Raw genomic sequence first — 72089 nt, forward strand, 5'->3', positions numbered from 1 at the left:
ATAATGGGGCTCATTCTGAGCTTGCTGGTCCGGAAACGACGGTGCCGGTAATCTTACTGGCACCATTGTTTCCGGACCAGTATATTACAGGTCTGCAGGCGGGTGCCATCCCGCCCAGCAGGTCAGACCTACCGGATGGAACGGCACCCGTCCGCAGAGTTTTCACAGAAGCACCGGCACCGGACTCTATGCAAATGGGGACTTACAATTTACTGGCACCTGACTTTCCAGTCCACCAGGGTTATTATTCGCTGGTGTTATCGGGACGTCAGGTGCTGGTAAAACATTACGGGTCCACTAGCAACCCACCGTTATCACCGGCATGGTTACCGCCGGACCCGTTAGGAGGCCCAATATGATTAAATGAATTGCCCAGGATCACGCACTTTGGTTAAATGGTGAAACTGGGATGTGGACAATTTAAGCAACTGTGCACATCTTCTCAGGTTTAGTTGATATAGATATTTATTAAGGATTTGCTTTACATTTCATCTGCTTAACTAATTATTTATAGCAGTGCCTTGGAAGCAAACCACATTACATAATAAGCTAGCCTTTCATAGTAAACTGTACACTATATACATTGTCATGGAAATATGTTGGGGAATGAGAGTATGGCTTTAGTTTTATTCTCCCCATCCTGCATGCAAAGTCACAATAGTATCATGCAGATTAACGTGAGCCTGACAAATCCCCCTTGGATTTTAAAGCCATAGTCATTATTTCATAAAGCATGCAACAATATTCACCCTTCTCACTTCTAATCACTCCTCCCATACACATTTCTAAAGGGACAAAAATCTCTGCTAATAGTCTCCCCCTCTCTCCCATCAGTGCCTAATGGCTCACAATGTAATGCTCTCTTGACACAGAGAAAGGTGAGTACCCTCTGCTTCCCAGAGCTCCTTGGAACATTGTCCTGGCAGCAGGTCACCTCTACCGTTTGGAAAGTTTAAGGTGTCCTGCTGCCAGGACAATAAGCATGATGAGCAGGTATTGGTCGGCACACATTGTCCTGCCAGTGGGACACCTTTCCTGTTGGGCAGCCTCTTTGAGGTGCCAAACGGGAGTGGCGTCCCACTGACAAATGTTCCGGTATGGCCTCCTGCTCGGTACGCTAGTGCTTGGGGTCATTTGAACACAGGAAAGCATACCTTAATTTACATTAGTCAGAAGGTTGCAAGTAATTAATTAACTCAGAATAAGCAACTTAATGTGCTGTTTTAAGATATTGCAGGCATCCACTTTGTATTATATCTATATTCTTGTTTTAGTCAGTGGCCTGGTGGCAATAATAAAACACCAGCTCCCTTCAACCTGCTTGCAGGTCCTCTCTAGGTAGAGGAGGTGCAGGCTTTTTTTACTCTTGTCAATGTACTGAATTTTCAGAAGTCTGGCGGGTCTTTACAATTGAATTTTAAAGATACAGCACTAGTCTAATGAAATTTATAACAGAGCGTCGGCAATGGACTCTTGTGGTGTAGTGGTTTAGTGTTATCCCTCAGGGCAACCATCCGCCCTTCCTCCACCCTGCCCCTTTCTTTCAGTTGTCATGTTCCACCCAACATTTTCTGCAACGTTACTCCACTGGCTAAAGCCCTGGCTCTTTTGGTTGTAGCCCCAGATAGAAGCTCAGGGGCTACAACCAAAGGGCTAGCTACCCCGAGTCCTGACAGTCCGGACATTAGCGTAGCCCTGGATATTTACCAGACCTAGCCACACCCTTGCCTGTCCCTGTTGCACTTTTTCGCTTAGCAATTCCTCACCTGCAATTTATTTCGATTTGAATGTATATGCCTTTTGCTGATTACTTTCAGACGTGTACAATAGTCATTTGGCCTCATTACAAGGTTGGTGCTCCGGTAATGATGATACCGGTAAGGCAATAATGGCATCCATTACCGGACCGGTGTATTATGACCCTTGATGCCGGTGTTACCGGCATCGACATGCATCCGCTGTGGCCGTGCACCACCGTACCAGCTTGCGCACAGGTGCGCAGGCGCTGTGCCAGTAACACTGGCATGCCGCAAAGAAGAGGACAATAAGAGTCACATGGACATGCACATACCGGCATCTAGATGCCGGTAAGAAGGGCCACCATGATGCCGGCAACACCGGCATCACGGATCACCCATTAATAGCAAACTGCTGTGTTCCCAACTGCCACAGGTGTACCCAATCAGCACAGGTGGAGGCAACAGAGTCAGGCACAGTACAAATGGAGCACACCCACACACCACACCCCTTCCAAGTCCAAAATGATACCACTAGCAGTTACCATACAGGGGCTGGAGGACATGCCTGCACTGCCACTACTCCAGCAGGCACTAAACCAGAGGATTCAGGGGAGGCGCAGGAGGAGAAGGAGGGTGACACTGGGCCAGCACATAACACCAGTGCAGGCAGTGGTACCCCACAGGCAGCCACAATCCCTCGCATAAGGGCCAGTCCATTTGACTGACCCCCTGCACAGATCCACACCCTGTACCACCTGGACAGAGACACAATACGCACAATTGTGGATCTCATTCACGATGACCTGGTCAGCCTGATCAACATCCATGCCGCCATCCCCCCTCTGCTGAATGTAGTGTCTGTGCTCCACTTCCTTGCAAAGATGCTGCGCAACTCCACACTTCCCCGCTACATGGAACGTCACGCTGCATGAGGTGCTTGGCTTCTGGGTAAGTCCAACCACAGGGCCATGGGGGTTGTTGTTTGGGAGGGCAGCAAAAGCATACGTAACCTGTCTGCTGGCTGGGCCATGGGGGTTGCTGTTGGGGGGGACACACCGCCCTGGGTGCCAACCACTGTGACCCCAATTAATATGACGGGATGCGTGAGACTGACAATGGATGCAGATGTGCCATGACCGCATAGCCATGTGTAAATGATAGCTATGAACACAGCACTCACCCCTGCACATGCACAAGGTACATCATCAGACCTCAACCACAGGTATCACAATGCACCAACCTGCAGTCACAATGCATTCTTCACATGAGCGCAGCAAAGTAGAGCGCAGGTCATGCAGATATGACTGAGCCTAATCCAACTGCCTCTCAGGGAATCCCTGTCACTGCCCCTGCCCGACAAGTACGCCTCACACCACCATGCCATACACAGCACCTGAAGGGACAACCAAAAATCCAATGGGACATGGTTGAACAGACTGGAATCCAGCAAGTGGTGAACACCACTGACACATGTGCGACAGCTGCAGGACCAATACACAGCACCTCACTTCCAACATGCCAGTTGACACCCAGCACCATCACAGAACTGTCTCCCTACACTGGCGGACCATACCACCAATTCCATTGTGCCATGGTCACATGGGTGAAGGCGGTGACGGACATGTGCATGGCGTCATCATGTATATGGAAGCATGATAGGCAAAACAATGTGTTTCATGTTGCACATCAGGGAAAACCATCATCGAGTGCCCTACATGCATACTCGATTCACCACTGCAATACAGCCATCACATGTGAGCACATCATGGGCCTACTGACATCATCTGTGTGAGTGCTGTATTGGGTGTCAAGGTCCCTACAACCTGTACGTGACCCATGCTCCCCTACTGTGGACCAACATCGAGTGCACCGACCTGACTGTTGTTCTAATGAAATGGTAATATCTGGAAGTGAAGATCATCTGACTACGAACAATGTACAGCCAGTGTATATAAGGAATGCCAAAAACCTTCACAATTAAAATAACATTTGCTCCCATACAGGTGATGCTAGCTATCCCCTGAAGCCGTGGCTCCTCACCTCTGTCAGGCATCCAGTCACCAGGCACGTAGAGGACTGCAATTGTGTGCATGCACGCACTCGTGTGATGATTGAGCAGACATTTGGGCTGTTGAATGCACGGTTTCACTGCATCAGCAGGTCTAGTGGGGCACTCCTATACAGCCCTGATAAGGTGGGGGAGACAGTATTGGTATGTGCCAAGCTGCACAACATGTGCATCCGGTGCAATGTACCCGTGCCACCTGACATGGACGTAAATCCACCGGAAGATGAGGAGGATGATGGGGAAGATGCTGCATATCGGTCACAACAGAATGTGCCTGAAGGATGTGCTGCACGCCAATCTTTGATTGAACAATATTACCAATGTACTCGGTAACACATGGCACTTTGAATGTTGGACACTGGGCACTCTTGACAAATAAATTGACACACACTCAATGATCAATGTTCAGTCATGAGTTCTTCATGTGCACACCAGTTGTATTAAGGAAAAGTGAACTATGTACAAAAACAGATATAAAAGTGCCCCCCACTCTCCACCCCCATCCCTCAACTCCCCCACACACCCACGCACCCCACCCACCACCCCCATCTCTCAACTCACGCACACATCCACGTCCCTGCACCCTATACAAGTCCAACCAGACTCCCTCCTGCATGTATGTCCGGCTACTGACGGCCCCTTTTGGATGGAGGCTGTTGCTCCCCTGGCCGGCGCATTCTGCATAGCGACCTATGCACCGGGCCCTTCTGAGTCGAGCTTGCCGGGGTGGTGCTCGCCGATGGTGGGGGTTGTGGCTCGGCCAGTGAAGCATGAAGTTGGGCCATGGTGGCAGCCAACTGTGTGAGCACCTGCATCACAGATTCCATGCTCTCACACACCCGCCTGGCCACATGGTACATGGCACAGGTGAGAGCCTGGTTGTTGTCACGGTGAGCCTGGCATGTGGCCTCCCCTTCTGCCAGGTATTGTCAAACCATATCCTGCATGGCCTGCTGGTGCGGGTCATGCGGCCCTCTAGGTCCTGTATGTTGTTTCCAGCTGGTGGTTGCACAGGAGGTGGAGTGGGACTCCTTTGAGGGCTGAAAATGTCCCCAGGCATCTCCTCTCCAGAGCTGCGGCCACCAGACCCATGTCCCAGGCAGTGCTGTGGTGTGGGCGGCAGGGATGGTGTTTGCTCAATGTCCTCTGACATGCATTGGCCTGCTGTGTCAGCCTCATCCTGTTGGCCGTCCTTCTCCACGATATGTAGGTTGGATTGGGCTGCCTCCCCTAGGTCACTTGTGGCCACTGACTGTGGCCCCTCAGTATCGCTGCCCGCTGGTGAACCCTCCTCGTCCACATGAGGTGGCTGCAGTGGGGCAGGGGTTGTCTTGTCCATCGCCTTTGGGGCCGGTGTGCCTTGTGGCATGTGTGCCATGATGGCACCAGTTTTCCCTGGCTGAGGCACATTGCCAGGTGTCGGAGCTGGCTGCTCCTCAGGTCCTCTGGCCTGTGGGACCTGTTTGCCGGGCTGCTGTGGCTTGGGGGTGGTGGTTCGCCTCAGGCCAGCCCTTGACGTGGACGGCCTGGTGACGTCATCATCCCCTCTGTTCCTGCGTGCTGGTGTTGCCTTGGTTTTTGTGGTGGGCCCAGCATCGCTGTCTGATCCTGTGCCTGTGGGGGATGGAGAGGCAGGGCATGAGTCATGTGTGAAGGTACATCCTACATAATTGATGTCTGTACATTTTGGGTCCTGTACATTGCCTTGTGCATGTTGGAGGGGCGGACATGGTGCTTACAGGAGTTGGGGGTGGGGTGCAGTGTATATGCATCCTTCTAGCGTAGCCATGTTGTACATGCTGTCTGTTGGGTGGCCCATGGGTGTGTCCTGGATTGCGTGTGGTAGGCATGACACAGGGTCTGCGTGCCATGTGCTGTGTGGTTGGGGCTCAGGTGTGAGCTCGGTGGTGGAGATGTCAGCACCATGCAATAAGATGTGACAGTGGTGAGGACTGCATCTCTACAGTTATGCATGTTTGTGTCCGCATGCAGATGGTGCTTGTGTTTGCCATTGGGGACTCATGTGGTTTGTGTCAGTGGAGTTTGTTGTGTGTTACCGTGACAGGGATGTGGCATTTCTGTTTGGGCAGACTTTAGGTGGGAGGTGATGGCCGATCTGCTTGCTGTCATCTACTTGCCATTTGGACTCCACCATTGTGTTTGGGGTGTTGTGTGTGTGTTCACTATTGTACTGTGCTAACGGTCACTCACCTTCATCAGCTGATATTGGGACTCCCGGCTCGGCATTCCCGACCTTTTCGATGGCCTCGATGTGAATCACGGAGCTGCACGTTTCTTCCCACCGTGCTAGCTTAATGGGCGAGGATGGTCCGCCACCTGTTGCCTGGGCCTGTGTACTGTTGGCTGACAGTATGTTGTGGACACACAGCCGCAGATCGTCCCACCTTTTGCGACAGTCCTTTACACTGCGTGGGATTGTCCCCACTGCGAACACCTTCTGGGCCACCTCCTCCCAGATGTGTTTCTTTTGCATTTGTGTGGCACGGCGCAGGTCTGTGCAGAACACCACATCCGCATGCTGGACCAGGGTGTCTGAAAGCATGTTTAGCTCGTCGTCACTAAACCAGGGTTTTGCTGACGAGGTGTGCCTTTGCGGGTGGATTGAGTCATTACCTGGCAGGCAGGGTTCACAGTTACCAATTCCAGGTCCTGCAGGCAAAGGATTGCAATGGATTGTTTTTTTCAAGATGGCCGCCAGATCCTGTTCCGGCGCAATGACGTTGCTTCCGGTGGCGGTAATGCCGGTACCAGTACTGGTGATGCCGATGTGAACGGTGCCGTTCATAGCAGATTCTACGATGCCGGTGGACGTCCTACGTGTTCGATGAAGCCGCTATCGGGGGCGGTATGGACCTTACAGGCATGGCAGTGCTGCCGTTAACGGCATGACGGAACACGCGTGCACGTGGACTCGTGATCTCCCGTTCATTACGGGCGCAGTGCAACACGACACATTCATACCAGCATGCCGGTAATGACAGATTTTCACTGCCAAACTCGTAATGAGGCCCATTGTCTTGCTGTGTTTTTGCCTAACCAGATGTTGGATCCTCTACTCTGCTCTACTGTACCGTAATCATGCCACTGTTGTGTTCATGTCAACATGACGGTGATGCCGTATTGCGATTTGTGCATGCATATGCCCAAGTATAGGTGTCTATATTGTTGCAGTTGTGCAAGGGCTGATGCGAAAGTTGTGATTTGGTCCATTGATCATGTGTGGCTGAAGGTTTCATGTGTGTCTCATCTCTGGTGGTGCACTTGAGATTCTGTGCTGGACATTTTAGTATTATCCCATGGGCATTGGTGTCATGACCCTTGTCACATAAAGTAGGCATTGCAAGAGATAATGGGGTAAGGAAAAAAGACTTGACTAGCACATGATTCCTGACAGCTCCATCTGGATTCCTTTGGCCCACAGCTACCATCAGTGGTGTGTCTTGGAATCACTCCAGCTGTGTAGTCCGGGCACCGGAATTGTGACTTCAGTATACCAACTATCCTTTCAAAGACGCCTCTGGTGGACATTCATGCATCATTGTACCTACAATGTGCATGGATGTTGGAATTTCAGAATAGTGCCTGGCTATTTGGCTGCAGTGGTTATGCCAATGAGTGTGGCATAATGGCATTTTTTTCTGCACATGGCTGTTGTGAATAGAACCAGGCTGGACAGCTAACACACATCCCTGTCATAGCTGAGTAATGCTCCCCAAGTTGACACTGGTATGATATCGAGTTGCTGTGGCTGTATAATTTATTGTGTGACCCTTGATGCCACAATGGTGCCACTTCAAAACCTGATCCAAGCGCAGCAAGGCCACTAATAGTGGAAGAAGGGTGCTATGGGGGACAATTTACATTACTGTTAACACATGCACATGTTGCCTACTGTGAGGCCGGTGTTGCAAATACACAATAAGGTGTGGTGCAACAGCACTACTGAGTCAAGTTAAGAGATCTGTTCAATTTCTGTTGCATGTGGCGGAACATCATTCACTGTTCATGTGTGCTGCATGTAGCACGCCACCCCACCAACAATTCTGTCCAGCTGTCTCAAAGTCTACACCATATGCATGTAGACTGCATGTAAAGTGTAGCAGATCACTCAACTGTAGAGAGTTGCCATCGAGGGTTCATGCACTGTTAATGTCTGCTATACTCCTCTAATAGCACTATGCCCCATAGCATACAGCTTAGTCCATTAAAGAAATGTTGTCCCGATGTCACATAGGGCCTGATTTACCAAATTGTTCAGTGCGTAAAACTCCTTTCGTTGGTTCACAGAAACGACTTTGCATGCCTTTCTGGGACCTTGCAGGGACTCTGACCAGGTCTGCCACAGCTCTGCGTGCAATCGAGTGATTTGCGCGACACCCTACCCAAAGTGTGGGATGGGCCTACGCAGAGAAATAAATAGAGGGCCGGACATGCATATTCCCAATTCTCCTGGCAAAATGAGGAAGAATGTGGGCGTGTCGAGGGACGGGCCTCAGTGTAATCTCACGCACAGTCAAGCCCAAACCAAACTGAATTCATGGAACCCAATGCAAACCTCACGTTAGAAAAAGTTACACGCAAACCTCATGGACTCACCGCCACATTATAGGAGGTGTAGAGCAGTGTGCTTATAGGATCGTACGCGCAAAGTTTGTGTTTACTTAGCAATTTAGGGGTGATAACACCTAGTTGAGGTGCCGATTAAAGTCAGGGGTGTATGTATGCAGATTAGCAGGGTGCAGCTGTCATTTATGGGGGTTAAGATGCAGATTTACCGTGGGCCGATTTGAGTTACGTGACATGTAATGCATTTTTTTTGGGGTGCAGTGTCACCGGGGTGCGGCCGTAATTGCGGGTTGACGGCCCGCAATATTGACGGGGTGCATGATGGGGTGGATGCGGACTGCGCAAAGATTGGTAGATGTGGCTGGATCTACTTTGCATGGGGGCGTGTCGTGGGTGTTTCCGGCCGCTATATGTGGCTAGGGTTACTTTTACAGCTGAAATTCCATGAATACGCAAAACACACATAACATGCTTTTGCGTGCAGGTATGCACAAAGTGATGTTACGTGCAGAGTACTTAGCAGGGTCTATGTACTTTTTCTATGAATCATGCTCAAAGTATCTAATATCTTTAATAAACTCCTTGCCTCTTCTCCATCCTCTCTTTTGCCTCCAATGTCTCCACATTAGTTTTCTACTTTCCATAGAACTCCTAACATACAGTTCCTTCTGCATGCATGGCCCTGCTCCTCTCTCTTGTCTTTTGAGACTATGGCCTGCTCAAGGGCCATGCTTCCTAAAGTGCGTCAACGCCATTACACATGGCATTAGGCTCTATCCAAATATAACATTACGTAACGTAACATTCACTCTGTCATTTTATATTTTCATTCGCTGCATTGTCACATTTCATCTTGTGGTTATTGCTACATCACCATGCTGACATTGTTGGCAAATGGCACTGCGTCATTTCTTGTTCATGTGTCGTTTGCATCCTCGGTGCACATATGTGGACATGGGCAGATTGGTCCCTTTCACTGGTGATGGCTTGGATGCATGGCGACATGTGAACAGGTCTTTTCTCCATTGGTACAGCACTGCACTGGCATGGTTAATGCACATGAAATGTCTTTGTAGTATCCTGCCTGAAAATTTGCAGCAGTGACCGAGCACTGGAAAATGTAACTGTCATGTGTGGCAGCAGGAAAGCTTTCACCGTCATTCATGAGGTTGCACCTAGCATGATCTGTACAATGATGAAATGCAGATATTTTGATCTCAGTGTATGTTTAGTCTGGGGATGTGGCGGCAAGGCCATGTAAGTGCAGCTCATTCCAAACGTCCACAGGGCACTACTAGGCAATTCCTTCCACTAATTTCCTGCCCTACACAGACTGGGTAATGCAGATATTGTTCTGCATGTATGCAATGAAACACTGCTTAACTAAACCTTCCAGCCATCACCTGTTCGGTTTGGCTTGCTGCTTGCTCCAGGACTGGTGTGTGCACCGAGCTGGTTGATTAACTGCCTCCTGCAATGGCACTGGTTCACCAGAATGATCCTGCAGAGCAGTCATCGCACAGGGTTGTGAGTGCATGGGAGTGCCCCGACAACCCGGTCCATTCGCCCTGTCATTCTTTCTCTGTGTCCAATGTGGCAAGCAATCTGGTGGAATACACCACCTTTCATCTCCTCATCCTCTAGGGTGACCAGACGTCCCGGGTTTCCGGGGACAGTCCCGGGAAATCACCGTCCATCCTGGGGTCCCGGGAGTTTTTTAATTTGATAAACCACATCCCGGGTTTGCAAGGGCGGGTGGATACGGTGCCGGTTTTTGCCGGGAACCGATTTCGAAATCCCAAAATCGGGTCCCGACACAACTCTTCCTGCGAGAATGGGGGCGTGAAATGCTTTTCACACCCCCATTTCCTCCACCTTTCCCTCCCCGGCCGCTCTACTCCAATCAGAGGAGTGCGCCTGTGATCACACACCCTCCCCGACCCCCGCAACAGGCTAGCGACACAGAAGTAGGACTACAGTTCTATTTGTATTTACTTTCGTCCTACTTCTATATCTCTGCCTGTCCCAGTTCATTTTTTTAATTTAAATCTGGTCACCCTATCATCCTCAGACATGCCAAAGATGGATGACTCGGGACCTCCCTCCTCCTCCTCCTCCTATGCCTAAGTAACAGAGCCAATGCGGTGACAGTGAAAGCAGTATTTTCTTGCCTAGATTTGAATTACGGCAGGCAATTCTTCCATGAAATCAGTTCATTTTTGACTTGTGAGTCAGCACTGCCCTTGGAGGATTCATTTCTTGGTAGGCTTTGATTTTCATTGCATGTTCTGGGCCACACGCTTGTCACACCCTTACGTCATATACAAATTGACTGCTTTCCATGACTTACTGTTACACCTATGTTTCCATGCTATGTCTATGTATATTGCCCATAACCATCTTCCAGGTATGGGGCCTATAATGGTGTTATGGATGGCCATGCTAAGCTGTGGAGGAATGTGAATTTATACCCACCCGTAAGTATCTGCACTTCCTCTTATATTGTTTTATAAATTTGAATCTGAGAGACACTTTGTGGCTACTGCAAATGTTTAGTCTCGTTTCTGCAAAAACATTTTTTTTAAATGGCTATGAAGTCAATGCCAGATTTCTGTCCATGATATTAACTTCAATGCCATTTCTTTAAAAAAAACAATATTGCAAAAACGACACTAAACATTTTGAAATGTCAGGAATTGCCAAATCGGACCCTATCTTTGCTAACCGTGATTTGCAAAAATATCCTGCATTTCTTTGGACGGTTATGACCTCCACACATCTTCGTACCTTAGCTTCCGATCTTCCCTAGTTATCAATGTGGGAACTACAACTTACAGAGATCTCAAAACAGCAGCAATATTTTTAAAATTGTAGTCGTTTCCAGGTGGTGTCCATCTGATCAACCTGCAAAGTTTTAAAACTTTGTATTACAATGAAATAGTTTTTCATAATTTTCCCTGAAGTCTGTCAGGGGAAATACAGTTCCCTAATAATATAAGAGAAACCTTCCATATAATTTGAGGGTCATTTTTCACTTTCATTCTGGAAAAAACTTCTTAGCTTAATTTTTAAGTTATACAGGTGTTCTGTAGCATTTTTAACTATTTCAAAATGTTGGGATGCTTCATGTGCTCAAATAAAAATGGGGACACACATAATAATATATGTATGATTTATACATGTTTATCAATTCTTTTGCCAAATAAAACAATTAAAACTTAATGAAAAGTTATTAAAAACTTTGTTAAAACCTTTACAAAAAGTTGCAGTTTTTTCACTATCAAAATTAAGGCAAACATTCGTAATTCCAGCCCATTTTGGCAACAGACTATCGCACTGCCAAAATATTTAGTCTCCCGGTTTCCTGTATGCTCTTTTATCACAGACCGAGCATATAACATGGTCACCAGGTTACCTTCCTTTGCCCCGTACTGCTGCTCCCCTACTCCCATCTGAGCACTTTTAGAATTTGTTTCCTCTATTAATCATTGTTACTTAAGCTGGGAGCTTGACCCATGTATTTCTTTATTATTGTGTATGGTTTTAAAAAACCTTTACAATTAATTTATTCCAAATGAACAACATTACATCATCAAAAACAGGTAAGAAAAATGGAAACACTAAAACTACATTTTCAATACCTACATTTAAAAGACATGTCCATTTCATCTGAGACAAACAAAACAATTTCATGTGAGCAATATTTTTAGATAACTATTAAAAAGACTTCAACAATTTCACAAGTCCAGTTACTAGCGGAGTTTAAACAAAAAAAGCATGTACCATTTAAATGTACCATTTAAAATTCAAGCTAATGAAAATGTAATTACAAAGTGCTTAAGTGCTGAGAGTTCATAAAAGCAGCCAAAGCCAATCCATCGGAGTTGTTTACACTACTTAGACAACTTTTCCACAAATGTTCTTTGTCATTCCAGTCAATAGAGAAGGCCAATTTCTTAAAGTAAAGCCAGTCTTTGCACATCCATGACTCGACACTCCAATGCCAAGTGCCTTATGGCTTCCATTGTGTCCTCAGCCTTACAAAACCTACATATTAGATCCTCCTTGTGAATCTACCCCCTCCTCAGCATCATTTCCTTTGTTAATAATACGTTCCAGCAAAATCTCATAAGGATAATTCTATAAAAAACAGTTGGGGAACAAATTCAAATAGAGAGCAATGACTTCTCTCCTCTTATGCTCATGTACCAAACGTTTCAGGGATGGGTATACATGAAAACAGTCTGTTGTAGTATTCCAGTCCTTATCGTACAGAGCATTTTTAACTTTATCAGGATTATCAATCAATGCCTCTGTATCTAAATGATCTATATCTAAAGTATCTAAAGTATCTAAATTGCATTCACTTAGCAGATTTTCACAGTATTCTCGAATGTATACTACGTAATCAGAAGGACCGCCCATGTTACCCTTCAATTCCACCATTACCTCGAGGAATGCAGTCGCAATCATTACGCACCGCTCCTAGATACTCCAGGCCCATTCCTCTGGCCTGTATGACCGGATTTTCCGAGTCATCCCATGCAACTTTATGACATGGGTGTTCATAGTCCGGTACTTCGGCAACTTTAGCAGACGATTACCTACACGGACAGCACCACGATCAGCGATCATCCTGATGAAGGCCACCACTACCTCGGGGCTCTTACCCAGCCCTGCATGGTCGAAACACTCCAGTGTCGATGTTCTGTTACACAACCCCTGTGTTCATGTGTTTATAGATAGTGTTGTGTACACCGTCTTGTTTAGTATCCCCGGACCTACTACAGTCTTGGGTCGCACCTTGTAAAAAACTCCTATGTTCTCACTTACCTGTATTGTATACTTGTGCATCACCTTGGAAATTGTACCTCGACAAGAGAGAGGTCGATACCCACCTGTATTTCCTGTGGTAAATCACGTCTGTCAGTATACTTTCGTGCTTATCGAAAGTCATGTAAATATTTAATTTTATTATCTGTGCAAAACCTTTTTGGAGGCTAAATAAAAAATCATCCAAACCAGACAGCTGTCCACGGATCTCCCACCCTGATTTCTAGCATTTTGTATACAGGTACCCTCCTGGGCATATCAGGGCTCCGCCAGGCGCCCTTTTATATACTTCTTTACCCTTCAATTCCATACATATTTTAATTTCTGCACACAGCGAACCAATAATTAGGGAGATTATTTTGCGATACAGAGCATGAGCCACCATTAAGCTTGAACCGTCATTGACAATATACCCAATTCGAAACGTATAGCTGCTAAAGGGATAGCATTTGGTAAGTTTAATACCCGTCTCCAGAGTACAGCCTCTATAGTATGCAACCAATTGAAGGCGACATTGGGCCACAACTCCATCCCATATGTTAATTTGGGGACAATTTTCCCTTCATAAAAATGTATTGCTAATTTAGTTGAGCTTGCAGTCAAACTTCAACAATAGTTTGGACAAAGACCTTGCCTTTTGCAATAGGCTGAGGCGAACATTGAATTGCGATGGCTGCAACGAAATATGGAAGACAAATAAACTACACTGGGAGTGCATTTGCTGTGGGAAAATCTGCATTGCACTGACCATTTCTTGCATGCAATTACTCTGAATCACAGCCGACAAGAACACTCATTCCATTAACACTGGTGCACTTTCCTAAAGATTGAAGCTACAAATAAAAATATTGTTTTATCTTTATTTACATTACAAATGGGTCAGAGAGAGAGACCAGCACCTTTGGTAATGCCAACTGGCATTGCCATTCCCCACATGCACTTTCATCCATGAACCTAATGCCAACAATGTAAAACGGTAGGTTTTCTGCAAAGGTACCTGGTGGCTCTGAGCTTAGAGGTTGAGTTTACCAATAGAAAAGATGCAGGATCATCTCTCCTTGTTGGCATGCAAATGCTAAAACGATCAGGATGAAATGTTCATTGAAAGGACAAAAGTACAATGTTAAAGCATTTTTTACACTGTTCGAAAAAATATTGTTTTATCTTTATATCCCTGACAAATGGCAAAGAGAGAGGGAACAGCGCCTTTGTTTATCCCAATCGGCACTGCCACTGCCTAGATGCATCTTAATCCATTATTCATTTGCAGGCTAATTCATAGAATCCAGCGCACAAGTAGCGCACGCGGCTGGCGCACAGCGTGCGCCTGCGATAGTCTGCGCCAGGCACGTGCGCTAAAACAGATTTCCGCGCACAGCGTATTCATGGATTTCAAGCTCCCAAACCAGCCGTGGCGCAGAGAATCGCAGCGAGCCTGCAGCAGCGCCAGTAACGCCCCCAAGAACGCCCTCGCGCAAGGAAAAGCCATCAAAATCGCTAAATCATCGCTAAGGGCTGCGCTAACCCTGGACCACTTCACAGGGCAGGCAAACAAGGAAAGAAAAGCGGGCAATCTTCAAATCAGGAGTACGCGGGAAGTACTACACGCGACTAGGCAGGGAACGTGAATTACAGGGGTACGCGGGAATCATCACACGTGAACAGCCAGGGTGCGTGTATTACAGGGGTAGCGGGAAGTTCAACACGCGATTGGCCAGGGTACGTGTATTACAGGGGTACGCGTGAAGTAGAACACGCGATAGGCCAGGGAACGTGTATTACAGGGGTACGCGGGAATTATCACACGCGAACAGCCAGGGTGTGTGTATTACAGGGGTAGCGGGAAGTTCAACACGCGATTGGCCAGGGAACGTGTATTACAGGGGGACGCGTGAAGTAGAACACGCGATAGGCCAGGGAACGTGTATCACAGGGGTACGCGGGAATTATCACACGCGAACAGCCAGGGTGCGTGTATTACAGGGGTAGCGGGAAGTTCAACACGCGATTGGCCAGGGAACGTGTATTACAGGGGGACGCGTGAAGTAGAACACGCGATAGGCCAGGGAACGTGTATCACAGGGGTACGCGGGAATTATCACACGCGAACAGCCAGGGTGCGTGTATTACAGGGGTAGCGGGAAGTTCAACACGCGATTGGCCAGGGAACGTGTATCACAGGGGTGCGTGGGAATTATCACATGCGAATAGGCTGGGTGGGCCCTCACAGGTGTACCCTGTACACCCTCCACGGCCCCTGCAGGCAGCCCACAAAACAGTGGACTACCCTGCACACCTGATCATGTCCCCCTGCACCCCCATCCACCAGGGGCACCCTCCACCAGGCCCCCACCCATGTCTCCCACCACCCCCACCCCCCAGCAGTGCAGGGGCACCTGCCATCAGGCCCCCATCCATGTCTCCCACCACCCCCACCCCCCATCCACCAGGGGCACCCTCCACCAGGCCCCCACCCATGTCTCCCACCACCCCCACCCACCAGCACTGTGGGTCACGTGGCCAGCAGGCAGTCAGGCAGCAGCCGATGGCAGGTGGGAGCGTGCTCAGGGCTCTGGGGGACTTAAATTTGGCCTCCTGGCCAGGAGCCTGGTCTTTCGTGTTTGAACGCGTGGACAGCCTGATAGGGAGTGACTTTGCACGTGAAAACCCCACACTCAGCGAATCGCGCGAAAACCCGTCACCAGCATATGTGCGTCAATAGTTACCTGCACGTGCAGTGTCAAAGCGTGTGATTGGTGAAAATGGATCTACACGCAGGAGTGACAAAGCGTGTGATTGGTGAAAAGTGAGCTACACGCAGGAGTGTCAAAGCGTGTGATTGGTGAAAAAGGATCCACAGGCAGGAGTGACAAAGCGTGTGATTGGTGAACATGGGCCAAGCACGTACGCGCCGTAAGTGACGCTGTACGTGTGGGCCTGTATAAAAGGTAGTGTTGAACACCATTTCCTTGTACGTGCTTTTCGTGGAGAGCGAGTGGGTGAATTCTGTACTTCTTGTCGTTTCACACGCGATTTACTTCACGGCGTTTCCAGTTCGTACTCCCTGTTACCTCTGACAGCTTTTTCTCTTATTCCTCTTGTACTGGTTTACCTGGGCCTGTTCCCTCAAACAGTGTCCCCTTCTACTGTTGTCCTGTCTCCTCAGACAGCGTACACATCTTCTTTTGGCGGGGGTGTTGCCAACCAAAAGCGCTCATTTTTCACGCTCTTTTACCAGGCAGACGGTGAGTCACGCACGTATCTAACATCTGTGCTTGCCCCGTGTGTAGCCTACCCCTTCAGAGGTCAATCTAGGCTGCCTGTGACACGCATACGTTCATTGTGTTACTGGATGCCACAGCGTAGTGCAGGGTTTTCCATCAGCACACGTGGTCTAGGAGGGGTATTGTGCACGTTCCTTAACTTTTTTGGGGTGCCTGTGCGTTGCGTGACCCGTCATCTTTCCCCAGGGGTGTCATATAGCCTTGCCACTGCACTAGGGTACGAATACCATCTGGTACCCAACCCCTTTGACACCCAATTGCCCAGGACAATTGTGCACACCGACTCCCATACGCACAATACCATCAGTGCCATGGTTGGGAGGCGTGCAAGCCGTAAGGGTGGCAAAGGTGGCCGAGCCACACGTGGTGGCCGTGGAGGATCCACTAGGGGACGTGGTTGTGACTTGCAGGGTGCCCCTGTCCCCCCCAGTCTGGAGGACCAGTCAGGGACACCCATGCCCCCCCCCTCCCCCCCCCCCAGTTGAGAGTCATGTGGCTGATACCAACCCTGATCAGCCCTTGTCGGACCAGGCCATTGTGGCACCAGACCTGTCCCAGGGTGATCCCATCGCTGACATCCAGGTCAGCAGGTCCACTGCACGTGCACCGGTGCACATTGGTGTCATCAGGGCACGCGCATCTATGCCAGATAGGTCATCTGCTGGCCCCCGTAGCCAGGGTGTGGCTCCATCCACCCCACCTCTCATACACCCTGCCAAGACTGTGTCGGTCCTAGTTCATGCACCTCAGATCAGGCCTGACCCCATCCCACTACCCCCAATGCCTGCACCTACTCCCATGCTGAGTGGGCAATCCCACACACCCAGCACTGAGTCCACCACGACTCCTGCCCCTAGTGTCCACAGCGGCGTAGGACACTCTGGATCCCCACCCCCTTCCAAGCGCAAGAGGAAGAGTGCACGTCCGGCACAGGCTGATGCCCCAGGCACGGCTGCACAGTCCGGCCCATCAAGGAAGCCAAGCTTCACAGACGCCGAACTGAATGCACTTGTTCAGTATGTGTCAGATCATGATAGGGAAATGGTCATCGTTGCAGGGTCCAAGACCACACATGCCAGACGCCAGGCACACTGGCAGACCATTGCTGACAGAATAAGTGCCCTTGGAGTAGTGAGGCGCACAGCTAGTGATTGCCAGAAGCGCTGGAATGACCTTAATTGCAGGGCAAAGGATAAGCTGGCCTCAAGTCATGCCGCAACCTTGGTGACTGGAGGTGGGTCCCCAGCACAGGATATAGAACTCACACCACACGAGTCTGTAGCTGGATCCTACGTCACCGAGGGACAACTCCAAGGTGTGGGAGACCTCCCTGATTACGAGGCATCATCCGGTGAGTGCACATGCATGTGTGTATTATCCATGTGCATGGTGTGTGTGTGAAGCATTCATGTTGGGTGCCTGTCAAGGGGGTGTGTGGCAGAGTTGATAGTGGCACCCATGTGCCTCATCCAGTATGTTCAGTGCAACACCATCTGGCCACAGCACTATCCCTACTGGCAACAGTGCACATATGGGCCGACACCATGGAAGTTGCCCTTGAATTGTCATTTTGTCACTACATTGTTGCTCATACTCCCCTGTCTATTCATCTGATGTCTTACATACCATTCCTATCCTTTCCCCCAGCCATTCAAGTTTCATCTTCACATGCCTGACATGCAATGATACCACATGCTAATGCGTCCTCTGTATATAAATGCCAACCAACATGCTGTCATACTGTGGATGTTGCCTTGACATCCACCTCCTACCTGTGGTCTTTGGTACCGTCTGGTTTCGAGCCCCATCCCCTCACACTCCATGCTGCTCTTCATGGTCTATCTTCCATGACTCCTACAGTTCAGACCATCGTGCCCTACTCACGACACCTGCTTGCCAAAAGTCAAATGAGGGCACCGTGCCCTCCAATGCGACCCACCCTATTGCTGACCAGTGCATCTGAGCCTACTCTAAGCTAACTCTCACTGACATCTGCTCATACATGCCTTTGCCTGTCCCATAGACCCTTCACATGGTCCCTGTCCTCTCTCCTTGCTCCTCTTCCACCATCATTGGTGGGACCCGTTGGGGTGTACTCCTGGCCTCCTTCCAATCCTCAGAGGCCACTATTGATGTGCATGGTAATGGGAGCGTCTCAGTCCAAGGCCCTTAGGCCAACCTCAATCTCCGTGAGAAATGCTACCCACATCTCATTAACTTCCTTACCTCTCCTGCTGTCCCCCCTCCTCTCTCCTCATCAATCCTGCACTGCCTCCCTGCACCCTCCCATGAACCTTCTCCGCCTCCCACTCCAACTCCTACACATGCTGCACCTCTGATCTCTAGCACTCCCCGTAAGTCCTACAAGGCTGTCAACCTCCTCCACAATTACACTCCTTTCACTGCGGCTGCATCAGGCATTCCTCCGATATCTGTCACTTACATGAGGTTATGCACCTTGACATCCTTGGTCTCATGGAAACATGTCTGACGGCCAGCTCTGTCTGCATCCTTGACCCTCTCCTTGGCCCGCCACTACTGTGCAGGGGGGGTGTGCCCTTGGCTTCCCTGAGGGTATTCCTGCCACTGTCACTCCTACTTAGACCTACTCCACTCTGGAATGGCTTGTGTGAGGTCTCTCCCCACCACACCTTGACATTCTCAAACAGTGCGTACTGTGTCTGGGAGAACTGGTCAAATGCACTACTTCCTTTCTGAGTGTCCTCACCTCTCCTCCTCACTCATGTCCCCAGACACAGAAATCCTCATCCTTGGTGCTGTACGCATCCACCTGCATGCTTGTTGACGCCCCCACGTGACCTTTCTGTGACCTCAGCAACTCCCTCTCACCCTCTAGACTCCCGTCTGTCCCTACTCATTCTGCAGGGCACACTCTTGATGCTCTGATCTCATCTGACTTTCCCCTCTCCGTCCATCTCTGCACTCCTCTCTCCTGGAGTGATCACATTCTCCTCTCCTCCCAGCTCACCCTCACCACCCCACAGGCAAAGCCACCCTCACCACTGTCACACACCTTCTTGGTATTCCGACCCATGAAGTGTGTGTCAGTCGAGGCTCATGCAGCCAAAATCTCCCCCCCATCCAGCTCCCCCTTAGGCTCACTCCCATCCTGACAGGGCCCACTCCATGCTCCACTCCATGTCAGGTACACTGGATGTCTTTGCCACGGTCATGACCACCTGTCTGAAGCCCCATGCCAATGCAGAGTCCTGGCATGACTCGGATCTTGTGAACCCAAACCACAGGTGCCGGGTGGCAGAGAGGGAATGTCCTGCATCATGGCCATCCTCTGGCAAACTGGCCTGCCACATGCTCCAAAGGCAATAGCGCCTCACCCTTTTCACCAAGATGAGATCCCCAATCCAAGGGCACATATCTGCGGCATGTGACAACTCTGCAGGACACATAGAAATCTGAAAGGACCTTGCCGAGCCAGAAGCAGTGTGTACCTCCCCTGTCCTCTCCGAGCCCACAGCACTGCATGATTGTCTCTGTACCCCTATAGGCCACCCCCCCAGCACTTGTCTGCGCCTAACACCATCTGCCCTTGACGTCAAGTCCTACTTACCTTGTACAGCACTTCCAGCCGCCACTTCCCCTTGCACTTCATTGTGCCACCCACCCCTGCACTTGCGTGACATGAATGACACCAGCACCAGTAGGATTGTTGACTGGCATCCCCTTCTGCCCCACCACCCCTCAGTGCTCCGCTGTACCTTCATACATTACTTGACCGGTGCTTCACGAATGCAATATGAATCCTTTACAGGTGATGGGGAGGTGGAATCACATTGTTTACTGCATTTTGTTGATGTAGACAAGGCACTGTGCATCGTTGCCAATTTGGACTAGCAGATCCATGTACAACATGTATACTTATGGATGTGACGATGCAATGTCAGGACCAGAGTGGTTGAAATCCAAAAAAGTAGCCCTCCTCTCCCTCTTCACTTGGTGGCTATGTCACATGCCATGTGTGTGATGGCATGTGCCTTTGACATGGCAATCACCGGCCAATGTGTGATGGCAGTGCTAGGCAGCAAGGTGAGCAGGCGTTGCTCTCCAATCTGTACATTGTATGCCCTGAGCCTCCCCTACAGACCCAGTGATGGTGAATGCATAGGAGGTCTCCCAGTCATGTTGGACATGTGTCGTAGAACTACTGCCTCTGTTGTTCATCAGCCCTTGTTGCATGCCATGGTGCTAATGCCTGTTTCCATTTTTCTCTTTCATGTCTTTGCAGGGGACGAAGCACTTGTTGATGCTGGGGATGTGGTGGTGGAGCCGTCCCAGGAGGGCAACCCAGGCCGACCTACCACAAGTGAGGGACGTGGTGTGTTTGTGGGTGAAAACCCACAAATGCTGCAGGCCGTGCTGTCGAGGGTTGTCTCTGGGGGTTCCTCCCCCGAGCAGTATTCAGGTGTAGACTCGGAGGATGACACCTATGTGCAGTCGCAGGTGAGTGTTCTTGGGAGAGAATCTCCTCTGTCCGACCCACCTGCAGCCGGGCCATTGCCCTCAATGGGGATGTCAGTGTCGGCAGATCAGCCTCCGGTGGTTACGGATGCAGGGCCACACCACCCAATCTCTGATCCTGTTCCTGGGGCTGCAGATCAGAGAGGGAATGCAGTCCTGCAGCCTGAGGCCTTGCCGGCACAGCAAGGCGCAGTCCGCCTTGCCCCAGGCAGGTGTGGTGCCCGTCAACGTGGTGGCCGTATGCCACCTGGCAATACCGTTTGGGAGCAATCCATCTACGGTATGGCCACCCAACAGGCAGCATCATCCGAGATGATTGCACAGGCCATGGATAGGGTGGCCACTTCCATTGTCCCCCCAGAAAGGCTGATGGAGCGACTGGAGCAGGCTACAGAGTCCATCTGCCAGGCACACAGGGAGGATATGTTGGGGTCCAACATGGACAGGCGGGCGGCACTGGCGACTCTGCGGGAATCACTTTCCATGGAGTCCCAGCGCCACAGGGAAGGCCTGAGGGAAGAACTCCGTCACCTCAGGTCGACCCTGTTAGAGCTTGAGGCTTCATCCCATAGAAGGACAGAGGAGCAGCTGGAGCGTCTGACACGGACGCTCTCGGCCGAGATGCAGGCAACTCGTGCGGAGGTCAGGTCATCCCGGGAGTTACTGCATGGGGACCTCCGCATGATTATAACCCAGAACCAGAACTACCAGACCCGCCTGCTTGCATCCATGGAGGAGCAAACTCGTGCTTTGCGTGGGCTGCCTCCCATTGTCACACCATCTTCTGAGGCAGCTCCCCCACCTCCAGAGTCAGCTGCAGGGTCTGGCCAGAGCCATAGCGACTCATCTCCCACAACAGAGTAGCCGTGTGGGCCACGAGCCTATGGGGTGTTTTCCTTTCCCATGATCCACACAGGTGGATTGTGGCGTGCATCCTGTCCTCGGACCTCATAGGTGCCCCCCCCCCCGCCAGCCCTTTCATGGTCATTTTTTCTCATTTTTATTTTTATTTTGCAAGAGTGTTGCCTTGTGTGGGTACCTGGGCATACACTGTATTGTGGCTGGGCACATGCAGGCTTGTCCTGAGTTTGGTTTCGATGCTTGGGTAGCAGACATCCACACCCCTCCTGCTTCCGTTTCCATGGGCTTGCAAAGGGTGTGCCCAAGTGACATCAAATTACACGGTGACATTGGACTCCCATGAGCTGTTGGCCAGTCCATAGTCAATACTGTGTAGACATTCATAGTGTTCATTGTTGTTGCACCTAACTATGCATGATGGTTTGATATGTGCCTCTACTTACATATGTTGCTCATGTTTTGCAGGTATTTCACACAGATCTTCACAAGGGCATACTCTCTGGAGTCAGACTACATGTCGGTAGATGTGCACTGACACTTTTGCATGGCGCCATCACTGTACATCTGGACGGTGAGGACATACCAGCAGAATCAGGTAATGAGACTACCATTGATTACATGCAATGTGTCTTGTTTGGGTGGGCTTCAGGGTGGGTTGGTGTGTAATTTGATTGAAAATACTCTTACACAGGTGTGTAGTAGTGGCTCCAGGGCGGTTAGCTGCTCAAGTGCGGCTATGTTCCATTTGGGGCACTGCTATTTGTGACACTGGTGTCATGTTGTGATGGCCAGTTTGTTTGCTGTCACATACCATGACATGGTGTCCTCAGTGGCGGGACTGTGAAGGGAATGGGTGACATGGCAATGTTGTCATGTAGTGAATCGGCTGTGGCAATGCATATTAGATTGATGGAGTTGTGTCTTTGCGTTGTGATGCATTGCTGGTGTATGTGTAGCTAGGGGTGCACACATATTGACACTTCCATGTTAACAATCTCAGGCTGATGTGTATCTGACTGTTTATTGTCAAGTAATTTTCAGACATTGTCAGGTAGTGTCATCATTGATTGTCAGATGGTATGTGCCAGAGCAGTGTGCACTAGCCAGCACTGTGATTCCTAGGTGAAGAAGTTGGCCACCAGTTGCGTACGGGCTGCCTCCCCCCGTGCCCTTTCCCCTCCCATGCGCAGCGGGCGTGCATGTGGTTGTGGATGTGGGGGCACCACCATGTCCATGGGCAGGCCCCGGCGTGTTGCAACGTTGTGCAGGACACATGCTGCCACTATGATCCTGCACACTATTCGGGGAGCATATAACAGCTGCCCGCCAGAACGGTCAAGGGAGCGGAAGCGTGACTTCAGCACTCCGAATGTGCGCTCCACTATGCCCCGTGTTGCAATGTGGGCAGTGTTGTACCTTACCTGGGGTGGCGTGGTGGGGTTCCGGATTGGGGTCATCATGTGGGGGCTGATAGGGTAGGCACTGTCCCCTGCGGAGGTGGTGATGGGTATCATTAGTGGTGTTGTGTCATGACCCAGTATCTGACATGCATGCATGTGCAGTGGCATTCATGCTCACCAAGCAGCCATGTATCTCCATGCTGGCCAGCCTCTAGGTCCCGGCATAGGGTAGACATTCTGTAGATGAAGCTGTCGTGGGTGCACCCTGGATAGTTGGCATATACTGATGTGATTATTCCCTTGGCATTGCATACAACTTGCACGTTGATGGAATGCCAGTGCTTGCGGTTTCTATAGATGTGCTCTGTTGCCCTGGGTGGACGTAGAGCCACATGTGTGCAGTCAATTGCACCAAGCACTTTGGGGAATTGAGCCACACCATAGAATTCCTGGATGCACGTCCGCCTTTCTGCATGAGTCCTGGGGAGATATATGTGCCTGCGGACTGATGGCCGTGCAGTGATGATGTTCAAGACCTGGTGTAGGCAGCGTGACTGCGTGGCCTGTGACACACCACCCACTATGGCACTTGTCCGCTGAAAGGATCCAGTGGCCAAGAAGTGCAGTACATTCAGGACCTTCTGCAGGGGGCTGAGTGCTTGGGAGCACAGGGTGGGTGATGTGAGGTCATCCTCCCACTCACTGACCAGGTCCAGTATGATGTGTGCTGGAAACCTGTACCTCCCATACACCTGGTCATCAGGCATCCCGAATAGGCTGGTTCTGGGTGTGAATATTCTGGCCCTGACTCTCCTCCTCCTCCTCCTTTGGTAGCCCACTGCCACTGCTGCTAGGAACGGTATGTTCATCCTGGCATCTGGCTTGTTTATTGAAAAGTGCGCAAATTAATGCCTTGCGCGTGTTGTAGGCGAGCGTGTGAGCCTCGCACCCCTGGAATCGAGTTCCCACTCCAATCGCGTGTGGAAATTCCCACGCAGCAGGCATACAGGTGCGCTGGCCGCGCGCCCCTGAAATACACGTACTTAGGCCAATGGCGCGTACGCGCACTTTTGGCCAATTACACGCGATGAAATACACGTACATAGGCCAATGGCGCGTACGCGCACTTTTGGCCAATTACACGCGATGAAATACACGTACATAGGCCAATGGCGTGTACGCGCACTTTTGGCCAATTACACGCGATGAAATACACGTACATAGGCCAATGGCGTGTACGCGCACTTTTGGCCAATTACACGCGATGAAATACACGTACATAGGCCAATGGCGTGTACGCGCACTTTTGGCCAATTACACGCGATGACACTCTGACGTGCAGTATTTCCACGTGTGCTCCGTCTTCACGTGCTGAGTGGGGAACGCCCGTGCGGATCACGTCAGACGCGCTTACGCGATGAGGGACTCTGGTCCAATAGAATCGCGTATGCGTGCTGACGCACTTACGCGCTAAGGGCCTTTCCTCGGATTTCACGCTGACGTGCAGGAATTTCACGTGCCAAATCACTCCGTATCAAGCTGGCCACCCAAAAACACACGGAACACCACGCTCCTGCCCCGAAGGCCGAGTTACTGCCCCCCCAGTGCCCTGAGCAGCCTCCCACGTGCTATCTGCTGCTGCCTGCCTGCCTGCCTGCCTGCCTGCTGCCACCGTGCCCTGCCATTTGGTGCCTGCACATCAGCCATCTGCAGGGGTCCACTTGCTGTGTCCACCCCTGCTGGAACTGAAGACTCCCAACTGGGATTACATCGCTCCACAGCCCAGCCCCAGGACCCAGTTGCCCACCCACACCTGCCTCTGGGGTTGCCATGTCGGGCACTTCTACATCTGGCACCAGTGGCAACCCCAGGCCAGAGGGGCAGAGGGGCACCAGCTTCACTGCCACCGAAGTTGGTGTCCTGGTGGAGCATGTCCTGGGGCAGTATGATGCCCTCTTTGGATCGTCCCGCGCCAGCAAGGAAGGACGGGAGAGGATCTGGGCCGACTGTGTGGTTGCCATCAACGCGGAGGGGGTGGCAACCCGCAACGTCTTGAAGATCAAGAAGCGCTGGGAGGACTTGAGGTCCAGGACCCTTGTGAAGGCCCGGCGCCTCGTGGAGGGGGGCCGGGGCCACATGAGTTCCATCCAGAAGAGGGTCCTGGAACGCGTACGCCCAGCGCTCCACGCCCAGATCCTTGAGAGGGAGACCCGTCTGGAGTTGAGCGGTAAGTGTCCAAGCATCACTGTGTGAGACAGGGCATGTTGCGTTGTGCTGGTTCTATGATACTTGCCTGTATGTGTGCCATGGGCCATGTATGCATGTATGTGTGCTGGGACATCATGGTAATGCATGTGCGACCAGTGATGTGTGACCCACATGGTTGTTGCATGTGTTGAAATGCGGCATGGGGAGCACTATGCAGATTTGGGACATGAGAGCATGCCAGTCTCTGTACCTGGACATGGATGGGGGTGAAGGATGGGTGCTGATGCCAGGTACATATATGGTAGCCATGTCTGTGTGCCTGACCTGCATGTCTGTGACTTGTGCATGCCATGGATGCATGACTCATGTGTGTGACAATGCACAGATTCAGTGACGCACCCAACTTACCCTTGTTTTGCCTGTGTTCGGTGTGATTGGGGCCAGATGGATGTGACTGAGGTGAAGTGTGTGCATGTGATATGCATGAGCCATGATGCATGTGAGTTACATATCATTGAATGTTTCAAGAGTCAATTGGACATGCATGGAAATGTGCATGGCATGCACCATGCCTGTTACTGTGTGTGTTTTGCCTGGACTGACCCATGTGTTGTGGAGGGACATGATGGAAGTGTACTTTGACAGGGGTGCTCATCTGCTATTGCTTCCTGTCTAGGGGACCATTGTACAGTAGCCTGATGCTTGTGTCCTTTGTCTCCCTCTACGCAGCGGCTAGTGAAGAAGAGGGCGGAGACGGCGCTGTGGAGCAAGGCGGCGGGGATGCCCCCACGGCTGCAGCGGAAGGGGTGGGTGAGCCCCCACAGGGGCCTGCTACGGCGGGAGACGGTGAGGAGCCATCCAGGTTGGTGGTTTGCATAGAGGAGGAGGAGGCCGACACTGGTGCACACATGGGGCCTGGTGGGAGCATCCCTGCTGGTGCAAGTGGTGCAGTCCAGGGCCAGGGGCAGGAGGCAGCACAGGTCACCGTGGAGGTGCCTGTGCATGTCGCTGTCCCTGACCCTGTGAGTGCACCACCATGCACCAGCAGGGATGCCCCGTCCCAGGCCCGTCCGCAGGTAGAGGGGATGTCCATGTCAACTGACTCCCCTCCACCTGCGGCCGTGGGAACCCCTGGCCGCGTGGAGCAGGTCCTGATTGGGGTCGCGATGCGCACGGCTGTGATTCGTGATGCCGTGCGTGCTTCCCGGGAGGAGCACGCACGTCATCACGAAGTGCACCGTGCCGACGTGGCCCAATTGGGATCGGCCATGTTCGGGGGGTTCCTGCATGTGTTGGCCAATCTGACGGCCCTCTCCTCCTCTGTGCAGGCTATCCACCGGTCGTTCTCCTTGCCGTCTTCCGGCCCAGATGCCACCATGGCCCCCTGTGGACCTGCCCCGACCAATGCAGCCAGCTCGGGGGGGATCCCATCCCTGCCGCAGTTGGGAGTCGGAGGTCCAGCAGGGGTGGACGACACAGCAAGTGGACCCCAGCAGATGGAAGATGTGCCGGCATCATCGGGCAGGGCACGTGCACGACGGCGTCGGTGGTTACCATCAGCCTGGATGCCGTCGTGCTGGCAGAGGCAGTGGCGTCGGAGGCAGCAGCGGGCTCGACGTGGGAGGCATCATGGCTCAGGGCCATCAAGATCAGAGGGGCAGGCATCGGCCGGAGGGCAGGGCAACCCTGGCATGGCGGTGTGTTCCGTGTGGGAGGAGTTTGGCCAGCGGATAGGTGCGGAGCGGCAGCGGGCGGAAGAGGAGCGGCTCGCCATGGCCAGGGCGGAGATCTCCATGCATCAGGCATTGAGGCGGGCTGAGTGCCTCGAGGAGGCTCGCAGGGAATTTGGTGAGCACATGGGGTTGTCCCTGCGAGACCTCGGGGCCAGGACTGAGTCCCGCCTCCAGGACATTGACATGGAGTTCGAGGATGCCCTGGCCAGCATCACCAAGTGAGCCGCAGGACTAGCCCGCTGCCTTTGTATATAGTTTTTTAGTTAGTTAGTGCTAGGTTTCCTTTATTTCTTTTTATTATTTTGGACCGCTTGGACAATGGCCACTTCTTTGTACATATTTTTTTTTTTAGTTAGTATTAGGTTTCATTAGTGGAGTTGGGCTCATGGACCCTTGAACAATCCTGTAAATATTGTTATTTTTTGGGAGGAAGATTTTTTGACTTTCATATTGTTTACACCATGTCGTAATGGTTTGTCTTTCATTTCATGCTACATGTGTTTACTTTGGACAAAATCTATAGAATTTTCTATCCTTTGTTTTTTGGTTTCTCATTTTTGTTCCCGGACATGGACCTTTTATTTGCTTTGCCGGATAGTTGTATTAGTTAACTTGATTTTTTTTTAATACATTTTTATATTATCTTACACTTGTGTCATTTTTTCTTTGGTTTCTTACATGTCATGATATGGGTTTTGACATTCACTTGCACCCATTGTGTATGTGTGTGTGGCGGACATGTGTTCTTTTGCATACTTGCCTTTGGGGTTGTGTCATGTGATTGCATTCACTATGTGGGTGCATGCAATCCTTGCCTGGGTGTTTGTGCTGGGTATGCTGGCCATTACTGCCATTATTGTGTATCGTCAGGACCAGGGGCCAGGGGGACATGGGTGGGGGCCTGGTGGAGGGTGCCCCTGGTGGATGGGGGTGGGGGTGGTGGGAGACATGGGTGGGGGCCTGGTGGAGGGTGTCCCTGGTGGATGGGGGGTTGGGGGTGGTGGGAGACATGGGTTGGACATGGGTGGGGGCCTGCTGGCAGGTTCCCCACAGTGCTGGGGGTGGGGGTGGTGGGAGACATGGGTTGGACATGGGTGGGGGCCTGCTGGCAGGTTCCCCACAGTGCTGGGGGTGGGGGCGGTGGGAGACATGAGTGGGGGCCTGGTGGAGGGTGTCCCTGGCGGATGGGGGGTGGGGGTGGTGGGAGACATGAGCAGGTGTGCAGGGTAGTTCCCTGTGGTGTGTGCTGCCTGCAGGGGCCGTGGAGGGTGTACAGGTAATGCCTGGGAGCACACAGCCATTTCGCGTGTGCAACTTCACGCGCACCCCTGCAATCCACGTACCCTGCCATATCGCGTGTGGAACTTCACGCGGACCCCTGCAATCCACGTACCCGGCCATATCGCGTGTGGAACTTCACGCGCACCCCTGGAATCCACGTAGCCGGCCATATCGCGTGTGGAACTTCCCGCGCACCCCTGGAATCCACGTAGCCGGCCATATCGCGTGTGGAACTTCCCGCGCACCCCTGGAATCCACGTAGCCGGCCATATCGCGTGTGGAACTTCCCGCGCACCCCTGGAATCCACGTAGCCGGCCATATCGCGTGTGGAACTTCCCGCGCACCCCTGGAATCCACGTAGCCGGCCATATCGCGTGTGGAACTTCCCGCGCACCCCTGGAATCCACGTAGCCGGCCATATCGCGTGTGGAACTTCCCGCGCACCCCTGGAATCCACGTAGCCGGCCATATCGCGTGTGGAACTTCCCGCGCACCCCTGCAATCCACGTACCCTGCCATATCGCGTGTGGAACTTCCCGCGCACCCCTGGAATCCACGTAGCCGGACATATCGCGTGTGCAACTTCCCGCGCACCCCTGAAATCCACGTAGCCGGCCATTTCGCGTGTGGAAGTTCCCGCGCACCCCTGTAATCCACGTAGCCGGCCTTTTCGCGTGTGGAACTTCCCGCGCACCCCTGCAATCCACGTACCCTGCCATATCGCGTGTGGAACTTCCCGCGCACCCCTGGAATCCACGTAGCCGGACATATCGCGTGTGCAACTTCCCGCGCACCCCTGAAATCCACGTAGCCGGCCTTTTCGCGTGTGCTACTTCCCTCGCACCCCTGTAATCCACGTACCCTGCCATATCGCGTGTGGAACTTCCCGCGCACCCCTGCAATCCACGTACCCTGCCATATCGCGTGTGGAACTTCACGCGGACCCCTGCAATCCACGTACCCGGCCATATCGCGTGTGGAACTTCACGCGCACCCCTGGAATCCACGTAGCCGGCCATATCGCGTGTGGAACTTCCCGCGCACCCCTGGAATCCACGTAGCCGGCCATATCGCGTGTGGAACTTCCCGCGCACCCCTGGAATCCACGTAGCCGGCCATATCGCGTGTGGAACTTCCCGCGCACCCCTGGAATCCACGTAGCCGGCCATATCGCGTGTGGAACTTCCCGTGCACCCCTGGAATCCACGTAGCCGGCCATATCGCGTGTGGAACTTCCCGCGCACCCCTGGAATCCACGTAGCCGGCCATATCGCGTGTGGAACTTCCCGCGCACCCCTGGAATCCACGTAGCCGGCCATATCGCGTGTGGAACTTCCCGCGCACCCCTGCAATCCACGTACCCTGCCATATCGCGTGTGGAACTTCCCGCGCACCCCTGGAATCCACGTAGCCGGACATATCGCGTGTGCAACTTCCCGCGCACCCCTGAAATCCACGTAGCCGGCCATTTCGCGTGTGGAACTTCCCGCGCACCCCTGTAATCCACGTAGCCGGCCTTTTCGCGTGTGGAACTTCCCGCGCACCCCTGCAATCCACGTACCCTGCCATATCGCGTGTGGAACTTCCCGCGCACCCCTGGAATCCACGTAGCCGGACATATCGCGTGTGCAACTTCCCGCGCACCCCTGAAATCCACGTAGCCGGCCTTTTCGCGTGTGCTACTTCCCTCGCACCCCTGTAATCCACGTACCCTGCCATATCGCGTGTGGAACTTCCCGCGCACCCCTGTAATCCACGTAGCCGGCCATATCGCGTGTGGAACTTCCCGCGCACCCCTGTAATCCACGTAGCCGGCCTTTTCGCGTGTGGAACTTCCCGCGCACCCCTGCAATCCACGTACCCTGCCATATCGCGTGTGGAACTTCCCGCGCACCCCTGTAATCCACGTAGCCGGCCATATCGCGTGTGGAACTTCCCGCGCACCCCTGTAATCCACGTAGCCGGCCATATCGCGTGTGCAACTTCCCGCGCACCCCTGAAATCCACGTAGCCGCCCTTTTCGCGTGTGCTACTTCCCTCGCACCCCTGTAATCCACGTACCCTGCCATATCGCGTGTGGAACTTCCCGCGCACCCCTGTAATCCACGTAGCCGCCCATATCGCGTGTGGAACTTCCCGCGCACCCCTGAAATCCACGTACCCGGCCATATCGCGTGTGCAACTTACCGCGCACCCCGGTATGCACGCACACGTTTATTTTTTCTCTCTGCGCGTGTGTGTGTTTGTGGGTACCCCTTTGTACGTCTTTTGTCCTGGAGGGCCACAGTATTGGACATTGATCATTTCTGTATATAGGTGCTATTTGTTGGCGCACCTTTTAGCGCACATTTCTTGCAGGCGCAGAGACGCTACCGCCTGCTTTCTTGTGGCGGTCGTGTTTGTGCCTGTTTGTGCCTGTGCGCTGCTTTGAGCGTGCGCTTTTTTGCCCTATTCTATTCCATGAATACGTGTTGTATGCGAGCGTGTGGGCGTTCCGCGCACTTGCCTCCTTAACTTTCCCCGTGCCGCCCACATTCTTCCCCATTCCGAGTGTTGTGCCCCATTTTATTCCCCATTCCGAGTGTCCCGCCCTGTGTCCCGCCTACTTTAGAGCTGTGCGCTGCGCTCGGAGTGATGGCGCAGTGGCCGTGGCGCACGACGTTGGTTGACCTGTGCGCCGGCCTGCGCCGCGCGTTTTTTCCGCGCACGTCCTCTGCTTTTCTTGCGCAGGGACTTCCATGAATCGACGTGCGCTGGTTTCCCTGCGCTTTGCGCTGATTTTCGGCGCAGCGCACGTATTGGCCCCTCTGCGCCGGGATTTTCGGCGCACATTTATTCCATGAATCGGCCTGTTGATGTCTGCTTCACGGTCATTGCGCCTTCATTGTGAAACGCTCTCCCTCCACCAGAGACAAACCTTCCAACCTGTTTTTTCGCAAACAAATCAAAACGATTCTCTTCAACAAATTTGTATTTCGTTTCCATGTTAGTTTCGTGTGGCGAGATGAGAAACTTTGCACTGATCTTTTTTTTTATCCATGCTTGTTTCGTGCCGCGGCACGAAAAAACATTGTGCTGGTTTTTCTGAACCATGCTAGTTTCGTGCAGTGCCACAACAACCTTTGCGCAGGGTTTTGATTATTGCTAGGTTCGCGCAGCAACACGAGAAACTTTGTATGGGTCTTTTACAATCCGTGCTAGTTTCACTCAGAGACACAAGAAACTTTGTGCAGTTCTTTTTCAATCCATGGTAGCTTCGCATAGCGAAACAAGAAAGATTGCATGATTTTCTCTGATCCATGCTAGTTTTGCACAGAGACACGAGAAACTTTGTGCAGGCTTTTTCAATCCATGGTAGCTTCGCATAGCGAAACAAGAAAGATTGCATGATTTTCTCTGATCCATGCTAGTTTTGCACAGAGACACGAGAAACTTTGTGCAGGTTTTTTTTCAATTCAGACTGGTTTCGTACTGTGGTACAAGAAACTTCGCACAGGTTTTTCAATCCCATGATAGGTTTGCGCACCAGCACCAGAAACTTCGGGATGCTCTTGTCAATTTGTGCAGTGTTCACACCACAGCACGAGAATCTTCGAGCAGCACTTTTCGGTTCGCGCAGCAGCATGAGAAACTACACACAGCTGTTTTCGGTTTGCAAAGGGAATGAGAAACTTTGCACCACTCTTTTCGATGAACAGGGGTGGTGTAACTGCGGATTGGGGCAAAGCACAGCGAAATCCGGACAGATTTGGCTTTTGCGGCTGGTGGAACAGAATCTAACAATTTTGCTGAGACCTACCAAACAGCACTGCTAGTTCCCAAATGCACTTTTATCCATTAACCTTTGACCGCCACAAGAAAACCTGGCATTTAGAAGGGGGGACAAAGTGGCTTAGAGGTTAGATCATGGGTTTATCACTGGCAAGGCTACATGTTCAAGTCGCCACATTGGTTTGAAAATAATTAAACCAGTAGGTTGAGCTGTGAATTGGGGAAAAATCAGTAAACAAATGTATGTTTTTTACTGTTACGAAAATATTGTTTTATCTTTACTTCCAGTACAAATGGCTCAGAGAGACCAGCACCTTTGTTTATCCCAACTGTCATTGCTAGTTTAACTGTCCTATGCTCTTCAATGATATGATATGATAAGTCATTTATAACGCACCTGTACACAAGTGTTTCTATCCACGACAAGACAAGGGAGGGAAGACAGAGGGAGGACAAGACAAACGATCTTACTAGGCCTTGTGTCATTCAGATCGTGCAAGTGCGGGAACAAGAAGTGCGGGGGAGAAGGAGGAGGGGAGTGCAAGGGAGAGGGGGGGAATAGCGCAGAAATGGTATGAGTAAGTGCAGCCAGGGCAGCGCTGCTCTAGGAAATGCAAGGGGACAAGGGACTGTAGGGTTACAGTTACATCCCCTAAGTCCGTGGTAGGCCTGGAGGCAGTGCAAGGGTGACTGATCAAGAAAGAGCCTGGTACCTAGTGAGACTCTGAGGGTAGCCAAGCACCCAGCCAGTGAAGCGGACAGGTAGGGCAGCAGGGGAGGGAGAGATGAGAAAGCAGAGGAGAAGAGGAGAGTTTTGAGCTGCTGCCGGAACTTCAGGAAGTCCGGTTCATGTTTGAGAGGGCAGGGAGGCCATTCCAAAGGGAGGCACCTGCAGAGGAGAGAGATCTACCCCCACTCTCTGCCTGGAGAAGCGTCTGACACTTAGAGAGTTGGAGGTAGCTGACCGAAGGGCTCGAGAAGGAAGGTATTGGTTGGATGTAGTGCGAGCCCTGGCCCCAGAAAGCCATGTGGACAATGCAAACAGTCTTGAACTTGATCCTTGTAGCCACCAGGAGCCAGTGGAGAGATTTCAGGGCTGGATAAATACGGTCCCTGGGCTTGAGGCCAAGGATAGGTCTTGCAGTCCTGTTCTGGATTAGTTGCAGAGGATGGAGAGCAGAGGAAGGCAGATTGAGAAAGAGGCTGTTGCATTAGTCCAGCCTAGAGAGAATCAGGGCTCTGAAGACAGTGAGCTTCTGGGGGAAAGTGAGCTAGGGCAGAGTCCCTTTGAGGAGGTGCTGATGGTAGTGGGCAACGTCCGAGATGTGAGAGAAAGAGAGAGTGAAGTCGAAGATGACATCAAGGTTTTTTGCCTCACAGGAAGGCGAAGGAAGAGGGCCCAAGGCGGGACCCAGTGGCACAGAGGTTAGAGGATGGGTTTACCATTGACAACTTTGCAGATTCAAGTCACTTTGTTGTTGTTGTGTTAATGCTCAAACCCGTAGGTTTCACTGTGCATTGGGAAGAAATCAAAAAATATTTTTATGTTGTTATACTTTTGTAAAATATATTGTTTTATCTTTATTTGCAATACAAATTGCTCAGCGAGAGAGACCAGTATGTTTGCTTATCCCAACTGGCATTGCTAGTTCACAGATATACTTTCATCCATTAACCTTTGACTGCCATGTCATAATGAAAAAAGCAATACTTTTTGAAAAGGGACCAAGGGAGTCAGTTGTTAGAGCATGTATTTATCAATGAAATGGTCGCAGATTGAAATGCTACATTAGCATGAAAATATTCAAACTGATAGTTTGAGCTATGCATTGGGAGCAAATAGGTAGAAAAAATGTACACTTTTTAAACTTTTATATAAATATTGTTTTTACAAATTGCACGGAGACCTGCAACTTTTCTTACCGCAACCAACTTTGCTAGTTCTCAGATACACTTTCATCCATTAACCTTTGACTGCTGTGTCATAATGCAAAAAGCTTTCCATTCACAGGACACGCCCAGTGGTTCGGAGGTTACAGGATGGGTTTACAAATTAGAGAGGGTACATGTTCAAGCCCTGTAATGGGCATGTGAATCTTCAGACTGGTAGGTTGATCTGTACATTGAGATGAAATAAGTACATAGGTTTATGTTTTCATTTACTGTTATGAAAATGTTATTTGATCTTTTATTTCCATTACAAATTGCTGAGAGAGAGAGAGAGAGAGAGAGAGAGAGAGAGAGAGAGAGAGAGAGAGAGAGACAAAGCGAGAGAGGGAGAGAGCAACACCTATGTTTATCCCAACTGGCATTGCTAGTTCCTAGATGCACTTTCATAAATTAACCTTGGAGCAGCATGTCATAATGCATAAGCTTTGCATCAGGGGTGTTGCTAGGTCTGGAAAAGATCAGGGGCTAAGGTAATGTTGGGACTGATGGGATTCGGGCTAGCTATAGCCTTTTGGTTGTAGTCCCTGAGCTTCAATCCGGGGCTACAACCAAAAGACCCGGGGCTATAGCCCCCTCATCCCCCCTCTAGCAGTGCCTCTGCTTTGCATACTGAAGGGGGGCCGAGTTTCTAACAGGTTCGAAAGGTTAGAGCATGACTTTACCAATGGCAGGGCTGCATTTTCAAGTGCATTTATTGGCATCATTAAAATACTGAGACCAGTAGGTTGAGGTGTGCATTGCGAGTAAATAGATGAAGACATTTACCGTAAAGAAATATATTTAAACTTTTATTTCCATTACAAATGTTTCAGAGAGAGAGGCCAGCACCTTTGTTTATCCCAAGCGGCATTGCTAGTTCCCAGATGCATCTAGATCTATTACTTTTTTGGTCTCCATGACGTAGTGGCTCAGAGTTGCAGGCATGGCTTTGACAGTGGTAAAGCTGCAGGTTCACCTCCCCTCACGGGCATTACAATATTCTATTCAGTACATTGAGCTATGAATTGGAGTGGGGTAATCAGTATAAAATGTATGTTTTTACAGTTATAGAAATATTCGCAGAACAGTACATTTATAAATGCTATCGCCATTGCTAGTTCTCAGATACATCTCCATCTATTAAACTTTGACCATCACATAATAATGCAAAAAGCTATGTTCTTGCCAACAGGGACCATGTGGATCAGAGGTTAGAGCATGCGTATACCAATAGCATAATATCAGGTTCAAGTCCTTTGATTGACATGATAATACTAAAACCAATATGTTAAGCTGTGTACTGGGAGGAAATAAGTACATTTGTTACTGTTATAAAAGTATTGTTTTATCTTTATTTCCATTACAAACTGCTCAAAAGAGAGGGATCAGCTCCTTTGTATAGCCCAAACAGTAGGGGTGGGCGAAATGTCCATCCACGAAGAGAAAAGTGTGGAATTCGCACTGGTATCCATTTCTGCCAGTTCTGTAAAATCAGTGTTACGGTTCCGCCCCCATTGAAATTTCACCCGGTTTTGAGCGGTTTCACACAGAGTGTGATATTTTGTTTCTATGTTTGCTTCATGTAACGAGATTAGAAACTTTGCACAGATCTTTTTTTGATCCTTGCTAGTTTCATGCACTGCCACAAGAAACTTTGTATGGGGTTTAGATATGTCCAAAGTTCGTGCAGCATCATGAGAATCTTAATGTAAGTCTTGTGCGATCTGTGCTAGGTTCGTGCAGTGACATGTGAAACTTTGTGCAGTCCTTTTTCGATCTATGATAGCTTTACGCAGCGACACAAGTAACTGTGCATGGTTTTTCCCCAATCTGTCCTAGTTTAGTGCAGCAACACAAGATACTTTGCCTCACGTTTTTCTATCCACGCTAGGTTTGCGCAGCTGCATGGGAAACTTTGCACAGTTTTTGTTTAGATTCATACTAGTTTTGCACAGCAGCACGAGACACTTCATGCTGTTCTTTTTAATTCATGCTAGATTGACGCAACTGCACAAGAAACTCTGTGCCGCTCTTTTTGGTTCGTACAAGGTTCATGCAGTGGCACAGGAAACTTCGGGCAGCTCTTTTCGATTCATGCAGGGTTCGCGTGACGGCACGAAAAACTTTAGACAGCTCTTTTTCGGTTCTTGCAGTGGCATGAGAAACTTCACGCAGCGCTTTAAGGTTAGCGCAGCGGCATGAGAAACTTTGCACCGCTCTTTGCGATATGCAGGGTTGGCAGAACTGCAGATTGGGTTGAACTGGAATTTAATTATTGGATAGATTTCCCTTCTGCAGATGGCAGAATGGAATCTAACAATTTTGCTCAGCCCTAACAAACAGCACTGCTAGTTCCCACATGCACTTTCATCCATTAACCTTTGACCACCATGTCCTAATACAAAAAACTTGGCAACCTGAGGTCGCACACTGTTGATCAGAGGTTAGAGCACAGGTTTACTAATGGCAAAGCAACATGTTCAAGTCATCACATTGACACAACTATTATCAAACCAGCAGATTGAGCTGTGTATTGGGAGGAAATCAGTACAAACATTTACATTTTTTACTGTTATAAAAATATTGTTTTATCTTTATTTCCATCACAAATGGCTCAGAGAAAACAGCACATTTATGTATTCTATCAGCATTGCTAGTTCCCAGATTCATCTTCATCTATTACAACTTTGACCATCATGTCATAATGCAAAAAGCTATATTTCCAAATGGGAACCATGTGGCTCAGAGGCTGGATGTACCTATCACATGGATGTACCTATCACAAAATTGCAAGATCAAGTCCTCTCCTTGGCAAGAAAATGTTTAAACCAGTATGTTGAGCTCTGTCCTGTGTGGAACAGGGCCTCATTACACAGTAGGCAGTAACCATGGCGCTATTAGCGCCATGGTTGCCGCCGGTATTTTACCGTGTCCGCCTTGGTGGATGGTGGAATTACCGCCCTACTCCAAGATGAGCGGGGCGGTAATTCCCCATTCACCAAGGCCCTTCCCCATTCCCATTTTTGCCCCCATAGGGCATAATGGGAATGGGGAAGGCACTAATTACGGTACCGCAATTTGCGGTACCGTAATTAGCACCAAGGTCCCTTTGCGGCACCCTACTTTAACGGCTGGTAAAACTAGCCGTTATAGTCGGGTCCCGCAAAGGGAACTCGTAGTAAGGCGGTAAGGGTTAACGGTCACGAGTAGCATTACTGGTGACCGTTAACCCTTACCGCCTTCCGTGAAATGAGGCCCTAAGTCCCTTTTTTACTGTTAGAAAAACATTTATTTTATCTGTACTTCCATTACAAATGGCTCAGAGAGAGAGCCCAGCATCTTCGTTTATCCCAACCAGCATTTCTAGTTCCCAGGTGGATCTCCATTCATTACACCTATGACCGCCATGTCATAATGTAAAATGATATGCTTTCTGGGGGGAGACGCAGTGTATCAGAGTTTAGTGCATGGATATATCAATTGCAAGTTTGCATATTCACATAATCTTGTGCACATACAAAAACTCAAACTGGAAGTTTGTTCAGTGAATTAGGAGGAAATAAGTCCCTTTTCACTGTTATAAAAATATTGTTTTATCTGTATTTCATTTACAAATGGCTCAGAAAGAGACAAGCACATTTATTTATCCCAACCAGCATTGCTAATTCCTCTATGCACCTTTATCCATCACTCATTAGGTCACCATATAATAATGAAAACAGCTAAGCTTCCAAAGGTGAGACCCAGTGGCTTAGAGGTTAGAACAGTGTTTAACATCGGCACAGTTGAAGGCTCAGGTCCCCTTCTTGTCATGAATATACACAAACAGTAGGGTCATCTGAGCATTGGAAGCAGTTGTAATAAATAAATGTGCTACTATCAAAATGTTGTTTCATCTTTATTTCAATTACAAATGGCTCAGAAAAAGAGACCAGCTGCTTTTCTTATACCAACACCATTGCTAGTTCCCAGAGGTACTTTCATCGATTAAGCTTTGATTGCCATGTCAAAATGCAAAAAGTGTTGCTTTTTCAAGAGGGACCCAGGGGCTCAGAGGCTAGTGCATGGGCTTACTGAGGGCAAGGTTACATTTTCAGGTCCCCTCATGGGCATGAACAAGGTCAAACCAGTAGATTGAGCGGTGTATTGGCGAAAATAAGTCAACACTTTTATGGTTTTTTTTACACTTATAAAAAATATGTTTGCCTTTAATTTTATTACAATTGGCTCAGACAGAGAGACCAGCACCTTTGTTTATCCCAACCTGCATCGCTAGTTCCCATATGTTATACTATGTTATTTTGCATTTGTACAACGCCTATTGCCATAGTTTATGGCGTCTAAGAGCTTTTTCCTGTCAGAGCGGCAAAGGAGGAGTGTGATAGAACATTCAATAGTCGTAGGGAGAAGCAAAGTCAGGAAGACAGTTGGGATGAGGGCAAAGTGTAGGGAAGGTACTTACAAAGGCATGAGAGAAAAAAGGTTGAATAGCTATGTGTATTCATTTTTTATTTATGTATTTATTTATTTATTTATTTATTTATTTCATTTGTTACACACGCAGACCCTTAGGTATCACAGCAAGGTTACAGCGCAAAGTTAGCATATTACACACGCTAATTCACATATTGCACAGTGCAGCTATTAAAAAACATGATTACATTTAGTTACACACAAGTGGATGATACAGGTTGCAAGCAACATATTTTAAACCCGCTCAAAACCTATGAGTACACCTTTTCCAGTGTACCACTGGAATATCTGCATCTTCATCCATTAGACCTTTGACTGCCATATCAGGATGATAGTAGACACTTCAAGGGGGCTTGCCTGATTTTTAATAGCTTAAAGGGCATATCCCCATCATATTTAGCGGACAAATTCAGTTGGTACCAACCGTCCATGGTGCTACGGTCAGGGTACCAACTGTTGTTGCAAATTCCTTGATCTCGCTGTGTCACGAGGGGAGACAGGCGATTTGCTGTGTATGGTCTACAGCTGTGGAACAGCATCCCCAGAAAGATCAGAGCCCTTGAGTCTCTTCAGCAGTTGCAAAGTGCTCTAAAGTCCTTTCTTTTTAAATGAGGGACCGATTAGAGACCTCTGTGGTTTTTCCTCATTTGATAACTTGGCCCCTTTACACTGTTTCTTGTTCTGTCTCATGTATTGTTGATTTTACCACCTGTGCCTTTATAAGATTAGGTTTGTCCTTGTGCGCTATATAAATCCTTCAAATCAAATCAAACTATCATGCAAAAAGCTAGGCCTTCTACAGGGAGGCCCCGTGGCTGCAATGTCAGAGCATGTGGTTACCAATGACAGGTTTGCTGCTTTAAGTCCCTACAATACCATGAACATATTCAAACTGATAGTTTGTGCTGTGCATTCGGAGGAAATAGGTAGCAAAAAATGACACCTTCTTTACGGTTACATAAATGTTGTTTCATCTTTATTTCCATTACAAATTGCTCAGAGAAAGAGAGAGAGATAGAGAGAGAGAGAGAGAGAGAGAGAGAGAGTCCAGAAATATTTTTTATCCCGGCTGTCAGGGGAATTTAAAAGTGCATGTCTTGTTTCAGCAGACATTTTGGCTTTCCTGATTTCAGTAGGAGGAACAACCAAAACTTAGCATTACGCTTTGACCGCCATGTCCCAATACAAAAAGCTGTGCATTTGGAAGGGAGTCCCAGTGGCTTAGTGATTAGTCCATGAGTTTGTCAATTGCAAAGGTGCAGGTTCAACTCCCTTCATTGCTGTAAATGTACATAACATGTGTGGTTTGAGCTGTCCATTGGGAGGAAATGGGTGCATTTTTAAAGTTTTTTTACTATCATGGAAATATTGTTTTATCTTTATTTCCATTACAATTGGATCACAAAGAGAGACCAGCACCTTTGATTATCTAAACCGGCATTGCTAGTTCCCAGATGAATCTTCATCCATTACACCTTTAACCGCAATGTCATGATGCAAAAAGCTATGCTTTCTGAAGGGAGACCCAGTGACTCAGAGTTTAGAGCAGACGGGCTCCGACTGGCCTATTGAGCAATAGGGCAATGCCCCACATGCCAGCCCATAATACTAGGGTTGGCCCAAGTGGGCCAGTTTCATAAGTTACTATGCTAGTTTTAGCCGATGTTACTAAGCAAATAGGTTTTTAATGCATTATTTTCAACATATTGTACCAAAACCACCCCATGGCTAGTACTCAGACACTCCGCTCTGTATAGCAATTAATTGTAATGTGTGATTGCGGGCCCCTTTTTCATTGCTGCCTGGACCGATTTCAGGCCCCAGTCCGCTCCTGCTTGGGAGAGCCACACTGGGATCTTCATTTCTGAAATTCCTGGGCAAGTATGATTCAAAGAGATGTTGTTTCAGAATTCCAGGCCTCATGGATTTTCTGATAATTCTCCCCAATCTCTGCACATGGTCCAGTCCTGGTTCGTGGCCTGTCCCATCTAAAGGCTAGTCAGTGAATCAAGGGTTCAAAGATTTACCAGGTGCTGGTAACTTGATCAAGTGTGTTTTCTGATTCCTGCACCCCATCCTCAGAGATTAGTTTATCAACTCTTGCCTAGGTGTATTTCAAATGCAAATTCCAGGTTGTAGTAGGCCTTGTGGCATTCCAGATATCACCTACACCCCCATCTTCCTTGGGTGGGGAGTGCTTAAAACCATCCCGAGAGTTTTCTTTGGATGTCAAAGTGTTTTGCTAAAAGGCTGCATGGCCCTCTTAGTTCTCCCCTCCTCCCATATAATTTCTGAGGGGTTTGAAATCTTTTCTAGGGATTATTATGATTATTATGAATGCAAGGTCCTTGTGTTAGATGGCCCTGTGGTCATCCCACCTTCTTCCCCCTCCCTGCTGTCAGGGGAATTTGAAAGTGTATGCCTTGTTCCAGCAGACTTTTTGGCTTTCCAGATTTCAGTAGGGGGAACAACCACAGCTTAGCTTTGACGAAGCTTAAACCATTGGCAGCATTTCCATTTGGGAAGCCAATGCCTTATTTTTCACATTGACTGTCCATTCCGATTGAACCCTCCTTTTCAAACTCTACTTTGAAAGAGTGTGTAGCATCAGATCTCAACAAAGACTTACTAAGCAAGCTTTGTGGTATTAAAGAATGTACCCACTTAGCTCACCGTGTGTTCTACCACACCTAGGGATTTGGAGGTTGGTGGATTCAGTGTTTTTCATGCCTTTATAAGAGCTTCTCTAGAGGATGTCTGCATTTTGCTTCATCTTTTTCAAATGTTGGATTTAATTCCACTTTGGGGTTTAATTCTCTGGGTTTGGGGGGATGCCAGAGGTTGCTAGCCCTTCTGTAGCTTTTTTGTTGCAGATCATCAAGCCTGCACCTGTGAAGGGAGGCACTGTAGCATGCTGAATACTCTCCCCGCTTGGGCATGGAGGGAGTAATGTTATAAACCTATGCCAGCAGTTGTCTTGGAAAATATCCTGATTAATGCAGGCTTTATGACCTCAGTTATTTCCACCCTTTGACTTAACTCCAGGTTGGCATGGGTGGTGTTTTCAACCTTACTGGGGTTGTTGTTTCGGGTGTAATGGGATAGAAGGCACACACTTCTCATTTACATCCTGCAACCACCAGTGCCTGCTCTTATGTACTCTCATTAAGAGAGGCCACCTGATGCTGAAAGATGAAAAGCTGAGAACAAGTGCAACACAACCCTGCAACGACTCCTCCACCGCAAACGATCCTTGCATAGCCCATTGTCTGGGACGCCCCCAACCCAGACATAGATATACAGATATATATACATGGGTCACTGCACCCACGTGGACCGATGTCCAGACCCAGCCCTCCACCTACAACAGCAGTGTGCCCATTGCAGGTGATTGGGAATGTTACAAAATGACTACTGCTCTAAACCACATACTCAGCCCCACATTAAAATCAAACCAGCAGTTATAACAATCATAAAGGTAAAACAAACACACCCAGACAGGTATACCTCCTTCTTTTGTGGTAGCATAGGCTGAGGGCATGCTATACTGTTCAGGAAGGGTCTGAGGTGCTAACAGTAGCAACCCACACAACTTAGCTACATTGGTCCAAAATAAAGGAATGTCCACTCAAGGTTCTATAAGAGATATAGGAGGTCATTACGAGTTAGGAGGTAACCATGCCGCTATTAGCGCATGGTTACCCCCTTACCGGGTACCAGGTCTGGGTTCCTTGAATGAGGAATTACCGGGCCATTCCGACCTTGGAGGGCCCGGTAATTCCTCATTCAAGGAACCCATCCCCATTCCCATTTGAGCCGCCACAGGGCTCAATGGGAATGGGGAGGGTGCGCTAAGGGTGCCTCGTAAAACCAGGCATCCTTAGCGGCTTCCCGCAAGCAGACTCGTAATGAGGCGGTAAGGGGTTGACGGCTCCGGCACCATTACCAGCGCCGTTAAACCCTTACCGCCTCACTTGTAATGACCCCCATAGACTTTTCATTAAACAATACAATTGCAATAAACTAACTAGGAAACACAGGAAAAACCCATCCCAGCAAAGGAAAATACAGAGAGGGCAGTCTTTTCTAAAAAAAGAAAAAAAGGGCCCTCTGGATAGCTGAGCTGGGGTGTTCAGGCACAAGATTGGCACAATGTCCCTCTTCAAAATGGCATGTCTTGAATAACAGGGTAGATGTTGCGGACTTAAAAGTCACTATGGTCTCAAAATGTTGTCCAGGGCAACTCAGCCTCTTCCCAGTACTTTATGTACATGCCTTTGACGCCCAACAGAGTTGAGCCAGGCTTATTGAGATCGAGTTGGCAGTCTAGGTGATTTTGGTGCCGACCGCTGTTGAGTCAAGGAGCAACATCGTTGGTTTCAACAATGCAGTGCTTTTCTGCCGCAGCCTGCAGGTCAAAGATACCGAGGAGGGCGGGTGATGTTGTGTCACCAGCGCTGAAAGAGAAGACGGGAATAGCCTTTGGTGGCAAGCAGGCTCAGCTGGGTTGACACAGCTTTGAAGTACTGCATTGGCTGGAAGCTGGTGACCAGGCAGGGGTGTCAAGCCAGGGATGCTGGAAGATTTGGTGGGTCTCAGATGCGGAGGTGGTGGATCTTCAGCATCAATCAAATTCGGAGATGTGGAGTTGCTCGATCAAGGAAGCCAAGGATGACTCTGGCAGTTCCCCGGAAGCAGCTTGGACTGATGCGAATGTGCCCAAACCATTAATTGTCAAGGTGGTTCAGAGATGTAGGGAGAGCCAGGGGTTATGTCCTTCTGTGGTTCCTGTGAGTGCCATGCCAATCCTAGGGCTCAAGGACAAAGTGAGTCCTTCTGTTCTGCACTACCAACCCAGGGAGCCTGGCTGCAACCTACCTGGGAACCTTCACCTCCAGTGAACAGGAGCTTGGTTCCAGGCAAGCCAGTATGGAACTACAGCAGTCAGCCACAATGTTCCCTGAGATGGTTAGGGCACAGGGATCTCATTTACCTCCGATGCCTTCTGTCTTCACCTCCTGAACAGTGGACTTTGGGATAGACTGTATTCCCAACAAACGCCCAGATGAATTTTCTTTTCTGTGTGCAAGTCTAGAGATGAATCACAAAATGAGGGGCTGCACCTCTGCTTTTAAAGACAGAATTTCACAGGGTATTGCACCAAAGCAAATCTGCTGAAAGGGGTCTCCGTGTGAATGTAACAAGTGCCCTTCGCCTTATGGCATGGTAACGACCGAAAATATCATAAATAAAAAGCTGAATGGTTGAAATGTTTGGTTTCGGCAGTACCATTTCAACTATTCAGTTTCATTATAGTGAACAAGAGAAGCAGGGGTTGCAGGGGTATCCCTCACACCCTAGTTTGCTATAATGGAACAGGGGTGGCGGGGGTGTCCCCCGTATTCATATCAACAGCGTTTTGGACAAAAAGAAAAGAAAAGGACCCTGCAGTGCACGTTCCCATCCACAGAAGTGAAGGGAACTAGCACTGCAGGAACCTGGTAGCACACAGCAAGGTGTGCTGCCAAAAGGTAGGTGCGGGGGTGGCGGAACGGGGTGTAGAAAAGCCATTCAGTAGTGGGGTGCTTATTTCGAATAGGAACATTTAGAATGCAAGATGTTCATCTTCGAAATGTTTGTATTCAAAATAATCACATACATCCTTATGGTATATCACTTGGAGTACCTTCCCTGGAAGAAACCAAAATGGTGGGACCCTTCTTTCAGCCCACCTCTCCTCTCTGGCTGCTGAACCTCCACTCCTTCCACGTTCCTGCTGACTTCAAGAAAGAGACATCAATGGATTTAAGGGCGGTTTGTTATGATAGTGCTGCATCAGAAGCATTGTCTCTCAGAAGATCTCCTGGGGAATGTTTCTATGCCCTGGGGGAAGGTGTTACGCTTCCTGTGGGAGAATCAAAGGGGCAGCATCCTAGCACTTGCTCCAGATAACAGCTGTAGGGACAGTCAGGACAGACATCAATACACATCAGTCTGCATAGCTGGGCCCTGCTCACAAAGCTGAAACTAATGTGAAATCAAATTTCTGTGGCTGTATAATTGTGTGTTCTTAGCAGTCACCATGCCATAACTAAGCATGGTTTACATTCAAAGATGTATCTTCTATCAGACTGACTAAAGCATGCAAATATTATAATTTAGCTCAGAGGTGCAGAAGGGTAATACAATCTACCTCTGCCTGCAGATAAATCGTGCCCCAACATCTGACATGGATGCACATGTGACATGTGAACCTGCTTTGTCCCACTGCAAAGCTGGGGCTGTGGATGCCAGGAAACTGGTTTCAGGAAAGGCACATGTGCATAATATTTTAAGCAGGGAGCATTTATAAAAATGGGGTTTGATTAGTAGACCTCCCTTTCTGAGACATAATTACCCACTTCATTTTAGGTTACTAAAATGTTTAAAATTCAGGTCATTCACACCTTTACAGATAGCAACCTGTCACAGGCACCACAAACTCCATCGCCATCAATGTTCATTTTGAAATGTTCTCTCCTATTTCTGGGTTGGAAATGTAAAAAACAAAGAATAGAAATATTCATCCTGGGCCTGATTGTTTTGAGAAAGACGTTTCTGCACATGTATGTGCCCTAAAAGGGCAGACCAGGCATAAGTATGCCTCATAGAGTTGGCCTAAATTCACGAATAAAGGATTCACTCTATGATGCACGTTTCACACCCATATCATGCCTACCACAAGCACATTATTTTAAGATGAATTATTCCTTCTTGTGTGTGCAGTTTCACAACCAAATAGGAAAATACTTTGCAATTCAGGCCCTTTCAATGTGACTTCAGAGAGTATGTGATTGGTGGCACCACCGCACTTCCACCCTAAGCAGCATTATCTTTTCACCTGGGATCTTGACATCTGGTTGGCATAGTTATGGATTAAGTCTGTTTAGACATGTTTGCAGTGCAATATGGTTTGTTTGACATAATCAAGGATTTCCCCAAAAGTGTTTTTCCCATATACTCTCCTAGGGGACAGGACCATGATTTTGACTCTATAGACAAAATTAACCAAAGCTTTTGCTTGCATGCTTTGTCTCCCTCCTCGCCATGTTTGTAAAACTGGGGCAGACTCCTTTTTTTGTTATTTGTTACTTAGAGAACATTGAGTGTCTGCAGGAAAAGGATTTGGTTTATTTTTCTGACTGCATAAATATAACCGGGCACAAAGTGTTCTCCCCGGCCCCCTTGCTGTATATCACGTGTTTGTGGTATTATATGTCAGAAGGGGCTTGCCTTTGCTGGCTGGCTCTCGTTGTCTTACGGAGACATCTGTAAAGCGTTAAACCATAGTCTCCTAGCGCTATGCGCTCTATGGGAGTGCACATCTTCTTATCTTATTTTAGCAGCATTTGCAAAGCGTTACGTATGTCTAAGGGCATCTTGGTGCTAACTCAGACAGGCCGATGGAAGCAGAAAAAGGACAAAAAGACATTTGTTTTAAGAGCGCGCCTAAATGACAAACAGTAATCTGTAATGTCCTATTTCTGTTGACTTGGAAAGGAGCTGTGTCTCCTTTCCATTGTTATGCTTGCGGGTCCCCAACCTACGTGGTCAATGTGGGCGGGGTTTCCACCTGGCGCCAGATCGCACTTAAGATTAAGGACGACAAGGCACAGCTTTATTGAAATTGAATGGAACCATACCCACACTTGAGTTTGTTGATCATATGCTGATGTATTTTTGATACCTATGATATCTTTAGTGTGATAATATGCCGTTTAGATTCATTCTACCATCTTAGACGTGATGTTATATGCACCTGTTCATTACTTGTTTTGTGATTTGTAGAACATCCAGTACATCATATTACATTTTGCTGTCATTGATCATGTATGTGCAGCCTTATGACCAATAGGTCTGTTTTCCAAAAATGTTAAATCATTAGATGTTGTTTAATGGGGGTGCACATTCCACTCCAGATGTATATCAGTGTGGGAAACATAAACATGATACTGAATTTTTTTCCGTTCTGTCAATAGGCTTTCTTTTTGCCGCTTCCCATGCATTCCAGGACCCATTTTTGTGGTCTGCATCAAATTTGAATGGGCAAATTAATCAGGTATCTCCCCCTTGCTGTTGTGGTCCATTTTGGATGTTTTTTCAAAAATTGAGTGTTTTATTCCTGATGCTATGATTTGTCCGTGTGTGGAGTATGGCAATAGTTTCACCTATTAATGGATGGAGCGGAAGAACGTTTCACATCTCACGCTATAATTGTTTTGTACGAGGTAGCAGGTAGTCCTCTTTCTTTCTCTATGAACCGGCTCCTTTTTCTACTGCGGTCTTCACGTTACGTCCTGAGATCACAGGCACAGTGTTTTGTGGGACTGTTGGGAGCCTCGCTCGTCGGGCCCGTTGTTTTTCTGAGAATGGTGTTTTTTCCGTGAAAGGTACGTCCAGCCGTGTGCGGTGGCAATGTGATACTATTCATTTAATGTTCGACGCCTGATTACATCATAGATGATTGCATCTCTGTGTGTTTACACTTAGCTGCAACTCTATGAGGAACGAAAAATGTCATTCCGCAACCGACCGTGCGATGAAGGTTTACATTGTGAAGCCTACTGTGGAGGTATTGTGTTTTATATTCTACACGTGTTTTATACTTATACACGTGGCTCATAATGGCAAGCACAAGGGTGTTTGTACTAGCTTGTGGGGTTAGTACGGAAGAGTGACACGAGAAGGGTGACTTCACGAGGTGGAGGTGACAACGCTGCATGTTTTCTATTTAGGATTGGCATCTGGCCGCATACCGTCCTTAATTGTTTGTGTACTATCTAAGGCACTAGCTGGTATGAGATGATTATGTTTAAGGCTTATGAATATAACACTGAATAGTGTGTGCCCCCTCTCATTTTGCCACACTTTGTTTGTTTTCCACTTCCCACAATTGATTTAGTGGGCTCTGTTTTGCTTGTAGATCTATTTGAGATTTCCGGCTACTTTTGAGCCTTTTCTGAATTAGTGCAAAATTGACGGAGGAATTTTGGAGCTAGTATTGTATGCACTGAAGGCAGCAGCTACGCAAAATGCCATTCAAGGTACATTGCTTTATATATGTGATGGTCAAGGTAGTGATTCTACCTTTGGACTTGGTACAGTGGCCCTGATGTGTTGGGTAGGCCATGGATACATTGTTAGTAATGTCACGTTTTGGGCATTGATCTGAGTATATATGAAAAACCGGGTATAGGTGTGCTCTAAAAGTCTCTTATGTGTTTTATTTTTAGGAGTAGTTTTGCTTCATGTTACGGAATATATACCAACATGTGGCCCTGGAATGCATGGTGTTTAACAATAAAATAGTCTTCGCCCCTGAAGAAAGTTCATGCAATTACAGCCTGGAAGAACTGAAACATGTTGGGATTGTTTTATGTCATTTGAGTGATATACTCAAATGAGCTTATTTATTGTACTGTGTCATTTGGTTGTTTTTTATGTTGTTCAATTTTTGAGTGCAGTAATTATTTTGTATTAGTTGTTTTTTTGGTTTTTGTTGTTCATCATGTATGTAATGTTTGGGTCTAAAACATTTTATGAAAATAATTTCTTAATGAGTAACTTTCTATTAAATACTGTTTTATAAAAATCTTTTTGGTAACATTGGACCCACACTGAGTCTATTTTTTCAAAGACTATCAGTTTAAAGAGTCATTTTGCTAACCCAGTGTAGTATACATCAGCAAATTTAGTATATATAGAACCAGGTAGGAAGTCCCTTTCTGCTCTCATAGACATATATGTTAGGTCTCCCTCTGACCGAACTAGAGAGGGTTTATTGTGTGTTAGAGGTTATCGGCCTTTAATAAAGTTACAGCTTTATTGCCTCCATGCTTTATTTGAATTCTTTGTTATGCTACTGCTCTGCGTCCGACTGCATGAACATGATTGTTAAAATATAACAATGGCAATGAGGTTTATTTAAAGGACAGGCGTCGTTCGTACGCTGCTTCGCGATAGAAGAAAGTAAGACCCTGATTGCCCCGACCCGCCACATGCAGAGCACAACGGATCCAGGGCACACTCTGGCCTTCATCTCAGACCCGCTGCACCTCATTATCCTGCAGCCAGCAAAACCCGGCTGTGGGAGCACTCAACGGCCACGCTGCCGCAGCAGGTGGTAGGATTGAACAAATCATTGCGGACTCCAGCCACGCATGGCGCGAAAAGCACTTAATCAATCATACAATTTAGCAATCGGACGGCTGCATGGTCCAGAGCCCAGAGTGAAACACATACCGGCAAAACCATCGGGCTCAGTGCATATCACAGGAACTGCATTGCCAGTGAGGAAACCACGCGTTATTCAACACATGACAGTACGCGCCCACGAGGCTTATCATATGTGTGACTGCTCGCTTGTGATGCCAGTTGAACAAGGTGAAGGCCTACCATTTCTAAAGTCACTCAGAGGCCTAATATCATTTCACCACAAACTTTGCCAGACTGCATAAGCCACCACCAGCCCCAACACTGGGCAGCCTGACAGCAACACAGCAGCAAAGTGATATTTCCACTGCACAGATCCATAGCAAAAACCCACAGTGCATCATTGCTGCAACAATACAAGGTGAGAGTCTCACACCCACGGAGAGTTTGCCAACATGTCAGGAAATGAGGCAAACAGCTGTTGGGTGTCATGACCCACGTTTGGACTATTATGCTGCAACACTTGGTGCTGTGGGCTTAGGAAATCCAAGAGGGCGGAAAAGCCCACATTTGCGCCAGAATCCTGGAGAACCGCACAGTTTTGGCACACATCAAAATGTTCCCCTGACCTGCCACCCACCAGTGCAAGCATGATGGGCCAGGAGTCCCATGGGTGAAATGTGTGCCAAAGGAAAAACAGCAGTGCCGGTTGGCTCAAAAAGCGCTTTGCTATCACCTTTGTTTCTTTGAAATGCAAGCTAAAAATGCCTATTTTAAACATTGCCAGATATTCAAAAAATCTCACTGAACACCAGCAGACATTTGGCAGAATGTATTCTTGTGTGCATACTAAATCTGGAAAGAGAAAGAGCCCAAAACAATGTTTATAACAAAACTGCTGAGCTGTGGATGTCAGCAGCTCAAGTGAAATTGGACTGAAAGACATTAAAATCTAAATGTTTAAAATAAATGAGTGACCTACTTTTGAGTGTCACATAGTTTGCAACTGTTAAATGTCATAGTTTTGAACTTAGAATCAGCGTTCTAGCTGCATGTGTAAAAATTGCAAGTTTGGTTTGAATGTAGAAAACTGGGAACCAAAGTAACATTTAGCTGAAGCCCGGCTGAAAGAGATTGAATTCTGCCTGACAACTACCCCGACAGGAGTTGAAACTTGATCAGCAGCTGTGTTCCCAGGCCTGGCTGCATTCTGCTGCCCCTGACAAAAGGAGATGACACCTATCTGATTGAATTAGGGGAGTGGCACCTGGGGACTGCAGGAAACTAAACAAAGCACTGTCCTTGGCCCAGGCAAATGTTAAATTAGGGGGGTCGTAAATGGCTTCCTCTTGGAAGGAAACGGGGAGGGGCACTGCATCTGTGAGCAAGCTGAGCTTGGGGGAAATGGATAAACCAGAAATTCCACCATGTGCTTTGGAAAACCACACCCCTCAGGGCCAGAGCATAATTTTAAAAAGATGGATAATTCATAGTGCGGACTTGGAAAAATTGTATAAATAACATCATCATTCTTGTGATTTTTCTGTGCACATTTTAAGAGGTGTTAGAACTCTGTACCATGTTCTGAGGCAAAACCCCATGAATTATGGAGATTGCAGACACGGGGTTCACGCTAGAAAAATTAAAAGTTACGGGAATATGTGTAGAAAGGCAGTGTACATGTGTGCCATTTTTGGTAAACGTCCGATATTGGTAAACCAACTAAAAACGAAAATAAGTTGTCATTTTTTAATGCAAGCTCTTAGAAACATCAGAGTTGGAACAGAATGTACCATAAGTAATCTGTAATATTTACATGTAATGTCAACCACTTGTGTATCTGGGAAATATGTATTTGGATCAGAAATAGATTTGTGTGCAATTTGAGAACTGGGCCAATGATAAGTTGAGAGGGGCAGGCTCAGTTATGCTATGCACACACTCACTTTCTAAAGACATAAAAAGAGCCACTGGAAGCCAGACAGGGACATTCACTGTCCACTTTCTTGCGGGACGCTTTGCCGGGAGACTCCAGACTTCAAATCCATCAATCTCCAGAGACCAGAACTTAACTCCAGAACTTGTAGCAGAGAGGCCTGAATCCACGAGCTGAATCCTTTTTCAGCAGGCCTCCAAATCATTTGCAAACTATTCAACAGCCGGGCGAGCTGTTTGAATTCTTTGCCAAGAACTTTTGCCAGAACCGGTAGCAGACCCAGAAGGCAGAATTATCCAGAGAGACCAGAGATCCAGAGAGACCAGACCCGGACCAGATCACTGAGAGCTGACCCAAATCGCTGTGTGCAGAACCAGTACCCAGTGGCGAGAGAACCGCAGCCAATCCTGACCCTATCCATGACGAAGTCGCATTCCTGTCCAAAATATAGTGTGAGTACTCAGCCAGAACTGTGCAAAACCAATCTCTTAGTTTAAAATAATCTCTTTCAAACTATTTTAACCTATCTAGAACTACACCATAGCATTGTGTGTCCTTCTGTGACTTTAAAGCTGCAAAACTATCATCTGTCATTCTGAAACATTAACATTTAATTTCTGAAAATCTACCTTCACAAAATCATCCGTATCTCTTGAACCGTTTGTGATAGAAGCGTGATTTAACTTTTATTTTAAAGCTGAGATTCTAAGCTTTCCAAACCGCTCCAAACCGACTTATACTTCCTCCGTAATTGCGCTCGACGCACGCAACTAAATTGCCACGATTTGACATTTTGCCTCATTCCAGCCACGTGTAAAAACATTTGTCTTTTGCTTCCATTACGGAATTCCGTTTTCAACCTGGTAACCATCCCTGAATCATTGATAGGGCTGGCCTGAACTGATTTAAAGTATCTCTCACTCACCTTGAACCTCTAGAGGGAATTAAAATAATGTTTAGCATATTTTTCCCTTCTTTGCATACCACCTTTAAAGTACTTTGCCTGTGTTTAAAATCGTCCCTGTTGCTCTCAGCTTGCTAGAGGGGAACTGAATTCGTATTGTACTGTGATTGTATTCCTGAAGAGTGTGTGTGTTACTTCCACCTCCTTACAGTGCATAGAGGGGGGGGGGTGAATTGCCAAAAGGGGAAAAGTGATTCTTTTACCTTTTGCTGAAATCATATCAAGTTTATTCCTGTGTTGCTTCTTTTCCACCTTGCATTTCCTTGTACCATATAAAGCATTCTCATCTACCTTATCCTCTATACTACTCCTAAGTAATTAAACCAGTGTGCTAGTATCACATCATCCATTGCTGATCACTCACTGTCATATGTCTAAGTGTGAAATCAAATATTAATTTATTATACAAGTGTGATATATATCTATTGTTTAGTTTTTCAAATAAACCTTTTCAATTTGCAAAACAAACCTACTTCTTGGCTCAGTGGGGTCAGGGGGGATTCTAAGAGAGGGGCGTTATACAAGGGTTCATCATCCAGATTATAACTTGTCATAAAAATATATAAATAAGGGCTTCCCTTGAGCAATCCCAGACAAGGCACTGACTTAGTGGGAATGCTTGATTGGAGTCATTAACAAAGTGGGGGCTCGTAGTCGGGGATTCTCGATTAGATCTATCACTTGTGCAGATTAATACAGTGTGCCAGCTGACAGGATATATATCTGGTTAGATCACCACGCTGTGTTACGCTGTAAAGCACTCCTCAAAGGAACGCTCTAAGGAAACGGTCTGTTTTGCAAAATAAAATACAAACGTCTGTAAGTCAGGAAGGAAATCAATCTCCAGAATGACGACCTTGGTAGATATGAAGATAGCTAGGGAGCACCTCTTACATAAACTGTTTGTGAGAGGTGAATGGTCTGAACAGGACCAAAATGTATGGTTGCAGGCGATCACACAACAGGTCACCAGAACTGGGTCAGATATGTGGAGAGATCAGGGTCCCTTACATGTGGCCCTGAGTGAACTATATATGGCTCCTAAGGCCAAAGATGAACACAATAAGATTGCCAGGATAGCGGCATATTTGTATCTATATATGGGAGCCATGCAGGACAAATGTGCTGAAGGCCAATATCTGGCAAATAGGCAACAGATGGCGTTGAAAAGGCCCAATCTGACCTGGTCTCTTCTGAGCAGAGGCTGCACAGAAGCCAGGAGTCAGAAAACGAAAGTAGACAATACATCATTAAAATGAAGGAGGATATGGATATCCTGCAACAGGAAAAGTCTGACCAGGATAACAGATTTCTGGCCTTGCAGAAGGAGTACTAAGAAGGTTTGGACGCCCTACTGCAGAGCCAGAAAAAGCTGGAGCAACAACTGGACTTCAATAGGGCATCCGCAGAGCAGGTAGTCACCCTGCAAAGCCAACTAGATAGGGAGAAGGAGGAAAGCAATAAATTGATTTTGAAAGACCTGGATACCCAGGCAGAGTTTGATCAAGAACGCCAGAAAGCTGGTGCCTTTCAAAGGCAGAGGGACGACCTGGCGGCACAGGTGCAGGCTCTTAGTCAGGAAAGGAACACCGTAGGCCAGGAAGTCTGCCAATTAAAAGAAAAAATTGAAGGAAATCACCTGGCCCTCCAGGGGCTGGGTGACCTCCAAAAAGAGCATCAGAACTTGTTAGAGCACACCAGGAGGGTGGAAGATGCTCTGGCAAGAAAGGAGCAGGCCAGTAGGGATGGGACTCAGGAGGTAACCCTCGTGCAGCAAAGACTGGCCCAGTATTCCAGGACCAATCAGGAGGCACAGAGAGAGAATGAGGCTCTCTGTCAGCACAATGATAGGCTCCAGCAACAGGTAGCCATGCAGGAGAGACCGATAGAGTCTAGTAAGGCCTTAACAGAGGAACTGAAAGCACAGGCTCTTGCATTGCAACAGGGAGCAGGGGCTGATAGAGATGAAGTTCGCTGGGAAAGGGAAACACCTGAGCATAACCTTAGGAGCCCTAGTAACAGAGGCCTTCATCTCTCCGTCATTGGACTCTGCCACCGCCATGTCCCCTGGCGCACAGGAGCACAGGGCCACAGGGAGGACAGATTACTATCCAGCCAAAAGTATGGGGTTCATATGCCAGTACCTCCCAGGAATGGATGGGCGGGCATCTGGGTATGGGCACGTAAGCACAGTTCAATTTAGTGGGGAACCCCAGGAGAGTAGGCCCACTAAGGGCATCCTGAAAATTTCTGCCCAGTTAGGTCAGTGGGGGGTACCCATCAAATCCTGGCAGCAAGGAGGGATCTGACGACTCCTCTGAGCGGCCCAGGACACAGGAGACCAGGTCCCCACATTCTGCCAGCCATTCCCGGGCTCGCAGAATCCGGGAAAACCTGGAAGATCAGACGGGCACCTCTGGGAGCAGTGCCTCTGAGTCAGAGGATGAGTGGACCAGGGTTACCCGAACCAAAAAGCCCAACAAGGCAAAAAGGGCCTTGCTTAAGGTCCCCTTAAAGCAGATCAAGGCAATAAGGAGTGTCATCACGCCTTATCACAAGAACGCCAAGTATTCTGTTTGGGAACACTTGGAGCTCTATGAGCAAATGATGGAGACTTTCCATTTGAGGGACAGCAGTAGCTGCAGTCAGTATGTCAAATGGACATTCTCCCCAGAATACTCCAGTTTCTTTGCGGGGCTGGAGGACCAAAACCATTCAAGATGGTCCACATATAGGGCGGCCATCTTGAAACATTTTTCTGTTCACCGGAATCCCCAAGAGGCTCGCAAGGCAACCTACAATTTGCAATGTGGGGAGGATCAGGCCCCACAAGAATGTGTGCAAGAATTGAAGCGTGCCTTTGCGCATACCACCAGAAGGGTGCGCATAGACAGCAGAGAATTCATCAACACATTTTTCCATGCTCTCCCCAAATACATAATTACCCAGCTCGTGAGAGACTTTCACGAGAAAAGATCTTTAGACTGGGTCATTGAGCAAGCCACCCGCATCTATGAGGTGCAGAAACCGGTGGAAAATAAGAATCAGCCCAAAAACCCCAAAACCAACAGCACCTCTGCTGCTGCCAAGGTGGCAGAGGTAAAGGTTGCCCCCGTTTTAGATTTGGAGATGGGGGGACCTAAAAACCTGCCTGCACCAAATAATTCACAGCCCAGAAGGCCCTCGGGCCAGTCACAGGCAGGGAGTCAAAGAGGTAGTCCCACAAATGGGATCCCCCGCTCCCCTGACTATGTAAGTCCCCGCTACAAGGGAAACAGACCAATCCTGGGTTATGTGTGGACTCCTCCAGCCCAAGGGGGGGGGGATCCAGCAAAGCACCTGACCAGGGAACTTCCCTCCACACTTCCCCCAGGAGGGCAGAAATTCACCAAATCCTGGGCAGAACTTGTTCCCCAGGTATCCACCCAACTTCCAGCCCCAAAATCATCCATCCTTCTTTCCCTAATTCCCTGAGCCCAGACAACCTAATCCGGGAGAGGGGAGGCCAAGGGTGGAGGGGTACCCAAATCTTCCCAACCCAGGGTATTACCAGAGAAGGGATAGCTACCCTTCCCGGGATCAGCCCAGGGGAGAAAACAGAACCCCGTATCAGCCTGAGCGGGTTTCCCAGTTAGAGCGGCAGGTTCAGAACATGGCACAGGATTTGGGCCGCATGCTGAGGGCCCAACAGAACCCTCAGATGGGCATGCCGGCCCAAACTCTGGACCTACTGCTCCAGAACAATGATGGGGGCAGCACCCCGATAACCCACCGGTTCCCAGGGAGGAGGCACAAGGGGAAGGGGGGTGTAAAGCCGTGGAGGAAGCTTCCTTCCCCACTTGTAAACAGCCCCTGGAAACCCAGGAACCAGAAACAACATCTCCTATCCCTGAAAGTCTGCCACCCAAGGAGCAAAGAGGAGGTAGGAGAAACAAAGGACCCAAACAGACCCATTTTGTGGAGGAGGTACAGGTCTTCCAATTTGAGGGAGAGGGATCCCAAGAGGATCCTCGGGAAAGGATCTTCTCCTTCAGAGATGGGGAAACTCCTCCCAAGGAAAAATGGGTCCCAAGGGATTTAAATCCAGACTGGGTAGATGTGGGGATTGAGCTGTCGCCGCCCATCATTCTATCCCAGAACCAACAATACCAAAGACCCCTGGTTCAAACCCATCCTGGTGACTGCCTCCAAAAAGGCAGGGACGGCCCAGAACCGGAACCAGGGGAACCTAAAACCGCCTCAATAGACTGGGTAGAGGTGGGGATCGAGCTGTCGCCGCCCATCATCCTATCCCAGAACCAACAATACCAAAATCCCATGGGTCAAACCCATCCTGATGACGGCCTCCAGAAGGGGGAGGGCGGCCCAGAACTGGAACCAGGGGAACCAAAAAACACTCCCATTTCCAGTTGCCAACTTTTTCTTTCAGATTCCCGAGACCCTCCACAGAATTCTGCCCACATTTCTTCTCTCTCAATGTCCAAAACCAGAAAGTTAGCCCACCAGTTGTCCAAAAATGTGCATTATCTGTGCCCCCTTGAGGAGAAGGAGGGAAGATATTATGCCCCTGTACAAGTACAGGGGCAGGGTACAATTGTGGCACTGGTGGACACTGGATCCCAAGCTACCCTTCTGTCCAGAAGGGCTTTAATGCACTAAATGTAGGAAGGGGGGAGAATTACCGTATTCCTCTCACCTCTCTTCCTGGACAACTGCATAACTTTGACGGGAAGGAAATTCCCGTTGAGGGGATTGCAGATTTGGACATTAAAATTGGGCGACATAAGGTGAAACACCCGGTCATAGTAGTGACTCCAGAGGACACCCCTTGTTTACTAGGGAATGATCTCCTGAGAAGGTTGTCGCCCCTAATAGATTGCGTAAACAGGGTCCTCTGGACCCAGACTAGCCGACCAATAAAATTAAAGCAGAGTGTCAACCATGTTAGTTTAAACGGCACGTGCCACATGGTTGAACAAAAATCTGACCAAGTAGAATTTCACTTCCAGAACAACCAAATTCCAGATGTGACAGTAATAGCAGTAGGACAGAAGACTGGTGATGGGGGGTCCTCTCTATTTCTGAAAATCAACCTTCCTTCCAGTTTAAGGTGGTATTCCACACTGGAAGGAAATACTCTGAAATTCTTTATCAATCCACAATCAGACACTCCCACTCATATAGTCAGAAAGATGTGAAATCAGCTCAGAGCCTGGCTGATATTCAGCAAATTGGAGAGCAGTTGTTCATCCCTGTTTAGTTAAATGATGGGAAGGACTCTGTTCTCGCTCGAGTGTGTGTGAACAACGGTAAGAGCTTCATCAGCGAAGCCATGTTCCGCCAACTCCCAAAAGATCCAGCCATTCCCACATTCAAACTGATAGACAAATGGGACATGGATCTGGAAACACCCAATTCGAAACATCTCCTGCCAAGCAGATGTATGCTCAAAATCTCCATTGCCAACAAGAGCATAGTCCATAATTGTTGGGTCGTGCAAGACGTCACTGCTGCCTTTTACTTAGGCATTGACATTCTCAATCGCTTTGCCATTAGTTTGGACCTAATAAACTTCAAAGCTTGGTCCCGATTAGCGGATAATCCCATGGGCTTTGATGATCCAGAAAAAGCATTTAGGTCAGCTCAATTGCTACCTTATGCAGTTGAAATTCAGGTTAAAGAGGAAGTCACCATCCCAAAAAGGACCCGACAATTCTCCCTGGAAGTGAAAGTTAAAAGAGGACAAAAATTGAAAAACCCTAATGCTTATATTCATCTAAATGCTTCTCTCCAACAGCAAGGGTTAGGGGTAAACCCAACACCATTAGTCAACATAGAACATGACACCATTCCAATAGACGTGGATAACAGAGACTTAAAGAGTATTACTCTAGCCGCAGGCACCATTATTGGAATGGCGGTTGATGACCGACATTTGTCCATTGATTTAGGAAATGAACTGTTAGGACCAATTCTCAAGGACTGTTTTGACAGTGGCCCTCATTACGACCCTGGCGGAAATCGCGGTGCAAAATGCACCTTGGAGCACGGCGGAAAGCTGCCGATAGCGCCATGGGGGTTGGCGGATTTTCCGCCCCATTCCGACCTTGGCGGGGCGGTAAATCCCCATCCCCCATTTTACCCTTCCCCATTCCCATTTTTGCCCCATAGAGTATAATGGGAGTGGGGAAGGCGTTAATTACGCCACCTCAAAATACGGTGGCGTAATTAACGACAAGGTCCCGTAGCGCCATGGATTTCTCCGCCCGGAAAAACCAGGCGGAAAACGCTCCATGGCGCTACGGAATCTCGTAGTAGGGCGGACGGGTCCGCCGCAAATAACGCTGGCGTAAACCCACTCCGCCAGGGTCGTAATGAGGCCCAGTGACAGTGATGACAATACAACACCAGACAGGATCTTTACCCGGCATGGGGGAACTTCCTGGTGTACACTTCTTGCCCTTATGGTAAGGAAGATGTGACTTGTGACTTCAGAGGGGATGAGGTGATTTTCCAGGTCCATGAGGGCTGCCTTTCCCACCTGAAGCCTCCGGTCCAAATCAGCACGCTGACCAGGGACTTCTCCACCCAGCTGGAGGAGGCCGCTGAGATAGCGAAACCAGAAGTCTTTCCAGGCTTCAGGCAGATGGTGGAAGAGAGAGTCAACCTAGCTGATGCCTGCGTGACTCTGGAACAGAAGCAAAAGTTGAAACAAGTTTTCTTGGATTTCCAAGATCTCTTTGCGGAAGACTCATATGACTGTGGTTTCACCGACATCCACACAACAACAATTCCCACGGACCCTGGCATGACTCCAGTGTTTGTGAAGCAATATCGCTTGCCTCTCGCATCAATGGAGTCCCTTACTGAAATAATTAAGAACCTTGAGTCCCGGGGAATAATCCGTCCAGTACACAGCACCTTCAATAATCCGGTGCTGGGAATATTGAAGCCAAACGGCCAGTGGAGACTCTGCGCCGACCTTAGGGAGCTCAACAAACGGGTCCATACTTCCCGATGACCTCTGCCCTACATTGACCAAGGGCTGGCCCAGATTCGGGGGTCACAGGAATTCACTGCAATAGACCTGACCAATGGATACTGGACCGTGCCTGTCAGTAGGGAGGACCAATACAAACTGGCTTTTACCTTTGGGGGCCAGCAGTACACATGGACCCGAACTCCCTTCGGATACCTCAACTCCGGCAATGAATTCAACATTTTCCTACATAAGGCCATGCCCGACCTGGGTGCGAGGGGTAACCTGGCTTATGTAGATGATGTCCTCATCAAAAGTTCATCTGTGGAAGAACACATAGCGGAGATCCGTTATGTTCTGACACAGTTGAGGGCCGCTGGAGCCAAACTTTCCTTTCAGAAAGCACAGTGGTGTAGAACCCGTGTTAATTTCTTGGGGCACGAGATTACTCCTCAGGGTCTCTGTCCCCAAGAAAAGAAAGTGGAAGCACTTCAGAAACTGAAAGACCCCACAACTCTGCGGGAACTAAGGAGCCTCCTTGGACTGACTAATTACAGCAGAAAGTTCATTGAGGGCTACGCAGAGATCACCAGACCCCTGATTCATCTCTTGAAGGGGGGGTCAAGTGGGAATGGGGTCCAGAACAATCCGAGGCAGTAAGACAACTCAAAAGAAGCCTCTCCCAAGCGCCTTGCCTAGCTTACCCTGTCAGAAACAAGGAGTTCTTCCTGGAGACAGGGTTCTCTAATGCGTGCTTGACGGCAGTATTATACCAAAAGCATGACAAGGTCAATAAAGTAATCTCCTATGCGAGCAAAACTTTATCCTCTGTGGAGGAAAAATTCAACGATTGTGAGAAGGCACTCCTGGCAAAGGTGTGGGCATTGAAGAATTACCGCCCGTTCATCCAGGGGGAACACATCATAGTGGAGACTCCACACCAGCCTCTGCAATATCTCCAAAGTGACAGAATCCGGGCCGGAAATGTGAGTAATTCCCGAATTACTTCCTGGATTCTGTCAATGCAAGGCTTTCCTGTGGAGGTCAGATATGGCCAAAACAAGAAGAGTCCCCTCGCGCAAGGTCTGGCTGACTTGCATGATTGTGCCGGAGAAAACTGTCTCGAGGACGAAAGTCTAAAAATCAACGACAACATGGAGGCATACCTTAATTCCCCCCACAAAGTCTTTGAAGAAGACAAGTGTGAGGGAATGCCCACTGTCTATGTGGATGGATGCTCTTACCATGTTGACAACAACAGGGAGAAAGAACTGGTGGCCGGCGTAGGGAATGCATGGGTGAAGGAGTTTCCAGAACCCTCCGCTGGGTACAAAATTGGTCCCCGAAGTAGTCAGGTGGCAGAGTTGATGGCTGTGCATCAGGCCATCCTCACTGCTGTCCAACATCAACTCCACGAACTGGTCATAATCACAGATTTGGATTATGTACAGAACAGGTTTGTGGAGCACCTGGTTAATTGGAAAACCAGAGGCATGTTATGTGCTAATAACAAACCCTTGAAACATGGTAAGTTAATCCAAAACATTGATGATCTGGTCACCTCGAATGGGATGACCATCTACTGGAAAAAGATCAAGGGTCATTCCAAAGTAGAGGGACCAGACAAAACTGGGAATGACTTAGCTGATCAGCTGGCCAAAACCGGGGCCATCCAAGGGGATCTAATAGAAATAGAGTCCCTGTTGGGGGAAATCCAGGTCACTGCTATAACTAGGTCCCAGACAAATGCTCACAATGATTTTCAACTGCACAATGAAGGAGACCCCTGATGCTGATTTAATTACGGCTCAGAAGGGGGATCCAATATTTGGTAAGTTTTACCAACACAATGAGGACCCTGAGAACTTTCCCCTGACGGATACCGACTACGTTGGGAAAGATGACCTAAGAGTGTTGATGAAATGTCCAAAAATGTTTCGAATCCAAGACGGTTTGTTGGTAAGGAAATCCAAAGCTGGCCATGATCAGTGGGTGGTTCCTACCTCATTCCGAAGCCTGATGTTAAGTCACGCCCATGATGTGGCCACAGCCGGTCATAGGGGGTTTCACACAACACTGGAAATCTTAAGAGAGGTTGCATACTGGCCACACATGGGGCAGGACCTCGACCAATACTTGAGGGGGTGTCTTGTGTGTGCACAATTTCAGCCGACGTCCCTCACACACCGTGCGCCTCTCCAAAAGAGGGGGATGACACTGCCATGGTCAGATTTGCAAATCGACTTCATAGGCCCTGTGATTCGCTCATCTAGAGGAAACAAGTACATGTTGACGGTCACATGCTTGTTTATCAAGTGGGTGGAATGTCTCCTGGCCCCAAACTGCAAGGCAGAAACTGCAGCTGCCCTGATGATCAATCACATCTTTTCACATTTTGGACTACCCCAAAGGATTGAGTCTGACAGAGGTAGCCATTTCACCAGTGAAGTGATGACAAAGATGTGGGAGATACTGGGGGTCAAAAGGAAGCTACATATTGCTTACCGGCCAGTTTCTTCTGGAGCAGTAGAGAGATACAACCGAACCATTGTGAGCATATTACAAAAGTTTGTGGCAGATTCGGGGACAAGTTGGGATATCCGATTACCTCTGGTCCTAATGGCCATCAGATCTACCCCTTCATCTGCAACCAAAATGTCACCATTTGAGTTGATGACTGCACGCAAGATGGTGCTTCCCCAGCATTTGCTCTACAGGACCCAAGAGCAGACGTTGATCAATGCCTCCACAACTCATGAGTATGTGGAGAATTTAAGGAAACACCTTCAACATGCTTTTGCCTATGCTCAGCGGAATCTAGAAAGATCAGCTGATAGCATGAAGACCCATTACGACCTGAAGACAACCAGGAAGGAATATAATGTGGGAGACCGGGTCTATCTATACAATTTCCAAGGGAACCAGGCCAAACAGCGAAATATTTTGCCTACATGGAAGGGACCGTTTGAAATTATAGACAAGATCTCCCCAGTAGCTTATAAGATCCGCATCCCCAAAGGTAGTCTGGTGGAAGGGGAAGACAAGTGGGTACATATAAATCAGCTAAAGTGTTGCCATCCCAGGCACACTCTGCAGCAACTGGAGGAATCCTCTGGAATCCCAGAGGGGGCCGCTCCAGAGTAATTCAGTTCCAACCCTAAAATATCCCACATATAGTCTCTAAAATATCATGATTCTGGTATGAAAATGTTTCCTGTTATATCTTGTTTTTTTTAAAATAAGACTGAAAAATGTATCCGGATGTATAAAATGTATATGTTCGCCACATCATTAATAGTGGTGGAAAAATGTCTAGGAATGTGTATTGCCGCTTTGCTTTATCATCCTAGGAGAGATGAAACGCGGAGACTGACCACAGAAGACGACCTGGAGACCGGGAGCAAAGATCCGAGGGGCCCGGGGTACCGCCCAATATTCCTATCAGGACAGGCGAGGAGAACCGATCGATCCAACCGAATGGAGGAAAAGATGCTGAACTGTGCCATCTGCGGAATTGGAAGAAGAGGATGCGGACATACCAGCGCGTGGATCAAAACATCCTTTGCACCCGACTCCCCCTCGACTCGAAATCAAAGCGCAGTCGGGCGGGGGGGCTTGTTGGGTGTCATGACCCACGTTTGGACTATTATGCTGCAACACTGTGCTGTGGGTTTAGGAAATCCAAGAGGGCAGAAAAGCCCACATTTGCGCCAGAATCCTGGAGAACCGCGCAGTTTTGGCGCACACCAAAATGTTCCCCTGACCTGCCACCCACCAGTGCGAGCATGATGGGCCAGGAGTGCCATGGGGGAAATGTGTGCCAAAGGAAAAACAGCAGTGCCGGTTGGCTCAAAAAGCGCTTTGCAATCACCTTTGTATCTTTGAAATGCAAGCTAAAAATGCCTATTTTAAACATTGCCAGATATTAAAAAATCTCACTGAACACCAGCAGACCTTTGGCAGAATGTATTCTTGTGTGCATACTAAATCTGGAAAGAGATAGAGCCCAAAACAATGTTTATAACAAAACTGGCTGAGCTGTGGATGTCAGCAGCTCAAGTGAAATTGGACTGAAAGACATTAAAATCTAAATGTTTAAAATAAATGAGTGACCTACTGTTGAGTGTCACATAGTTTGCAACTGTTAAATGTCATAGTTTTGAACTTAGAATCAGCGTTCTAGCTGCATGTGTAAAAATTGCAAGATTGGTTTGAATGTAGAAAACTGGGAATCAAAGTGACATTTAGCTGAAGCCCGGCTGAAAGAGATTGAATTCTGCCTGACAACTACCCCGACAGGAGTTGAAACTTGATCAGCAGCTGTGTTCCCCTGCCAAAAGGAGATGACACCTCTCTGATTGAATTAGGGGAGTGGCACCTGGGGACTTCAGGAAACTAAACAAAGCACTGTCCTTGGCCCAGGCAAATGTTAAATTAGGGGGGTCATAAATGGCTTCCTCTTGGAAGGAAACGGGGAGGGCACTGCATCTGTGAGCAAGCTGATCTTGGGGGAAGTGGATAAACCATAAATTCCACCATGTGCTTTGGAAAGAGCATAATTTTAAAAAGATGGATAATTCATCATAATTGTGATTTTTCTGTGCACAGTTTAAGAGGTGTTAGAACTCGGTACCATGTTCTGAGGCAAAACCCCATGAATTATGGAGATTGCAGGCACAGGGTTCACGCTAGAAAAATGAAAAGTTGCGGGAATATGTGTAGAAAGGCGGTGTACATGTGTGCCATTTTTGGTAAACGTCTGATATTGGTAAACCAACTAAAAACGAAAATAAGTTGTAATTTTTTAATGCAAGCTCTTAGAAACATCAGAGTTGGAATAGAATGTGCCATAAGTAATCTGTAATATGTACATGTAATGTCAACCACTTGTATTGGGAAATATGTATTTGGATCAGAAATAGATTTGTGTGCAATTTGACAAGGGGAGGATCCTCTGACCATAAACCTACCTCATCACTCTGACTCACAACCCAGTTCCCCCAATCAAGGGAGAGAGGAGAACTGGGCCAATGATAAGTTGAGAGGGGCAGGCTCAGTTATTCTATGCACACACCCACTTTCTAAAGACATAAAAAGAGCCACTGGAAGCCAGACAGGGACATTCACTTTCCACTTTCTTGCGGGACGCTTTGCCGGGAGACTCCAGACTTCAAATCCATCAATCTCCAGAGACCAGAACTTAACTCCAGAACTTGTAGCAGAGAGGCCTGAATCCATGAGCTGAATCCTATTTCAGCAGGCCTCCAAATCATTTGCAAACTATTCAACAGCCGGGCGAGCTGTTTGAATTCTTTGCCAAGAACTTTTGCCATAACCGGTAGCCGACCCAGAAGGCAGAGACCAGAGATCCAGTGGATCTCGGGTGGTGGATGATATCATATTTTAACAATCATGTTCATGCAGTTGGACGCAGAGCAGTAGCATGACACTGAATTCAAATAAAGCACGGAGACAATAAAGCTGCGTCTTGTCTTCTTTAATCTTAAGCGCAAACTGGCGCCAGGATGAAACCTGTGCTGGTAAGACAATCCCAAGATGCCAAAGACGTCCCTGCATTTAAGCCTGAGCCAATGACTGTGACACACATACAAGGGTCCATGATAACTGCCACAAGCCCACAAGGCACCATCACATGGAACTCATCATTCTTCCAAACTTTCGGAGGTGACCGAGGTCAGGAAACCACCAACCCCACTCGAGAAGAGGACTCTTCCGATCTGGACTCTGAATACAGAGAAGAGGACAGAGACGCTGATGATAGCAACAGTGACTGCATTGTGAGTGGTGCTGCACCTAACGCAGCCCTTCGTGAAGAGTGGTGCATAAACCCTCAAGGTGGATAGAAGGTGGATAGAAGAAATGAACTTATGAACCCCAGGGTTTATGTTAAGGAAGGGGGAGATGTTTTGTCCTATTGATGTTGTCTTGGAAAGGAGCTGTGTCTCCTTTCCATTGTTATGCTTGCAGGTAGTTAACGTACGTGTTCAATGTGGGCAGAGTTTCCGCCTGGCGCCAGTTTGCGCTTAAGATTAAAGAAGACAAGATGCAGCTTTATTGTCTCTGTGCTTTATTTGAATTCAGTATCATGCTACTGCTCTGCGTATGACTGCATGAACATGATTGTTAAAATATAATATCATCCACCACCCGAGAGAGAGAGTTCCACAGAGAAATGGCAGTCACGGAAAAGGACCGGTCGCCAACCCGAGTCAATTTAAACTCTGTGGAACATCCACCAGACAGGCCTCAGCTGACCATAAGGCCCGACTAGGGACATAAAGCCTGAATGTACATTATTGAGATCCGGTAGATCTTAGTGTGGCATAGCACTCAATATAATGGTTCATTAAGCGGCAGAAACCCATATAACTAGGTGCCTTTCCTTACGCAGATGCTATGTGTAGGGTTGGGGTGCACTGTGTGTGGCTAATTCAATAGATAGTCTTGGGGGGGCAGGGATCGAAATGGTGTGCAAACCCAGACAATAGCTAATCAATGTGAGTGACTGGGAAGGATCTGGGTGATATAATTTCGGTGGATTTTGCCGCTGCTCAAAAAACTGAAGCTGAAATGTTCATATTAGGAACATTTCTAATGCCTTATCCCCTCTACTCACCACCCCTATACCCCTTAAATGTACCCCCAAATCCCTGCACTTACCTATCTTCGCCTCCCTGCATCGTCCTCCTACCTGCAACGTCAATTCCATCTCCCAATTATGGGTTGGAACTGACGCTGCAGGATCCCTTTCCTTCTTTTTTCTTTTTTTTCTTTTCTTTATTGTCCCCCGCAACCCCAAACCCATAATCTCGAACAAAGGGAGCGGGGGACCACGGCACAACCCCACGTTCCACTAGTTCGACATTATGGATTTTCATATGTTTTGTCTTGTCCATATTCGGTCCTTTTGTCCTTTAGTTTTATTTTCTTGTTTTTTGGGGGTAATTCCACTGGTAAGGTTCACATTTGCTATAGAAACTCATACAAATAGCTGTGATAGAAGAGTTCTGTCTTTCACTGTCTCTACTTTTTGATTGTGGGAACAAGAGAGCAGAAATATCCCAGGCAATTATGATACACTAACTGTACACCGATCTTGCGCTCTCTCTCTCTCCCTCCCTTTGTCTCTCTCTCACTCTCACACTCTATGTCTGTCTCTTTCTCGCTCTCCCCTTCATACTCCTCTCTTTTTCTGGCTATCTCTTCCTGTCTCTCTCTGCCTCATACTAAGTCTATGGGGGTCATTCCGAGTTTGGAGGTAAGGGATAAACGATGCCGGTAAAGGATTACCGGCATCGCTTACCGCTCCAGGCTATTCTGACTAGCCAAACCGCTATTAGCGGCATCGTAAATAACGGTGCCTCTAATAGCGGCATGGGCGCGGGCATGTGGGCCATCATACCGGCAATAGCGGCATACCGTAAACTGGAGTAGATCACAAGTGAAGCAGACATGCAAATACCTGCATCATGAAGGCGTTAAAAGTGGTTTCCGGCATGCCGTAAATACCGGCATCTCTGACCAACCATAAAATGCCATGTGCTGTGTTCCCAACTGCCACAGGTGCACACCATCAGCACAGGTAGAGGCAATGAAGTCTGGGCCTGACCAAAAGGAGCACACCCACACACCACACCCCTTTCCACACCAAGATCAATCCAATAGTAGCATCAACACTTCTGCTGGAGGACATGCATGCATTGCAACACCAGCAACAACACCAACAGCAGGCACCACACAGGAGATGCAGCAGGAGAAGGAGGGTGAGACAGGCCCAGCATGCCCCACCAGCGCATCCAGCGTAACCACGCATGCAGCCCCCAATCCCAAACATCAGAGCCAGTCCCTCCAACCCAACCCCGCAGCACAACCACACCCTGTACCGCCTGGACCAGGGCACCATCAACACCATTGTGGACATATTACACGATTGTCATCCTCTTTGAAATATGCACCGCCATCCCCCCTCTACTGAAGGTAGTGTCGGTGCTCCACTTCCTTTCCACAGTCACCAACCAGCACACAGTGTGGTACATGCACGGCATGACACCATGCTCATTCACTTGCATCCTGAATCAAGTGCTGGATGCCCTCCTCAAGCACACAACGGAATACACATCCCTACCACGGACTCCCCAGGAGATTCTTGAAACAAAAGGTGTCCTCCATGCCATGGAGGTGGTTTACCGCAATCGCAAACTATACCACTACAAACAGGTGCAGATGGAAGGCGACCCAAGCAAGATCATCACACATTGTTGTGCCCGATATCCCGGATCAACCACAGGAATGCTGCATGTCACCATGGGTAAAATCAGCGCAGAATGCCTAACATTGCACAGCCTACTGCCAAAGCTCCCCATCAGAAAATCCTACAGAACACAACACATCACTAAATTTATACAAACACAGCTGTATGCGTACACAATGCATGAGCTACAATACGGCAGAGCACACCGTGTATCATCTTGAAGATGCAACCCACACCATTATTCCATGGCACAGGACACATTGAGGGCCTAAAAATGGCATCCATACAACCAGGGACATGTGCATGTGACCAATGATAATCTGCCAACATGTGTGACGAGTATAGCTGTCCATCATCAATCGACTGACATATAGCTTTAAATGCCTCCCGTGCAGGTGACAGTGGCTGTCCCATGAAGATGTGGCTCATCACCCCTGTCCGAAACACACAGAACAGGCATGAGGAGGACTACAATCGACCCCACACCCTTACCCGTGTGGTCATTGACCAGACCTTTGGCCTGTTGAAGGCATGGGTTTGCTGCCTTAGGCTGTCAGGTGGGGCACTCCTCTACAGGCATGAGAAGGTGGCCAAGACCATCATGGCATGTGTTATGCTGCCCAACATGTTTATCCGATGCAACGTGCCCCTGACCCCTGATATTGAACTGCTACCACCTGGTGATGATGAAGGGGATGAAGAAGAAGTGGCTGCACATCATTGCGGTGCCGGTGCACAGGAGGGACGTGCTGTGTGTCAGTCAGTGATTGCACAATATTACTGACAGACATGGCTGTAGAGGGTGACATGATATTCCAACAGAGGCCACTGGGTGTGTGGGTACATGCACACTATGCACTGTATATGAATAAATGACACATGCGCAATGATGAATGTCCACTCAGGTCTTGCTTTTGACACAACAGGTGTATTAAATATAACAATGATAACGATAGTGCAAAAACCCTCCACCACCCTCACCCCTCTCCCCCTCCCCCCACAACTCCCCCAAACACCCTCACCACCCTACCCCTCGCCCCAAAACTCCCCCACACATGTCCCATCAAGTCTCCAATGCCTACATGAGGCTGCCCAGACTGTCAATTCGCACTCCCTGGACCAGGTGGCGGCATGTCTTGCCGGCGCAGGGTGCGTGCTGACCTGCGGAGCGGGCTCGTCTGGATCAAACTAGAAGATGGCAGTGTGGTCGCCGACTCGAACTGGGTAGCCGGACGCCCTGCCTCCATGGCATCGACTATGTGGCCTAGTACCTGACGGAGGGCAGAGACCTCCTCGCAGAGGCGGCTAGTGTTTTTGGCAAATATTTTGTGCATGGAGGTGGTGTTCTCAGAAATGGACCTGCCTAGAGAGGTGATGTTCTCCCGCCACCCCTGCCTAGCCAGTGTGTTGTCCTCAACAAACTGCCGCACAAGGGCAGTCAGCTGTTCTGCACGCTGCGGCCCTGCGGGTGCACCTGTGGAGGTTGATGGTTCCTGGCTGTCCTGCTCAGCCTGCTCAGCCTTAATACTCGGCCCTATAGGACTGAAGTGCCCTGCCATTTGCTCCTGACCAGACTGCTCCGGGGTGGTGGCGTGGTCTGTTTCAAGGGATGATATTTGGGGGGATGCCGGTGGACTGGGCATGCGGAGCGGTTCTGATGCATCGTCCTCAACGGGCACCCATACCTCTTCCTGTGGGTCCTCCACAGCCTGGGGTGCTGTGGCTGCCACCTCTCCAGCCAAACTAGACTCCTCAGAGTGTGGTGCCTCGGCTGATCCCTCATGCTGGGCAATGGGTGTTGGTGCTTCGGCCTCTACGGCCCTTGGCGGCAACGGTGTACTGGCAACCTGGGGTGTCCTGCCTGATGGTGCACGGTGGACCCTGGGTTGTCCCTTCGAGGTCGAAAGGCAGTTGGCGTCATCCCGGGACCTCTTCCGGGGTGTGGTCTTCCTGGGGGTTGCATCCTGGCCATCGCTGTCATGGTCAGAGCCTGTGGGGGTCAAAGAGAGGGACGGCATGAGTGATGTTTTGATAGGCATCATACATACATTAGGACAATTGATCATCCACACAATTGAGGGTAATAGGCATTTGAGTTTGGATGAGCACGTTGTTTGATACATGGGTGGGTTATGCAGGCATACGTCGGGGTCACTCATGTTGGCCAAGAGCTATGCTATCTGACATGCATATTTGTTGGGGCCTGCATGCTGTGTGATTTATGGCATTTACATCTTTGTGTGGTATTTGTCAGGTACGGCATTGCCTTGCTGCAGGCACCTGCATGTGTCTGTGATGCGTCCGCCTACTTTGCTGGGAGTGTTTGTGTGTTGGACCATGGCTTGCCTCTTTGGACTGACATATTGGTTGACTTTCTTCAGACTCTGCATTACAGTGTTTTGTTAGGACACTCACCTCCATCGGCCAATGTTGTGGCGCCACACTCCATCTCGCCAACACCTTCTATCCCCTCCATTCCGATCATGCTGGCGCAGATGTCCTCCCATGGGGTCAGCTTGATGGGTGAGTTGGGACCTCCTCCTGTTGCCATTGCCTGGCTCCTGTTGACGGAGAGTATGTTTCTCACTCTGAGTCGCAAGTCATCCCAGCGCTTACGGCAGTTTTTGGTGGTGCGTGGGGTGTTTCCAACAGCACTAACTTTCTGTGCAACAAGTGCCCAGATCTCCTTTTTTTAAGATGGCCTCCCTCTTCAGGCTGTTGGCAAAGACAATCCCAGCATGCTCCTGCAGTGTCCCGGCTAGCATCTCCAACCAGGGCCATCTTAAGCACTTTTGGGGCCCTGGCCACAGACACCTTTGGGGCCCCCTCCACCAAACCAAAGGAATTAAGTGATCAAGAATATCTACCCCGCTACCCCCTGTCGCAATCACAACCGATAGGTTGATGTGCTGCCTCACAGCATTAACAATAAGGATGTTTACTCACTTTAACTCCCCGTACCCTCTACATTCTTGCTCTAAACAGAATGATAAACAAGTACCATTTGAAGGCCAACAATACCAGTCTACGAATAGGTTACTTATGTTCTAGCTTAGATACAGGAGACTTTTTATCAATATCATCCAAGAAGGTATTCAGCCTGTAGTATTGATCCAGTACTATGTAAAAGGTGCATGTAACCCAGAATATACAGAGAACTCACATTTGCTGCCTCACAGAATGCAGAAAGGCTCATGCATGGACAGAGACAAATTGGTAGGAAGGAGAGAGCTACACATATGATAGCATGGATAATGGATGCAGATTAGAAGCTACCAGGAAGGTGTTTGTATCCAGACAGACTGAGATTATAAATGGGACATGGTTTTCAAATAGTGTTGCCATTAGAGATCAAAAGAATAATGTGCCTGTGGTGTGCAATGTATCAATGCTCCCTATTGTAGTGGAAGCACCACTATAGCCCATGTAACCATGAAAGAGGCTGCTTTGAAGATCGTACCCTGAGAAGGAAATATCTCTGAAGGGTTGACAATTTTGAAAGGTTTAGGGACTGGCAATTTCGAGAGGCTAGACAATACAAGATGAAATTAGATACCCAGCATTACACACACTGGTCAAGGAGTGTATTTGGGATTGGTGTCAACTCTGCAATTTCTGCATTTGAACACTTTCATTACCAGTTCTTACCATGAACGAAATCGATCTCATTTCATAAAATTGACTTGGAAAGTACACCCATCACATTAGCAAACATGACCATTTAAAAAAAAATATATATATATATATTATAGAATGGTTTAACACAGAATGATTCTCGCTTAATTCTCTCCTTCATCAAAAGAAGTACATAAATACAAGCATACCAATCAGTGTGATTTACAAGATTTAATCTGGGTTGGTCTTTTGTATTTCAAAGCTTTATATACTTCCAAAACACTGACTTGTGAAATTGTCATTTACTAATGTGCAGAAAAACCTTTGACTTTAAAAAAACAATGCAAAGCATTTTTCTTGTGTCAAAGGAGCAGACTTCAAAATATGCTTGCCCGGGTCCTGCACCACCTGGTCCGCTCCCTTCTGTCTAGCACCGCTTCCACTCAAATGGCCTTCATAAGAAGAAAGATCAAGTAATGGGCTAAAAAATGCCACCAGCATGCGAGGAGGCAAACCTCACAGAAGACTGTACAGTAATGTATAAAATATTAGATGATTTGACCAGGATCACTGTATTGTCTGGGGAAACCCCAAGATACAAGCATGAATGCTTTGGTTCCAAATTTGGATACTTATTCATATCTTGTACTAAGAGTGTATGCTCACCTTTGAAGGTGATTACCTAGGTTTTACAACACCCATCTTAACAAACCCATGTTTAGACCATAAGGATGGCATGTTTGTTTTTATAACAACCCCTATCTGGTGCAGATACATTGTTGATAATAGCACCTGTTGTGCTGCAAGACCAAGTAAATATGCAGGCAGGTTTATAAACTTCAGACATAGGAAAGGCTCAGCCAGCCTTACAGGAATGTGCTATTCTAACCTTGCATAGGAACACACATTTCTGCAATGAGTGCTTAACACACTGAGATAACTTCTGAACCATTGTGGCACTCAATTTACCAATATGAATTTGAAAATTGGCTATTGCACATGATCAACATAATTCCCAAAATACCACAGTGAACACAGAAAGAATTACATGATGAATTAATCGAGGCATAATGTTCTTGCCAAAACAGACATGCAATAGATTTAGAGCCTCAGCACCATGCCATAAAATATCCTGATGTGTGTTATTTAAGTCTTGTGACCAAAGAAATCTTACTTCTTTAGATCAGGCAGCCTTGTGGGACCCCCTTCAAGGTGGGGGCCCTGGGCAAGTGCCCCTTTTGCCCTGCCATAAAAACGTCTCTGTCTCCAACTGATCCTCGTTGAATCTCTCCTTGCGCTGGCGGGCGGCTCCCTTCTTAAGGGCCTTGGGCATTGTGGTATGTTTGGAGAAGGTTTTCTGACACACAGCAGAGTCCCACAGGTCCTGTGTGGTGAGGATGGCAATGGATTGTGTTTTTAAAGATGGCAGCCATGCTCCTTCCGGTTCCTGTGCGATGACGCTACTTC

Source organism: Ambystoma mexicanum, chromosome 4q (assembly GCF_040938575.1).
Source record: "Ambystoma mexicanum isolate Mex_15411 chromosome 4q, UKY_AmexF1_1, whole genome shotgun sequence".
NCBI classification, from domain to species: domain Eukaryota; kingdom Metazoa; phylum Chordata; class Amphibia; order Caudata; family Ambystomatidae; genus Ambystoma; species Ambystoma mexicanum.